This window comes from Lactuca virosa, chromosome 1, assembly GCF_052849685.1.
Source record: "Lactuca virosa cultivar CGN04683 chromosome 1, Lactuca_virosa_CGN04683_v6, whole genome shotgun sequence".
Taxonomy (NCBI): Eukaryota; Viridiplantae; Streptophyta; class Magnoliopsida; order Asterales; family Asteraceae; genus Lactuca; species Lactuca virosa.
Genome location: NC_136426.1, coordinates 124,057,108 through 124,129,196, shown reverse-complemented (window position 1 = coordinate 124,129,196; position 72,089 = coordinate 124,057,108). Strand labels below are relative to the sequence as shown.

The following is a 72,089-nucleotide window of genomic DNA, read 5'->3' as shown; positions in this document are numbered from 1 at the left end:
GCTTAAAAACCTCCCATAGTCGGATCTTCACATGGAATCTTCACTCGGGCAATGGTTGGTATGTTTGGAATGTAACCTACAAAACAGGGCCGGTCCCGAGAATTCAAATGCCCAGGACGAGCCGGAAAAAAAGGCCCTTAGGTCTTAAAGTGTAACGAATTAAAATTACATAAACTAATATTTTTCTAAAACGACAATAAACTTTATAGCAATAAACATAGCAAAATCATAGTATTTTAATGAATAATTACATATCGTAACAGTTAACAGACGATCCGTGAAGCTCTCCTCGCGTTCTTGATAGAAAATTGGTTGAGCAACTCTTCGTAGTCTATACTCTCTAAGATTTCGTTCTCGATAGATATCATCGCCAAACCACTAAGTCTTTCTTGGGACATTGTGGGGCGTAAGTAAGACTTCAATAACTTCAACTTAGAAAAACTTCTTTCTGCAGATGCCACCATTACTGGAATTGTCAAAAATATTCTATATGCAATGCTTGCATTTGGGAAATAATCAAGTTCTTTCAAAAAATTCAAAACATCTATAGGGTTGCTAAATTCATTGGTTTCCAATGTCTCAAATAATTTCAACTCCGTATAAAGTTCATCGGCATCAATATCCGATCTTTCTTCAAACTTGAGTGCTTTTTCAATACGATGACAAGACGAATTAAGATCTTTATCTTCAATTCCCTTCAAATTATGTGGAAATAAAAAACCAAATACTTTTTCATACTCTTTGAATTGTTCAAATCTTGTCTCAAGAGAAGAAATAGCTTGATCAACAATGTATAAGAAATAGTTAACTCTGAAATTCTCTTCAGGTGTAAATGAAATTTCTTCTCTACTTGAACTCTCATCAAACCTTTTTTTTCCTTTCAATCAAACGCTTTTGTGGAAATATTGGATCAATACCCATTTCAATAGCAATGTCCTTAGCTTCATCAATCGCTTTTAAAAAACCAGTTTCTCTATAATTCTTGAAGTACCCAATCAATTTGTTTATTTCTGTAATAGCATTATCAAGATGCATATCCTTTGACTGTAACTTTTTACTCACAATATTCAGATGGTTTAGCACTTCATGCCAGATAACAGTTGATACCAAAAATTCAAAGTCACCAAGTTCTTTTTCTGCTAGTGAAGTTGCTTCACTTGCAATTACAGCATCATTACCTTTTTCTCCAACTTGAAGTAAAGCTTCTCATACGTCAACAAGTTGCATTTTAATAGCCTTTACACTCTCAACTCGACTTTCCCAACGAGTTTGACACAATGACTTAAGACTCCAAGCTTTTACATTATCTTTTAGGATTTCCCACCTCTTAGTAGAATTTGCAAATATAGTATAAATGCGTTGGATGAATCCAAAAAAGTTCTTTCCTTTAACACACTTGTTAGCTGTCACACCCCAAAACCGGAACGGCGGAAACGTTCGGGGGTGGCGGACGTCATGTACAGTATCACCACAATGCATAGTAGTAAACAAGCAACAACATCATCCATTGCATTAATAATATAATTTAATACAAGTGTGTTCTGTTAAGTTTAATAGACACCAAAAATATGAAACAAAATAAAAGATGAGTCTTGAACGAGCTCCATCTTCTCAAAACCTGGCACCGGTACCTGTCTACTGGTGACCTGAGAATACAAGTTATTTTGAAAGAGTTTATCAGCTTTAAGCTGGTGAGATCATAAGTATTTTAGTGTCATTGCCTGTATGAAAGTGTTTGTATGTACTTGATGTATAAGTTTGTAAATGTTTGTGTATGTTTGTATATGTTTGTATCTCCTAGAAAATCCTATATTTTCTACTAAACGTAGCCTTCTACCAAGGCATCAAATGAAATGTATATTTGTTTCTTGTAAAAGTGTGTATTTTTCCAAGTATGACTATCATTAACCAAAAATATAGTTTTTACATTACTTTTCATTGTGTGAAGATCACAAAGTGAATGCAATGGGGAAATATAAAGTATTGTAGTGTTGTATTAAGTAACTACTGCTGTACTAATTACCTTAAACCAATTTGTTATTTAAAGTAACATGTGATATGCCTGTACCATACTACCGACTATAAACACGACGATGAAAGATGTCGGAAGAAATGACATTTGGCACCCGTAGACTTGCAAGTCCCACTGTAGCGAGCAGCAAGGTGTAGGATAGTCAATCTAGTATAGATCTATACACAAACTCAACGCTCTCCATTTAAGGAGATTCTGGATACAAAACGAGCCATGACAGGTGATGCCATGCCCCGTTACGTGGCTCACATAACTGTTGCAATGTTCTTGTATATGTATTGTATGTACTAGCTGTATTGTATGTTCTCTCTCTGTCTAGTATGTATGTATGTTCTCTTTGTTTCTCATAATAGTATGTTCTCTCTGTATGTTATCGTTTGTTTCTCGTTATAGTATTCTCAATCTGTATGTTATGTTTGTTTCACGTTATAGTATTCTCTATCTGTATGTATTGACTCATGTATGAACTGACTCATTGTGTGTTTCACTGTTCTAGTAATAGTATTGTAACTTCCTAAACTATACCTATTATAGTTTACTAGTAATGTTGTTTGTATGTATGAACATGTTTGTATACCTTTGCTACCCAAAGGTATTGAAATGAAAGAAGTAACTTTTATATCTATTTACATATATATAATATATAACTAGGATTCAAACGACCTTCGGACAAATAACCGATACCCTAAGTCCACAACCAAACAAGGAACAGGAAGCAAGGAGAGCTATCAGTCCTAAGTCCTTTCAATCCTACTTATATAACTATATCTATATAGATACACATTTGACAAAGTATAAGTTTAAAAGAGTTTGAATAGAAAGTACTTAACATGTAAAAGAGTTTGCAAAACAATTTGAAGTAGTTTGATTGATAACATAGTTTGAAAAGTAAGAAATCCACTTGATTGGTAGTTATTAATCACATGTGATTGATATAGTAACTATAATAGTTCAACTTGTATCCCCCCCCCATAAAAGCATTTAAAATCATTTAAAAGGTTGATTAATGGGTATGAACTCACCTGTAGTGAGTGGTTTGGATGAAAGTGCTAGATAGGATGCTAAGTGTCAAGTGAAGACTTGAGCACACACGCGGATCCTATTTGACATATAATGATACATATATGAATACAATTAGTGCTTATAACAACTAATTATTGAATTGGAACCACCTTAGGGACTAGTAAACACTTATTTTGAAGTGTTACAACCATATATGATTGTATATAAGGGGTATATGGCTATACAAGGGAGTGTATGGTCAAAATGCACAATTTTTGTGTGTGTGCGGCCAGGGTGTGCGGCCAGGGTGTGTGTGCGGCCGCACACTCCCTATGAAATGTGCCAAAATGTATTTTAAGGCTTTAGGACTCATCTAGGAAGGTTTCTTACTTCATGCTTTAGCCTTATATGGAGTTCATTGCCATTTTTGGACTCAAAAAGGGTGTGTGCGGCCACCATGATGTGTGCGGCCGCACACCCTTTATGAAGAAGATAAAATCGTGTTTTTCTAGTATATCATCAAGTGTTCTTAGCATATAACAAGTTATGATAAGTGTATACACGTTATAGAGGCTTGAAAGGGTGATTAAGGTCCAAAACTAGTGTGTGTTCTTGGTGTTCTTGACTAAAGATGGATGTTTTCATGGATCAAAGCAAAGGGTTTTGCTAGTTAGGGTCGTGCATCAACAATTCAAAAGGAAGAATTACTTACTTTTATGAAGATCAAGATGAAGATTTGGATGATACTTGAGAGGATTTCGAGTTCTAGTCTTGAAGAAGTGGAAAAGTGTTCAAAAATGACTAAGTGTTGAATATATAGGGGAGAGTGTGCGGTTGGGATGGGTGTGTGGCCGTACACACAAGTGTGTGGCTGCACACTCCATATGTTGGAGTGTTTGGCCCGATTTTGCTTGATATGCATCGAGTTATCCCATTTCTAGGCTTCTACCTTGATGGTACTAGGTTTAGAACACTCAAATAGACTCTAAACAGTGCTAAAGGATAGCAAAACGAGTCTAATTTTGGTTGAATCGATCTATTGTACATGATAAAAATTTCAGGTTGTCACATTAGCCATATCACATAATGTTAGATTAAGAGAATGACAACCACAAGGAGTGTAAAATGCTCTAGGATTTATATCTAAAAATCTCTTTTGCACTCCTTGGTGTTTTCCTTTCATGTTTGCTCCATTATCATAGCCTTGACCACGTATATCATCAATTTCAAGACCAAAAGAGTTTAACTCCTCAAGTGTAATATCAAATAGTCCTTTTCCGGAGGTATCATCAACATTCAAAATACCTAAAAATGACTCCTCGACAGTAATAGAATTATATGATAACTTTAAATATCTCACTATTATAGTCATCTGTTCTTGGTGACTTGAATCGGGAGTACAATCAAGTATGATTGAGTAGTACTTTTCTTCCTTTATTGTCTTGATAAGTTCTTTTTTAATTTCTTGAGCTATCAAAAGTATTACTTCGTTTTGGATCGTGTGCCCAAGATAATGCACATGAAGTTCGTCATTTGTGATCCGCCGCACATGCTCTTTGATAATTGGGTCAAACTCTTCCAACATTTCAATGACACCCAAAAGATTTCCATTACCTGTTAAATATATTTAACAAATAAGAAGTGGAATCAATCATAATAATTAACAAAAAGGTATTTGTTGAAATTGGAAAAAAAATATACAATCTATAGTTACCTTTTTTATACAACTTTTCATTTGATCCACGAAATGCTAAATTATGTTTAGCAAGAAACTTCACTACTGCAATGATTCGCAAAAGGACTTGTTTCCAGTAATCTCTTTCTTTCTTGAATTGCTCGTAATGAACTTTATCAATTGTTTCATTCAAGTTCAATCTTTTACGCATATCAAACCACTTATTCCTATTTGTGAGATGATCCAAGGAAATTTCGTGTTCTTTAACTCTACTGGTAACATGGTGCCAATCCGAATAACCTTCGTCACCTAATTTACCTTTAGAAATCCCTTTTCTAAACACTTAACAACAAAAACAAAATACCTTGTCGAGCTCTTTCGAATATACTAGCCATTCTCTATCACACTTCTCCAAATTTGGTAAAGTTCTTGTATATAAAGCTGTAGAAAATCGTCTACCAGATTTATCGTAGGGACCATACATAATACTAGTATCTCTTTTAGGATCCTTCTCAACCAAAAGTTTAAGCTCTTCATAATTAAGTTTTTCCCACCTTCTTGGATCACATATATCAACAAGCTCTTTAACAGGCTCTTGCTCTTCTGCATCTTCTACTTCTACTTCTACATTTTCTTGGTGTTCAACATGCTCTTCAACATGCTCTTCAATAGGCTCTTCAACAGGCTCTTCAACAGGTTGTCTATGAATAAACTTATCTAGAGCACCGATATCGGCCTTTCTTTTTTCTTATTCTGGTTTTCTCTTTTTACGTTTTTGACTACCGGATGGTTGTTTAGACTTCATCACTACAAGTTCATTACTTTCAACTTTTAATATTCAACTAAATACAAAAAACATAATCCAATAATTTGATTTCAGCATCTGATAAATTTCAACATAATTTCAACATTCAATCAAATAAACAATTTGAGATTTTAGATAATATCATAATAATCACAATTTCAACATTCAACAGAATTTCAACACTCAATCATATAATCAGAATTTTGATTTCAACTTAATTTCGATTTTCAATCAATAATCACATAAACAACATTCAATCTTAATTGAATTAGTGAATTTTGATTATGATTCAACTTCAATTATTCTATAATGATTCAAGTTCAATTGCTCATCAATCCTCATTCAATTATACACTAATAAAACTATTAATATGATTATCTCAATAAATGAATAATCAATTAGACAATTACCTTATTTGAAGTTACGAACGATCAAACTTCAGTGCTTCTCTTCTGCCGCAGCCAATTGATAGTCAATCAATTAATCAATAATAAAATTGATGAATAATCTCTAAAGAGTAAAGCCCTTGCTGCCGCTGCCGACTTGCTGCCTTAATTTGTGGACTAAGAAAACTAAATTGATTTGGGCTAAGACATTAAAAAATGGGCTGCAATTGAAATATATTAAAAAAAAAAATTTGGGCCCCTTAAAAAACAAGGCCCCTGTGCACAGGCCCTGGTTGCCCCCCCTTACCACCGGCGATGCTACAAAGTCATATTGTCCGAAGTTGACCTCTGCATGGTGACCGGAAGCTACCCAGATGATTGTTGTCAAAATTCCGATTAGATCATTTGGTGTTTGGAGAAGAGGCCACCATGGTTCGTCTTTTTTGTCTCCATGTCCGACTATTCTGATCTCTGTCCACCATGCATGAAGCTCTGAATCCGATTCTACAAGAATCTCTTCTGGCTAGTAATGGTTGACATCTGTCGACCATTACTACCCAGAAGAGAATCTTGTAGAATCAGATTCAGAGCTTCAAGCATGGTGGACAGAGATTAGAACAGTCGGGCACGCAGACAAAAAAGACGAACCATAGTGGCCTCTTCTCCAAAACACCAAAATATTTAATCGGAATTTTGACAACAACTGGGTAGCTTCCGGTCACCATGCAGCGGTCAACTTCGGGCAATATGACTTTGCAGGATACATCCCAAACAGGACGACCATCGCCTGAGTGAAGATTCCATGTGAAGATCCTAGCAATGTTGAATGGGAGGTTTTTAAGTGTAGGATAGTCTTCAATGGTTAGCTTTAGACCGTGTGGCGCGAATCTGAGTCTTTTACATCCATTCACCTAGCAATAAGGTCAGCTGGTAATGCTTCATGATCAAACCGCCATTGTTGACCATACGATTGAACTCAACTCAATGCCATACTTTCCTGGTGAAAAACAAGTTCGATAATTCCACCAGAATTTATGAGAGCTTCCCGAGCCAAAGCATTGATATCCATTGTATATTGGAAATGAGTGTGTAATAGATTATGTTTCGGGTGCATTTTGCTAATTTGCTATTGGTCACAATTATATATGGTTCAGTACAACAGTGTGTTGTCATTTGTGAACCTGACAATTTGAATCAGACTATCTTAAAAAAACAACTGTTAATAAGATTATGGTTCACTTCAAATCTTCAATAACGGGTGTGTGGCTAGTTACTTACCAGTGGCTTACTAGTTGATGGTAACCACTATCATGAACAAGAGCATGCCCTTTAGCAAGCTTCCATAGCCAATCACCTGTTGCATCACAACATGGAGTGAATACTCGCTTCCATTGAGGTTTCCCATTGCCAGGTGGCCTAACAAGCTCGATTGCCGATGGTCTTAATGTTCCAGATGACATAAGAAACATCAGCGTTCTTGATCCGTTTCAAATTGTTCTGAAATTTTTTTGATCTCTAACTTTGTTTAGAAACATCAGCGTTCTTAATGTGCCGATGGTCTTAATGTTCCAAATTGTTCGGAAGAAATGACATTTGGCACACGTAGACTTGCAAGTCCCACTGTAGCGAGCAGCAAGGTGTAGGATAGTCAATCCAGTATAGATCTATACACAAACTCAACGCTCTCCATTTAAGGAGATTCTGGATACAAAACGAGCCATGACAGGTGATGCCATGCCCCGTTACGTGGCTCACATAACTGTTGCAATGTTCTTGTATATGTATTGTATGTACTAGCTGTATTGTATGTTCTCTCTCTGTCTAGTATGTATGAATGTTCTCTCTGTTTCTCATAATAGTATGTTCTCTCTGTATGTTATCGTTTGTTTCTCGTTATAGTATTCTCAATCTGTATGTTATGTTTGTTTCACGTTATAGTATTCTCTATCTGTATGTATTGACTCATGTATGAACTGACTCATTGTGTGTTTCACTGTTCTAGTAATAGTATTGTAACTTCCTAAACTATACCTATTATAGTTTACTAGTAATGTTGTTTGTATGTATGAACATGTTTGTATACCTTTGCTACCCAAAGGTATTGAAATGAAAGAAGTAACTTTTATATCTATTTACATATATATAATATATAACTAGGATTCAAACGACCTTCGGACAAATAACCGATACCCTAAGTCCACAACCAAACAAGGAACAGGAAGCAAGGAGAGCTATCAGTCCTAAGTCCTTTCAATCCTACTTATATAACTATATCTATATAGATACACATTTGACAAAGTATAAGTTTAAAAGAGTTTGAATAGAAAGTACTTAACATGTAAAAGAGTTTGCAAAACAATTTGAAGTAGTTTGATTGATAACATAGTTTGAAAAGTAAGAAATCCACTTGATTGGTAGTTATTAATCACATGTGATTGATATAGTAACTATAATAGTTCAACTTGTATCCCCCCTCATAAAAGCATTTAAAATCATTTAAAAGGTTGATTAAGGGGTATGAACTCACCTGTAGTGAGTGGTTTGGATGAAAGTGATGGATAGGATGCTAAGTGTCAAGTGAAGACTTGAGCACACACGCGGATCCTATTTAACATATAATGATACATATATGAATACAATTAGTGCTTATAACAACTAATTATTGAATTGGAACCACCTTAGGGACTAGTAAACACATATTTTGAAGTGTTACAACCATATATGATTGTATATAAGGGGTATATGGATATACAAGGGAGTGTATGGTCAAAATGCACAATTTTTGTGTGTGTGCGGCCAGGGTGTGCGGCCAGGGTGTGTGTGCGGCCGCACACTCTTTATGAAATGTGCCAAAACGTATTTTAAGGCTTTAGGACTCATCTAGGAAGGTTTCTTACTTCATGCTTTAGCCTTATATGGAGTTCATTGCCATTTTTGGACCTAAAAAGGGTGTGTGCGGCCACCATGATGTGTGCGACTGCACACCCTTTATGAAGATGATAAAATCGTGTTTTTCTAGTATATCATCAAGTGTTCTTAGCATATAACAAGTTATGATAAGTGTATACACGTTATAGAGGCTTGAAAGGGTGATTAAGGTCCAAAACTAGTGTGTGTTCTTGGTGTTCTTGACTAAAGATGGATGTTTTCATGGATCAAAGCAAAGGGTTTTGCTAGTTAGGGTCGTGCATCAACAATTCAAAAGAAAGAATTACTTACTTTTATGAAGATCAAGATGAAGATTTGGATGATACTTGAGAGGATTTCGAGTTCTAGTCTTGAAGAAGTGGAAAAGTGTTCAAAAATGACTAAGTGTTGAATATATAGGGGAGAGTGTGCGGTTGGGATGGGTGTGTGGCCACACACTCTTGTGTGTGGTCGTACACACAAGTGTGTGGCCGCACACTCCATATGTTGGAGTGTTTGGCCCGATTTTGCTTGATATGCATCGAGTTATCCCATTTCTAGGCTTCTACCTTGATGGTACTAGGTTTAGAACACTCAAATAGACTCTAAACAGTGCTAAAGGATAGCAAAACGAGTTTAATTGTGGTTGAATCGATCTATTGTACATGATAAAAATTTCAGGTTGTCACATCATCCCCCCGTTAGAGAGAATTTCGTCCTGAAATTAGTGTTTAAGCAATTAAGTAGTTACAATTTATTAAGCAAAAAGATGAGGATATTTCAGTTTCATTTGATCCTCACGCTCCCAAGTGAATTCAAGTCCTCGCTTGGCGTTCCAGCGAACCTTCACTATCGGGATGCGGCTTTGCTTTGTTTGCTTGACCTCCCGGTCCATGATTTCTACAGGTTCTTCCATGAAGTTGACGCTCTCGTTGATCTCGATCTCGTTGAGTGGAATTACAAGAGTCTCATCGGACAGACACTTTTTCAAGTTCGAGACGTGGAAAGTAGAATGTACGTTACTGAGTTCACGAGGTAAGTTAAGTTTTTAAGCTACGGGGCCGATTCTAGCGAGAATATCGAAAGGCCCTATGTATCTTGGATTTAGCTTTCCACGCTTTCCGAAGTGTATCAAGACTTTCCAGGGTGAGACCTTCAATAGAACACGGTCGCCCACCTGGAATTCCAACGGTTTCCTTCGTTTATCTGCGTAGCTTTTCTGTCGGTCTCTAGAGGCTTTCAATCGTTCACGAATCTGAACGATCTTCTCTGTCGTTTCCCGAATGATCTCCGGACCCGTGAGAGTGCTGTCAGGAACTCGTCCTTTAGCTAACTGGGTGTCACCCACCTCAGCCTAGCACAGAGGGGATCTGCACTTTCGGCCATAGAGGGCTTCGAATGGAGCAACCTTTACGCTCGTGTGATAACTGTTGTTGTAGGAAAATTCGACAAGGGGTAAATGAGTATCCCATGCTTTCCCAAAGTCGATCACACAGGCTCGCAACATATCTTCCAAAGTTTGGATAGTCCTCTCACTTTGTCCGTCGGTCTGTGGATGATAGGCTGTACTCATGTCCAGATTAGTTCCTAGGGAACTTTGTAGCGACTGCCAGAACCTCGAAGTGAATCTGCTATCTCTGTCCGAGATAATGGATATGGGAACACCGTACAGTCGTACAATCTCAGGAATGTAGGTTCTTGTAAGCTTCTCCATCTTGTCTGTTTCTTTGATAGGCAGGAAGTGTGCGGACTTGGTCAATCTGTCGACGATGACCCATATGGTATCAAGCTCACCCGTTGTCTTGGGCAACTTGGTTATGAAGTCCATTGTGATCCGCTCCCACTTCCATTCCGGTATCTCCGGTTGTTGTAATAGACTTGAGGGTTTCTGGTATTCGACCTTGACCTTAGCGCAAGTAAGGCATTTATTCACGAAGGTAGCAATCTCTGCTTTCATGTTAGGCCACCAGTATATCTTTTTAAGATCCAGATACATCTTATCTGAACCTGGGTGGACGGAATAACGAGTGTTGTGCGCCTCGGTCATGACCAAGTCTCTAAAACAATCATGTTTCGGTGTCCAGATCCGATCCATGAGATAAAAAGCTTCGCCACCCTTGACTTCCAAGTTTTTATCCATCCCTCTCAGGGATTCACCCGCCACATTTTCAGGTTTCAAAGCGTCGAGCTGAGCCTCCTTAATTTGCATGGACAAGTGTGAATGGATAGTCATAGTCAATGATTTGACTCTACGACCAGAGTATTCTTTCCGACTTAGGGCGTCAGCTACTACGTTGGCTTTACCCGGATGATAACGAATTTCGCATTCGTAGTCACTGAGTAGCTCGACCCACCGTCGTTGTCTCATGTTGAGCTCCTTCTGGTCGAATATATGTTGTAGGCTTTTGTGGTCTGTAAAGATAGTGCTTTTTGTACCATACAGGTAGTGTCTCCAGATCTTCAGAGAAAACACGACTGCTCCTAGCTCAAGATCGTGAGTGGTGTAGTTGACCTCGTGTGTCTTCAGCTGTCTCGAGGCATAGGCGATGACCTTACCTCGTTGCATCAGAACACAGCCGAGCCCCTGGTTGGATACATCGCAATAGACTACGAAGTCTTCTATCCCTTCGGGGAGGGATAGTATTTGTGCGGTGCACAAGGCTCGCTTGAGCGTTTGGAACGCTCTCTCCTGCTTCTCTTCCCAGTCAAAGGCTACGCCCTTCTGGGTCAGTGTTGTAAGGGGTTTCGCAATTCGGGAGAAGTTCTGAATGAACCTGCGATAGTAGCCAGCGAGGCCTAGAAATTGACGAATTTCGGTAGGCGTCTTCGGTGCTGACCAGCTCTCGATGGCTTTGATTTTGGAAGGGTCCACGTGTATTCCCTCTTCGCTAACCACGAGCCCTAAGAATTCGACCCTTCGGATCCAAAATTCGCATTTCGAAAACTTCGCATAGAGCTTCTCCGAACGTAGTGTTTCTAAGACCTGTCGCAGATGTTAACTATGCTCCTCCTTACTACGTGAGTAGATAAGTATGTCATCGATGAAGACGATGACGAATTGATCCAAGTAAGGACGACACACCCTATTCATTAAATCCATGAATACTGCGGGCGTGTTTGTTAATCCGAACGGCATCACTAGAATTCGTAGTGCCCATAACGAGTTCGGAAAGCTGTCTTCGGGACATCCTCCCCTAGCACTCGTAGTTGGTGATATCCGGATCTTAGATTGATTTTTGAAAAGAAGTTCGCCCCTTGCAGTTGATCAAATAAATCGTCAATACGAGGCAGAGGATAACGATTCTTGACAGTCAGTTTGTTGAGCTCCCTGTAGTCGATGCACATACGAAACGATCCGTCTTTCTTCTTGACGAACAAGACTAGAGCTCCCCAGGGTGAGAACCTTGGTCTTATAAAGCCCTTGCTGAGCAGTTCGTTAAGTTGACTGGACAGTTCTTGCATCTCTGCAGGTGCTAAACGATAGGGCGATTTGGCTATTGGGGTAGCCCCTGGAATTAAGTCGATTCTGAACTCAACTTGACGTTGCGGAGGTAATCCTGGGAGTTCTTCTGGAAAGATATCGGGAAAGTCGCGTACTACTGGAATGTTCTTAATGTCTTTCGTTTCTTGGCTCACATCTACCACATGAGCAAGGAATGAGCGACATTCCTTTCGCAAGAATTTCTGGGCTTGAATACTCGAGATGATACGAAGGTTCGTGTCGGGTTTGTCGCCATAAATTACCAGAGTTTCGCCAGACGGCATATTAAGGCGAACAGCCTTTTCGTAACACATGATGTCGGCACGACGAAGACTCAACCAATCCATGCCGATAATGACGTCGAAACTTTTAATTGAGACCGGCATGAGGTCGATCGAAAATGAATGACTATCTAGAGTTAGGGTACACCCTATGAATATACTGCTAGTGCTATCTGTCTTCCCATTATCCATTTCTACAGTGAACGGTTCTTTAAGTGCTCGTGATTTTTGCTTAAGTAAATGAACAAATTTTTGGTTCACGAAACTCCTCTCCGCTCCACTATCAAATAGTATGCATGCATAAGAGTTATCGAGGAGAAACGTACCAGTGACCACTGTGGGGTCGGCAACCGCTTCCTCGTGGCCTATAGCCAGAACCCTTCCTACTCCACCGGCATTCCCTGCCTTAGGGCAGTTCCTCTTGTAGTGGCCCACCTCGCCACAACCGTAGCAAGCTTGGCCCACTCCTGCGTCGGGGACTTGGTTGATTGGCCTCGCCGGAGCTTTGCAGAAACGGGCAGTGTGCCCCTTCCTGTTGCAGTTTGAACACTGCATTTCCCGGTAGGCTCCGATGTGGTGGAAGTTGCATTTGTTGCACTTAAGCAAACTTCCAGCGTACTGCTTGACCGGAGCAGCAGCGGCAGGTGCTATCGCAGCATGAACTGCCACGACCTGCTGCTTTTTGGCAGCCTTCTTCTTCTTCTTGTCATCCCAGAACTTCCGCTTGGAATCAGCGGATTTGGAAGGTTCTGAGATGGCTAGGGTTGTTGTTGCTGCTGGGGTACGGACCCCGTGGTCAATAAGCCGCTGTGCCAACCGCTTGGCACTATCGAATGTAGTGGGGTTTGAAGCCAAAACATTCCCTTGAAATGGAGGCACCAGCCCCGATATGTACCTCTCTATCTTCTTTCCCTCTATGTGAACCATGTTGGGACAGAGGGCCACCAACTCACAAAACCTGGCAGTGTAGGAGACAATGTCGGAGCCTTTCATGGCTAGGCTCCACAGTTCCTGCTCCAGCTTTTGGATTTCACCCCTCGGGCAGTATTCTTCGATCATCAGCTCTCTCAGAGCTTCCCAGCCCATAGCATTTGCCACTATGAGAGATAGTGACTTGACATGGCTATTCCACCATGTCAGGACTTTTGCCTCGAAGGTGCACGCAGCAAATTTGACTTTGCTTCCTTCCGGGCATGAGCAGATCTCGAAGATCGACTCTGTCTTTTCGAACCATTGCGAGAGGGCAATGACTCCGCCAGTCGCTTTAAAGGATAATGGCTTGCAGTTGGTGAAGTCCTTATAGGAGCACTCTCTCAAGCGCACAGGGGCTTCACCATGGGTAGAATGAACAGGTGTACCACCTCCGGTGGCAATCGAAGAATGATATTGAGCCATGGCTGTTGCCACAGCCGCAGCTACTGCAGCATTTAGAGCTGCCGTATCGATTTGAGGAGCAGGTGGTGTTGCAGTTATCGGAGGATCGCGTCTCGTTGATCGGCGTGGAGGCATATTTTAACTATAAGTTTACAAAGATGAAGATATTGATAAGAATTTAATAGGGAGAATTTTGTGAGAATGACTCATGGACTAACTCTCCATAGCCCAACAGCACAATTGAATAGTATGATTGAATGTAGATTTAGTACTAAAAGATGAAAGCATTTGGATAAAATTTCCATGAGATTAGATATCTGTCAATAATACTGGAATTACAGATGTAACAAGTTTGGGAAAAATGACCTAGAGGTAGGCCTTACATCAACCAAGATGGGAAAATTTTGACAGAACTACGACTTAATCAAGACCTAACAGGTCCAAGTTTTAACAAAGATAGGAAATTAGACTAGAGTTTTTACATAAACTAGGTTATATCCAAAAGAGAAGTCGAGGAGACTCTATCTGCGATGAGAACTACTAGATTGAGTTCTTGAATCCGACAGAAGGCGTTCTATGTCCCTCATGCGCCTTTCGGATCTTACTTGCTGAGCTCGAAGTTCCCTGACTTCAGCTTGGGTTTCAGCAAGTTCTCTCTGCAGAGCTGCATTCTGATTCTGAGTCCTTTCGCGAGCAGACTCCAGCTGACGAATGCGGACTGTGTTGACTCCAGAGTTGGCGTCAATTTCCATGACCCGGTCGATAGTTGCTCGACCTTGTTCCACATTCCGAGCTATCCTACAGACCATGATGGGTAGGACTCTATCAGCTGAACCTCCCTCGTTTAGGTTGTAAAAGCTTCTATCCCCGTTGTAGGGAATGGGTTGACCCTGTTCCTGACTCCATCTGTTCAAGTTTGTGGCCCACAGAGGTGTAAGTCCTTGAAATGTTGGACGAGGGTTTGGGTTTGGATCTACTGGGGGTAGGTTGTTGACTTCTGGCTCTGAGTCAGAACCATCAGAAAAGCCTTCAGCTTGGTGATCATCCAAAGGGATTGGGTGATCATCTTCTGGTTCTTCCCCCAGCCATTAGGCATTGCCGTTGTTGTTGGATAAGGTGTCTAAGTCCATAACTATTTCTGGTATGTACTTGACCCGAACCGGCATGGTCCATTTGGGTTGCATGGCACCATGCATTGGATAAACTAAATGAGAGAAATAACACTTATGGTTTATTAATATATTATAAGTTCTAATATATTAATAGTATTATTTAATTAGTTTGATCAAGAATTAATTTAGAATTAATTAAGTGATCAAAAGATAACTAATTAAATATATGGGTTGATTATGTAAATCATCCAAAACTTATATAGTGGGCTAAGAGGCTCCATGGATTATCAAGTTGGGTTCCACCCATAGGATGCTCCATGGACTTAATCCATGGATCATGGAAATGAAGAGTCATGTTACATTAGGGTTTACCTAATGCAACATACTATATAAACCATGTGACATCTCCCAAAATCGGCTAGACTAAGAAAAACCAAGAGGGCTAGAGCCGATTTTAGAGTCTTATACATTCTCTCCAAGTTTACTCCATAGCATTTGGTGTTGTGTGAAGCATTTGAGGCATCACACTTGGGGTGCTAGGCTCACAAGGTTTCGAGGAATCAAAATCAACAACAAGGTATGTTATTCTATCTTACATTTAAGTTAAATGTTCCCCATGTATGCTAGATAGGAATATAACCTTGGAATTCAACTTTGCATGATAATTAGACAAACATAGATCCAAGGTTATTAGGGTTGCATGTACACTTAGGAAGTGTTAGAATGCTCAAAACCCATCAGTGGTATCAGAGCCTAGGCTTATTTGTTGATTTTTTGTGCAAACTGCTTGAAAAAATCGTTTTTCTATTTTCTGCTCGTATGAACTCGCCGAGTCCATGGGGGGACTCGACGAGTCCATGAACAAATACAAATTACTCGTCGAGTCTGTTCTTGCACTCGACGAGTAGAGGCTGCAGTTTTCAGAATTTCGACATTTGTTGCTGGAAATGGACTAGAAGCATTACCCTAAACTGTTTTGGTGTTTTAAAACTTGTTTTAGATGGTGTAATGTTTGTGCTAATCCATTTACAATGGCAATTATCAAAATTACAAGTTTTTTAAGTGTAATTTTTGATTCTTGAAAGTGTTCATATTCATGTTCTTGAACTTATGAAGATTAGATGATCTTAGGAATTGTTTGTAACCTTCATGTTCATGGTAGTTTAATTCATGATCATAATGTGTTTTAATGGAGTCCATAACTTGTCCTCAAGTTATGGAAAACCAAAAGTCTCACTATTATTAAAGCCATTAAAAGAACACAAGAGTTATAAAAATGAAGAGTCTTCATTTTTATTACTCAATTAATTCATAAGTTAAAAGAAATGAAAAGTTTTGGAAGTTTACAAAACTTGCCCTCAAGTTTTAGAACAAGTAAAGTCTTGATTAAAACTTTAGTTCCAACCCTTAGAATTTTAAAAGTTAAAATTCAACCCTTATACTTTATAATATTATAAGTTACTAATATATATATATATATATATATATATATATATATATATATATATATATATATATATATATATATATATATATATGTATGTATAAGATCAAGTCGTCTTACCGCTAGTACGCCTCATTCACGAAGCCGGTCTATAAGGGGGGTATAAGGTTGTTGCCTATAAAATGGCAACTTAATGGGTGTCCACTCTCACCCACCGCTTCCTTGATCGGTGGAGGGTCGTTAGCCGAACGGGTAGGACAAGGACTTATAAATTCTCATTAAAAGTATGATGAATATTATAAAGTAACTAAATGCTTTTATTAAATTCCCAATCTTAGTTACTTTAGGAAAAATGTGAATAAGGTGCTAATCCATGAAATTACACTTTACACTTTGTTTAAGTCGTTGGTGGAGCGTGTGTGGTTAACCGGCACACTAACTTGGACTTAACAAGGTAGGTAAAGGGTGACTTAAGGTTTATCATAGTATCGGTGGAGCGTGTGTGGTTTACCGACACATCGATTGAGTGATAAACTTTAAGGGTACCAAGTGATTTGCATGGTTACTTCACACCTCGTTTTGTGATCCTCGGTATCCCAGTCACAAAACTTGGAGGGCACACTCGAGATTGAAACATGCCTTTGAAAAAGTTCATTGAATCTCAAAAGAATCTAGGAATTTCTAAGAACCAATTAAAAACCTAATATCTATATTTCGTTTTTTATGGTGGAAATTGGTGAATCGTCATTCACCTACCTTTCAAATATGTTATAGCTTGGATTACGGCATACCTCTTCTAAGTTATAATATATTGTGATTGGATCCTAGCCTTAATATTACATTTGGGTGTTTTATTAAGGACTCTCTTAATATCTAAACTAATCTTGTTCTCTTCTTTCAGATGTCTTCAAACAATGTTGCTTCTGGCTCTAATCCTAATGGCTCCTTTACCCTTATGAACATGTGTGGGAAAGTCACTTTTGATGGATCCAACTTCAATGAATGGATCAGAAACATCAGGATGATTACCCGCTACGAGGACAAAGAATATGTCCTTGACAAGGAGCTTAAGGAGATTGATGAGACCACTACAACTCCCCAGGAGATCACTGACTTCCGGGCACATGAAAGGGATGCTACAAAAGTGGCATGCATCATGTTGGCCACCATGACAGCGGAACTCCAAAAGTCCTATGAGGACTTCTACCCTTTTGAAATGCACCAAGATCTGATGGAAAGATACCATCAAAGTGCACGACAAGAGAGGTATGAAATCATATGCTCTATCATAACAACCATGATGAAGGATGGGGAATCCGTCACGAGCCACATGCAGAAAATGCAAAGGTATGTGGATCGGTTGCTGAAGCTTAATGTGAACTTCCCTGAGGAGCTTGCAATAGATATCATTTTGCACTCCTTACCATCGTGCTATGATCAATTCCGCATGACATATCACATGAATAAGGAAGAGGTCACACTCAGCAAACTTCAGGGACTCCTTAAGACCGCAGAAACAGGTCTTAAGGGTAAGTCGGTTGTTAACACTCCTACTCCAAACTCCGCCCCAGTTTTGGCAATCGGGAAAGGTCGAGGGAAGAAGAGGAAGAGCTCTTCGAAGGGTACCAAGGCTAGGACCCGTGATGGCTCTTCTTCAAGTGGAACCAAGAAAGGTTTCGTCACTCCTTCTTCTGACCCAAAAGAGGCTGAATGCTTCTATTGCCATGAAAAGTCACATTGGAAGCGGAACTGCCCAAAGTACCAGCAAGATGTGAAGGATGGGAAAGTTAAACCCAACCATGCAGGTATTTACACTATCTTATCTAATAACTCACCCCATTCTAACTCTTGGGTCCTTGATACCGGTTGTGGTATTCATATCTGTTCTGATTTGCAGGGACTAAGAAGAAGTGAGAATGTGGAACATGGAAGAATAAACTTAATCATGGGGAATAGGAAAGCTTTACCTGTCACCAAGATTGGAGTTTGTACTTTATCGCTAAGTAGTGGGTTTAGTTTAGATTTGAATAAATGTTGTTATTCGCCAGAAATGGCAAGAAATATTATTTCCTTTCATGCATTGTATAAACAAGGTTTCACCTTTTCATTTGATAATGAAGTTGGTTCGATTAATGCTTTCCTTAATAATGTTCTTTATTTTAAAGCATTACCTTGTGATGGTGTGTATGAAACTGTATCTGTGGTTGATAACTTAGGAAATAATGTATTGTGTATTGATTCTGTTAATAATAATAACTTGGATAAAGCATCATTATGGCATTGTCGTCTTGGACATATAAGCAAGAAACGCATAGGCCAACTCCAAAAAGATGGAGTCTTGGAGTCATTTGACCTAAAGTCAGATGATAGTTGCGAATCATGCTTACTTGGAAAAATGACAAAGTCACCCATCACAGGTTCTTGTGAGAGGGGTGAAGGTTTGTTGGATCTTATACACACGGATGTGTGTGGGCCCTTCAAACATGCCACAAGGGATGCTAATCGTTATTATTTGACTTTTACTGATGATTACAGTAGATATGGATATGTCTACTTAATCAAGCATAAGTCAGAGACTTTTGAGAGGTTTAAAGAGTTTAAACAGGAAGTTGAGAATCAATTGGGCAGGAACATTAAGATGCTTCGATCCGATCAAGGTGGTGAGTATCTTAGTTCAGAGTTCCTCGACTATCTTAGGGAATGTGGGATTGTCTCACAATTGACACCTCCCAGAACACCGCAGTTGAATGGTGTAGCTGAGAGGCCTAATCGAACCTTGTTGGATATGGTTCGTTCCATGATGAGTCGAGCTTCTCTACCAATCTCATTTTGGGGGTATGCCTTAGAGACTGCCGCCCATATCCTTAATCTAGTCCCCACAAAGAAAGTTGCCAAAACTCCTCATGAGATGTGGACTGGTAAAGTACCCAAACTAGACCACATTAAGATTTGGGGTTGTGAGGCTTTCGTGAGACGCGATACTCATGATAAGCTCGAACCTCGAAGTGAGAGGTGTATTTTCATCGGCTACCCAGAGAAATCCTTTGGTTACCTCTTCTACAGACCTAGTGAAAAAGTGGTCTTTGTAGCTAGTAGAGCTTTCTTTCGAGAGAGAGAGAGAGTTCATAAGCCAAGGAGACAGTGGGAGGCAAGTTGACCTTGAAGAAATTCAAGAGTCAAGTGGTGAAGGAACTTCAAACCCTAGCACTCAACTTGAGGAGGAAACTCCTATTGAGCCAATTAACAAGTCTGTACCTCTAAGGCGTTCCACAAGGGTTAGGAATGCACCTGAGCATTACTATGGATTCCATATTACTCCGGAAGGTGATACACTTATCAGTGATGGGACACTGATAGGTCTGGATGAACCTAACAGTTACGCGGAAGCCATGGCAGGCCGTGAGTCAGCCAAGTGGAAAGAGGCAATGGACAACGAGATACAGTCCATGTATGACAATCAAGTTTGGAACTTGGTTGAGAATGTACCAGGTCGTAAGACTGTAGGGTGCAAATGGATCTTCAAGAAGAAGACCGACACTTATAAGGCACGACTGGTTGCAAAGGGTTTCTCACAAACTCCGGGAGTTGATTATGATGAGACCTTTTCTCCAGTGGCCAATATTAAGTCTATTAGGGTTCTGTTAGCCATATCTGCATTTCATGACTATGAAATATGACAAATGGATGTCAAAACCGCTTTCCTTAATGGAAAGTTGGCTGAGGATGTTTACATGAGTCAACCAGAGGGTTTTGTCAATACAGAGTACCCTAATAGAGTGTGTAAGCTTGAGAAATCCATTTATGGGTTAAAGCAAGCACCTCGCAGATGGAATCTTTGCTTTGATGAGAAAGTCAAAGAATTTGGCTTTTCTAGGTGTGAAGATGAATCTTGTGTATATGTCAAGGCTAGTGGGAGTATAGTTAGCTTTTTGGTGTTGTATGTGGATGACATACTACTCATAGGAAATGACATCCTAACTCTGCAGGAAGTTAAGTCATGGCTTGGGAAGTATTTCTCTATGAATGACCTAGGAGAAGCTGCCTATATTCTAGGGATAAGGATCTTGAGAGCCCGGAGTAAAAGACTAATTGGACTTAGTCAGAGTACCTACTTGGATAAGGTGCTGAAGAGATTCGGCATGCAGGACTCCAAGAAAGGAGAGTTACCCATCCAGAGTAACGCCAGATTGAGTAAGACACAAAACCCTAGTACTGAGGCTGAGATAGCAGAAATGAGTCGAATACCTTATGCTTCGGCTGTAGGATCGATCATGTATGCTATGACGTGTACTCGACCTGATGTAGCCTTTGCTTTGAGCATGGTTAGCAAGTATCAGGGGAACCCTGGCAAGGCACACTGGACTGCGGTAAAGAATATCCTCAAGTACCTACGGAGGACTAAGGACTGGGTCCTTACCCTCGGTGGGAGTGAAGACTTGAGAGTTGTAGAGTATAGTGATGCTAGCTTTCAGACTGATAGGGATAATTTCCGCTCTCAGTCAGGCTGGGTCTTTACCTTAAACGGAGGAGCAGTTTCTTGGAAGAGTTCCAAGCAAGAGACATTGGCTGATTCAACTTGTGAATCAGAGTATAGAGCAGCTAGCGAGGCAGCAAAGGAGGCGATATGGATGAAGAACTTCATTGGAGACCTTGGAGTTGTACCAGCTATTAAAGAGCCAATGGAAATTTTCTGTGATAGTGAAAGTGCAGTTGCCTTAGCCAAGGAACCAAGGGATCACGGGAGATCCAGACAAATCGACAGAAAATACCATTTCATCAGACATCGAATAGAAGAAGGACTCCTCGTGGCAAAGAGGGTATCATCGGATGAGAATCCAGTAGATCCCCTCACGAAGGGACTGACTCGGGTTAAGCATCTCCAGCATGCTCGGAGCATAGGGCTGAAGGATGATATTAGATTTAGTAGTTAGATAACCTTGAAATTTGTAAAGTGTAATTGACATTAGATGATGAATAAAAGGTGTTTTATTTATGAGTAAAGTGTTGCTATCTCTTGTCGATCGTTTACTATATTTCTTTTGCATGTTTTGACTTCCAGAATAATTATGTTTGGTATATCATATTATTCGAACCTCCACAATCGGTCATATGTCGGAAGTAGGTATGAATCAAGACTGTCATGATTGGTTGCAGAGGTCTAAGTTGTTGGACATGGCTACAACACTCATGAGTGCTCATAAGTTCTGAGCATTGGACTCAACCCACGCTCACTGGAATCACTTCATGGAATTTATCTCGAGTGATCGTGAGACGGTAATATCATATAAGTCTTCAAACCTAGATATATGATTTGTTACTTATGAGTTGGTTATGCATTGATTGTACGAAAACGCATTGGTAACTCGATGTTATAAAACATGCTCTTGTGTATAATTCAATGAGTAGTAGAACAAACATATGAGTCGAAGTTTATCTGTTCCTTCTTGGATTAGAAGCTGATATCTGGGCCCCTCGATGATTTTGTTTTTGACCTATGTACCGGGCCCGGTAAGAACTAAGTTGATGTGTTCAATTAAGTTCTTTGTCAAACAAATCGGAAATCGGGAAACAAACTGCTGAACAATAAGTAAGACATTGTTCCATGTATTTGTCCGGCTGATATCTAGAACAGAGGATTATATGATCACTTATCTTAAATGGCGTATCATCATCTTCTCAGTTCCGAGAGACCTTGAAAGAGCTACGATTGCCGATCGGTTCCTGAAGTCATACTTACAGTTATAGTTATTAGACTTATCCAAGTGGGAGACTGTTGGATAAGGTGTCTAAGTCCATAACTATTTCTGGTAGGTACTTGACTGTTAGGTGCATTTCATGTACCCATTTTGTACATTTATTTCATAAAAGTACATTGCATATAGGCTTAAACTCATGCATTTTGCATGTTTTTCGAGATTTTTCATGAGGCAATTTCATTCAAATACTTTTGTGATATTTCAGGGACTTTTGGAGGTAGGATATTGTTGGAGGAGGTAAATAAAAGTTGCGGACAAAATTTCAGGACTTGCGGAGCACCGAGGAGCAAGATATCAAAGAAATGAAGATTTTGGCTTTACAGAGATTTACACGGCCGTGTAAATGCAAGCCTTGCGTTTACGCGGGCCGTGTAAACGTAGATTTATGCACAGTATATTTTTGCGTTTACGCGGGCCATGTAAATGACAGTGTTAATTTACACGGGCCGTGTAAACGTAAATGCGGGTTTTAAAGCAGTTTTTCACCATTTTTAAAGGGGGGAACCGACTTTTTACTTTGGGGGACGACTTTTGGAGTAGAGAAGGCGATTTTCTTGAGGATTTTGAAGTTGATTAACACTGGGGAACATTTGATTTCATTTTGTAAGAACTTTAATTTCATTTTCTAGATTTGTGATCTTGTTCTAGTCATGAGTGGCTAGAACCCTAGATTCTCCAACTTTATGTCTTGACTTCTAGTTGTGATTTCAATCATATGACTTGATGTTTTCTTTCAATTTTCTATCTAGTGAATTTGATTTTGTTTCAATCGAATGTTTGATTCTAATTGTGATTCTTATTGGCCATTTGAATTAGGGTTAGATCATTCAAGTTATCTAATTGCAAAATCCGTAATTGTTTTGTAAATTGGACTAGGTAACAAGCACTAAACTGATTTCTATTGAATGAATTTAGTGTAAATCTTATTCACACATTCTTATGCTCCCGAGCTTATGAGGAGTATTGAGTGTTGTTGGGAACATTCACATAAAGTTTAATGCAATCTTTCAACCTAATTCTAAGAGTTTGTTTAGATTAGATTGGTAAGGTTAGGATTAATCAAAGAGCTTGTTTTGGTTAATTATTGTGGTGAATGGGAAGTGTTAGAGCTTGTTAACACATTCAAGTACCAACTTAGATAGAATTAAACAAATATCTTGTCATCCATGGAATCACATTGCTAATTTGTCTTGGATAGAGTTGGAGTACTTACAAATCTTGAACTTATTTCACTTAATCAATCATTTACTTATTGCTTTATTCTATAGTTTAAATCATTGCTTATAAATTCCCCCCATTCTGTGACCATTTTTGTACCTTACGCAAAAATGTATAAACACTTGTCCCGTGTCTCTGTGGATCGACCCTACTTACCTTGTACTACGTTTTTAGTGCATAGTAGTAGTGTTTAAGGAGTCATTTGTACCCTTTATTTGTTGGGTTTGACACGCCTAACAAATTGGCGTCGTTGCCGGGGACACGGTGTTACTAATTGTTTATGCCAAGCATTTTGTGAGCAGGTGCTTTAAAAAAAAGAAAAAAAAGTCAGGTAGAAGATAAGTTTTCAATTGAAGGAAGTGGCGAGAAGGTTAATGTGTTGTAAAGGCCCACCTACTTAGAACAAAGCACATTCAGGTGCCAAGTCGAGCCAACGACTTAAAACAAGGGCAGCTAACCGGGAGGCAACCCGGAGTTTTTTTTCTTTCTTTTAAAACTTTTTAGTCTTTGGTAAATTTCAATTTTTTTTAATGTCCCAAATGGTTTTAAACTTATTTTTTATGCCTAGAAAATGAATCTCCGGCTCCAAAAATACTTCACGGATAGCTTGGGGAGGATGAAGAGGAGGTTCACACCACAATTGTGAGGCACCAAGAAAGATTTGGTAAATTCTTTCCATATCTTTAATCGTTCATATTTTACTTAAAATTCAATTGGTGTGCATTTGTGAATGTTTTAGACCCATTCCCAAATCAGCTACCATCCTCCACCATCCGACTCTTAATAGGCCGATTATCCCTCTCTCCAAGCATCGAGGACGATTATATATTTTAAGCTTGGGGAGGGGCATCCATCCATGCATAAATCCCGATGCATGTAGGTTGCATGTAGTTTTGTACATATTGCATTAATTTTCATTTCATTTTTTTTTTCTGCATGGAAAATTTTTCAAAAACCAAAAAGATTTTCTTTTTATTCTAATTTTTATTATTTTCTTTGCATCTAAATTTTTTGCATTGCATTCATTGCATAAAAAAAAAATTAACGATCCAATCCCAAGCAACCGAATCTTTTCAAAACAGTTGAGCTGGTAAATGAGTCATGTGCCTTGAAATTGGCTTGCTCTTTTTATTGAAAAATATAAAAGCAAGTTAATCACACACGAGCACATCTCCCGAAGCTACTTGAGCAAAACAGAAAATGAGAAAATTGTCAACACTGGACCATAACAGCAGGTATGAGTCGATTCTTTGGGACATATGACTGGTCTTATGAGTAGTAATGCTCAATTGAACTAAAAATTCCAAATTCAAAAGTTCATAAAAAGAATGCAAAATCTCAATGTCCCGAGCCTTCCAGCGCTCTTAAAAGTCCTTTCTATTCATTCCCTTTTATATACCCTGCTTGGGGACATAGCTTTCAACTATACTTACGGGTCTTTGCATGTTAACCTTTAGTCCCCTGAAAAATGTCTTAGAAGTCCTCACGGTAATAAACCGTGAGATGTCCCACAATAGAAAAGTCAAGGACGAAAATATAAAGAAATTGGCCAAATAAATAAATTAATTAATAAGAGTGTTATGTGTTAACTTAGTTATTTGTATTTGTGTTACTTTTAAAAAAAAAAAAAAAAAAAAAAAAAACTATTATTAAGTTAATCTGTGACCTTTGGGATTCGAACAAGTAAACTCTGAGGGGTGTTTTACATCTAATCGCCCAAAGCTAAATTGTTTGGGACTGATTGAGTTGAAAATTCGTTACATGGGTTCCATAGAAAGTCATGAACTTAATAATAGCAAATAAAGCTAATATGTGGCCTTTGAGGTTCGGGCAAGTAAACCCGAGGGATCTCTTTAAATCTAGCACACTAAGGTCATTTGATTTGGATGTGTTGGTTGGAAGCCCGTTACACGGATTTCAAAGAAAGCCATGAGCTTTATTTGTAAAAAATATAATTAAGAAGTTTGTATATAATTGTGTTTATAGTTTAATTGAATATTGTGTTTAGGAAAAATACTTGGCTGTCAAAAGATTCCCTTGGACTTGGATTTGAACTTATGACATTGGACTGAATGTTAATTACTTTAACTGGTGTAAGTGGTTTGAAGTTTGTAACCAATCTGGATAAATATTAGGGAATTTTTAGAAAAGATTTTTCAGAAAAAGATTGTTGTTGATCAACAAATAGTTGGAATCGGGCATTGTTATATTTTATGAAACAAAGATGGTTGAGCATGTTTTGTCACATATAATTTCACGAGAGTAAGACCATAATTTGTTCCAAGAATTGACTTGATGATATTGAAAGGGAATTAGTGTTGTGATCTTTGATTCTGTTGAGTTGTATTAGGGAGTGGCCAAAGTCTTATTTCTATTATCATATAATATTTTGAGACTAAAGCCAAGTTGACTCAAGGCATGACAGGTACATTCTCAACTATGGTACAAAACAGGGTTAATTGGGTTGGATATATTTTTTCATGTTTGTTTTGATTTCTTGCATCAAGTTTCAAAAAAAAAAGTTTAACTTTGATTTTCTTTTCTTCTCTTTTATTTTATTTTCTCCGGTTTAAATTTTCTTGTTCTTTCTTGAGGACAAGAAAGGTTTAAGCTTGGGGAGATTTGTTAGGTGCATTTCATGTACCCATTTTATAGCTTTATTTCATAAAAGTACATTGCATATAGGCTTAAACTCATGCATTTTGCATGTTTTTCGAGATTTTTCATGAGGCAATTTCATTCAAATACTTTTGTGATATTTCAGGGACTTTTGGAGGTAGGATATTGTTGGAGGAGGTAAATAAAAGTTGCGGACAAAATTTCAGGACTTGCGGAGCACCGAGGAGCAAGATATCAAAGAAATGAAGATTTTGGCTTTACAGAGATTTACACGGCCGTGTAAATGCAAGCCTTGCGTTTACGCGGGCCGTGTAAACGTAGATTTATGCACAGTATATTTTTGCGTTTACGCGGGCCATGTAAATGACAGTGTTAATTTACACGGGCCGTGTAAACGTAAATGCGGGTTTTAAAGCAGTTTTTCACCATTTTTAAAGGGGGGAACCGACTTTTTACTTTGGGGGACGACTTTTGGAGTAGAGAAGGCGATTTTCTTGAGGATTTTGAAGTTGATTAACACTGGGGAACATTTGATTTCATTTTGTAAGAACTTTAATTTCATTTTCTAGATTTGTGATCTTGTTCTAGTCATGAGTGGCTAGAACCCTAGATTCTCCAACTTTATGTCTTGACTTCTAGTTGTGATTTCAATCATATGACTTGATGTTTTCTTTCAATTTTCTATCTAGTGAATTTGATTTTGTTTCAATCGAATGTTTGATTCTAATTGTGATTCTTATTGGCCATTTGAATTAGGGTTAGATCATTCAAGTTATCTAATTGCAAAATCCGTAATTGTTTTGTAAATTGGACTAGGTAACAAGCACTAAACTGATTTCTATTGAATGAATTTAGTGTAAATCTTATTCACACATTCTTATGCTCCCGAGCTTATGAGGAGTATTGAGTGTTGTTGGGAACATTCACATAAAGTTTAATGCAATCTTTCAACCTAATTCTAAGAGTTTGTTTAGATTAGATTGGTAAGGTTAGGATTAATCAAAGAGCTTGTTTTGGTTAATTATTGTGGTGAATGGGAAGTGTTAGAGCTTGTTAACACATTCAAGTACCAACTTAGATAGAATTAAACAAATATCTTGTCATCCATGGAATCACATTGCTAATTTGTCTTGGATAGAGTTGGAGTACTTACAAATCTTGAACTTATTTCACTTAATCAATCATTTACTTATTGCTTTATTCTATAGTTTAAATCATTGCTTATAAATTCCCCCCATTCTGTGACCATTTTTGTACCTTACGCAAAAATGTATAAACACTTGTCCCGTGTCTCTGTGGATCGACCCTACTTACCTTGTACTACGTTTTTAGTGCATAGTAGTAGTGTTTAAGGAGTCATTTGTACCCTTTATTTGTTGGGTTTGACACGCCTAACAAATTGGCGTCGTTGCCGGGGACACGGTGTTACTAATTGTTTATGCCAAGCATTTTGTGAGCAGGTGCTTTAAAAAAAAGAAAAAAAAGTCAGGTAGAAGATAAGTTTTCAATTGAAGGAAGTGGCGAGAAGGTTAATGTGTTGTAAAGGCCCACCTACTTAGAACAAAGCACATTCAGGTGCCAAGTCGAGCCAACGACTTAAAACAAGGGCAGCTAACCGGGAGGCAACCCGGAGTTTTTTTTCTTTCTTTTAAAACTTTTTAGTCTTTGGTAAATTTCAATTTTTTTTAATGTCCCAAATGGTTTTAAACTTATTTTTTATGCCTAGAAAATGAATCTCCGGCTCCAAAAATACTTCACGGATAGCTTGGGGAGGATGAAGAGGAGGTTCACACCACAATTGTGAGGCACCAAGAAAGATTTGGTAAATTCTTTCCATATCTTTAATCGTTCATATTTTACTTAAAATTCAATTGGTGTGCATTTGTGAATGTTTTAGACCCATTCCCAAATCAGCTACCATCCTCCACCATCCGACTCTTAATAGGCCGATTATCCCTCTCTCCAAGCATCGAGGACGATTATATATTTTAAGCTTGGGGAGGGGCATCCATCCATGCATAAATCCCGATGCATGTAGGTTGCATGTAGTTTTGTACATATTGCATTAATTTTCATTTCATTTTTTTTTTCTGCATGGAAAATTTTTCAAAAACCAAAAAGATTTTCTTTTTATTCTAATTTTTATTATTTTCTTTGCATCTAAATTTTTTGCATTGCATTCATTGCATAAAAAAAAAATTAACGATCCAATCCCAAGCAACCGAATCTTTTCAAAACAGTTGAGCTGGTAAATGAGTCATGTGCCTTGAAATTGGCTTGCTCTTTTTATTGAAAAATATAAAAGCAAGTTAATCACACACGAGCACATCTCCCGAAGCTACTTGAGCAAAACAGAAAATGAGAAAATTGTCAACACTGGACCATAACAGCAGGTATGAGTCGATTCTTTGGGACATATGACTGGTCTTATGAGTAGTAATGCTCAATTGAACTAAAAATTCCAAATTCAAAAGTTCATAAAAAGAATGCAAAATCTCAATGTCCCGAGCCTTCCAGCGCTCTTAAAAGTCCTTTCTATTCATTCCCTTTTATATACCCTGCTTGGGGACATAGCTTTCAACTATACTTACGGGTCTTTGCATGTTAACCTTTAGTCCCCTGAAAAATGTCTTAGAAGTCCTCACGGTAATAAACCGTGAGATGTCCCACAATAGAAAAGTCAAGGACGAAAATATAAAGAAATTGGCCAAATAAATAAATTAATTAATAAGAGTGTTATGTGTTAACTTAGTTATTTGTATTTGTGTTACTTTTAAAAAAAAAAAAAAAAAAAAAAAAAACTATTATTAAGTTAATCTGTGACCTTTGGGATTCGAACAAGTAAACTCTGAGGGGTGTTTTACATCTAATCGCCCAAAGCTAAATTGTTTGGGACTGATTGAGTTGAAAATTCGTTACATGGGTTCCATAGAAAGTCATGAACTTAATAATAGCAAATAAAGCTAATATGTGGCCTTTGAGGTTCGGGCAAGTAAACCCGAGGGATCTCTTTAAATCTAGCACACTAAGGTCATTTGATTTGGATGTGTTGGTTGGAAGCCCGTTACACGGATTTCAAAGAAAGCCATGAGCTTTATTTGTAAAAAATATAATTAAGAAGTTTGTATATAATTGTGTTTATAGTTTAATTGAATATTGTGTTTAGGAAAAATACTTGGCTGTCAAAAGATTCCCTTGGACTTGGATTTGAACTTATGACATTGGACTGAATGTTAATTACTTTAACTGGTGTAAGTGGTTTGAATTTTGTAACCAATCTGGATAAATATTAGGGAATTTTTAGAAAAGATTTTTCAGAAAAAGATTGTTGTTGATCAACAAATAGTTGGAATCGGGCATTGTTATATTTTATGAAACAAAGATGGTTGAGCATGTTTTGTCACATATAATTTCACGAGAGTAAGACCATAATTTGTTCCAAGAATTGACTTGATGATATTGAAAGGGAATTAGTGTTGTGATCTTTGATTCTGTTGAGTTGTATTAGGGAGTGGCCAAAGTCTTATTTCTATTATCATATAATATTTTGAGACTAAAGCCAAGTTGACTCAAGGCATGACAGGTACATTCTCAACTATGGTACAAAACAGGGTTAATTGGGTTGGATATATTTTTTCATGTTTGTTTTGATTTCTTGCATCAAGTTTCAAAAAAAAAAAGTTTAACTTTGATTTTCTTTTCTTCTCTTTTATTTTATTTTCTCCGGTTTAAATTTTCTTGTTCTTTCTTGAGGACAAGAAAGGTTTAAGCTTGGGGAGATTTGTTAGGTGCATTTCATGTACCCATTTTATAGCTTTATTTCATAAAAGTACATTGCATATAGGCTTAAACTCATGCATTTTGCATGTTTTTCGAGATTTTTCATGAGGCAATTTCATTCAAATACTTTTGTTATATTTCAGGGACTTTTGGAGGTAGGATATTGTTGGAGGAGGTAAATAAAAGTTGCGGACAAAATTTCAGGACTTGCGGAGCACCGAGGAGCAAGATATCAAAGAAATGAAGATTTTGGCTTTACAGAGATTTACACGGCCGTGTAAATGCAAGCCTTGCGTTTACGCGGGCCGTGTAAACGTAGATTTATGCACAGTATATTTTTGCGTTTACACGGGCCATGTAAATGACAGTGTTAATTTACACGGGCCGTGTAAACGTAAATGCGGGTTTTAAAGCAGTTTTTCACCATTTTTAAAGGGGGGAACCGACTTTTTACTTTGGGGGACGACTTTTGGAGTAGAGAAGGCGATTTTCTTGAGGATTTTGAAGTTGATTAACACTGGGGAACATTTGATTTCATTTTGTAAGAACTTTAATTTCATTTTCTAGATTTGTGATCTTGTTCTAGTCATGAGTGGCTAGAACCCTAGATTCTCCAACTTTATGTCTTGACTTCTAGTTGTGATTTCAATCATATGACTTGATGTTTTCTTTCAATTTTCTATCTAGTGAATTTGATTTTGTTTCAATCGAATGTTTGATTCTAATTGTGATTCTTATTGGCCATTTGAATTAGGGTTAGATCATTCAAGTTATCTAATTGCAAAATCCGTAATTGTTTTGTAAATTGGACTAGGTAACAAGCACTAAACTGATTTCTATTGAATGAATTTAGTGTAAATCTTATTCACACATTCTTATGCTCCCGAGCTTATGAGGAGTATTGAGTGTTGTTGGGAACATTCACATAAAGTTTAATGCAATCTTTCAACCTAATTCTAAGAGTTTGTTTAGATTAGATTGGTAAGGTTAGGATTAATCAAAGAGCTTGTTTTGGTTAATTATTGTGGTGAATGGGAAGTGTTAGAGCTTGTTAACACATTCAAGTACCAACTTAGATAGAATTAAACAAATATCTTGTCATCCATGGAATCACATTGCTAATTTGTCTTGGATAGAGTTGGAGTACTTACAAATCTTGAACTTATTTCACTTAATCAATCATTTACTTATTGCTTTATTCTATAGTTTAAATCATTGCTTATAAATTCCCCCCATTATGTGACCATTTTTGTACCTTACGCAAAAAGGTATAAACACTTGTCACGTGTCTCTGTGGATCGACCCTACTTACCTTGTACTACGTTTTTAGTGCATAGTAGTAGTGTTTAAGGAGTCATTTGTACCCTTTATTTGTTGGGTTTGACACGCCTAACATTGACCCGACCCGGCATGGTCTATTTGGGTTGCATGACACCATGCATTGGATAAACTAAATGAGAGAAATAACACTTATGGTTTATTAATATATTATAAGTTCTAATATATTAATAGTATTATTTAATTAGTTTGATCAAGAATTAATTTAGAATTAATTAAGTGATCAAAAGATAACTAATTAAATATATGGGTTGATTATGTAAATCATCCAAAACTTATATAGTGGGCTAAGAGGCTCCATGGATTATCAAGTTGGGTTCCACCCATAGGATGCTCCATGGACTTAATCCATGGATCATGGAAATGAAGAGTCATGTTACATTAGGGTTTACCTAATGCAACACACTATATAAACCATGTGACATCTCCCAAAATCGGCTAGACTAAGAAAAACCAAGAGGGCTAGAACCGATTTGGTGTTGTGTGAAGCATTTGAGGCATCACACTTGGGGTGCTAGGCTCACAAGGTTTCGAGGAATCAAAATCAACAACAATGTATGTTATTCTATCTTACATTTAAGTTAAATGTTCCCTATGTATGCTAGATAGGAATGTAACCTTGGAATTCAACTTTGCATGATAATTAGACAAACATAGATCCAAGGTTATTAGGGTTGCATGTACACTTAGGAAGTGTTAGAATGCTCAAAACCCATCAGTTGTTGGGATAGTATGGGTCTCCGGGGATATGGAATCCAGCCATGATATCTACGCGAGAAAAGGGGTATAAGAATTAACTTAAATAGACGCACTAATTAGATAATTATAAGATGATCTTTATCAGTTACTTCAACACTTGTTTAGTGCATACCAGTTATATGTGCTTAAAATAGGATAGACTTTCGAATAAGTGACCCTAACTCTAAGCCCACCACCAAACAAGGAACAGGAAGTAAAGCAAAGATCACAGATTCTAAGTGTATGACATCCTAGTTACATATAACCTTAGCGTATACACTCAGCAACTATTGACATACTAATAAAGACCTTTAGTTCTCAGATAAGTAATTATAGTAACACAACATACTCCTATAGTATTTTAAGTTTATGTTTTGTTCTAATGTTTTCGTTGTAGTATTGTTGGTAAGTTTTTAGACTTGTTGCAACCTCACAACCATTCTTAGGCACATGCTAGTCACTCCTCGGATAATATAGTTGATCAGGCTATATCTTCTCAGATTTGACTATATGTCTCTAAGTCTACTTGTGCTGCCCAACAATCGTAATACTTTTATTCTGTCCTAGTGACACTGATTCTAGTATGAATGCAGGTAGGTATACTTGGTTAAATATTTTATTATTTAAAATTATAAACTCTTGGTCAGAGTATTTTAATCCCGTTGTGTTTATAGTTTGTATATCTTTTATGGGTTGATATACTCGATTCACTATAAACAATGCTCTGATACCAATCTGTCACACCCCAAAACCGGAACGACAGATACGTTCGGGGGTGGAGGACGTCATGTACAGTATCACAACAATGCATAGTAGTAAACAAGCAACAACATCATCCATTGCATTAATAATATAATTTAATACAAGTGTGTTCTGTTAAGTTTAATAGACACCAAAAATATGAAACAAAATAAAATATGAGTCTTGAACGAGCTCCATCTTCTCAAAACCTGGCACCGGTACCTGTCTACTGGTGACCTGAGAATACAAGTTATTTTGAAAGAGTTTATCAGCTTTAAGCTGGTGAGATCATAAGTATTTTAGTGTCATTGCTTGTATGAAAGTGTTTGTATGAACTTGATGTATAAGTGTGTAAATGTTTGTGTATGTTTGTAAATGTTTGTATATGTTTGTATCTCCTAGAAAATCCTATATTTTCTACTAAATGTAGCCTTCTACCAAGGCATCAAATGAAATGTATATTTGTTTCTTGTAAAAGTGTGTATTTTCCCAAGTATGACTATCATTAACCAAAAATATAGTTTTTACATTACTTTTCATTGTGTGAAGATCACAAAGTGAATGCAATGGGGAAATATAAAGTATTGTAGTGTTGTATTAAGTAACTACTACTGTACTAATTACCTTAAACCAATTTGTTATTTAAAGTAACATGTGGTATGCCTGTACCATACTACCGACTATAAACACGACGATGAAAGACGTCAGAAGAAATGACATTTGGCACCCGTAGACTTGCAAGTCCCACTGTAGCGAGCAGTAAGGTGTAGGATAGTCAATCCAGTATAGATCTATACACAAACTCAACGCTCTCTATTTAAGGAGATTCTGGATACAAAACGAGTCATGACAGGTGATGTCATGCCCCGTTACGTGGCTCACATAACTGTTGCAATGTTCTTGTATATGTATTGTATGTACTAGCTGTATTGTATGTTCTCTCTCTGTCTAGTATGTATGTATGTTCTCTCTGTTTCTCATAATAGTATGTTCTCTCTGTATGTTATCGTTTGTTTCTCGTTATAGTATTCTCAATCTGTATGTTATGTTTGTTTCTCGTTATAGTATTCTCTATCTGTATGTATTGACTCATGTATGAACTGACTCATTGTGTGTTTCACTGTTCTAGTAATAGTATTGTAACTTCCTAAACTATACCTATTATAGTTTACTAGTAATGTTGTTTGTATGTATGAACATGTTTGTATACCTTTGCTACCCAAAGGTATTGAAATGAAAGAAGTAACTTTTATATCTATATACATATAGATATTATATAACTAGGATTCAAACGACCTTCGGACAAATAACCGATACCCTAAGTCCACAACCAAACAAGGAACATGAAGCAAGGAGAGCTATCAGTCCTAAGTCCTTTCAATCCTACTTATATAACTATATCTATATAGATACACATTTGACAAAGTATAAGTTTAAAAGAGTTTGAATAGAAAGTATTTAACATGTAAAAGAGTTTGCAAAACAGTTTGAAGTAGTTTGATTGATAACATAGTTTGAAAAGTAAGAAATCCACTTGATTGGTAGTTATTAATCACATGTGATTGATATAAAAACTATAATAGTTCAACTTGTATCCCCCCCCCCCCATAAAAGCATTTAAAATCATTTAAAAGGTTGATTAAGGGGTATGAACTCACCTGTAGTGAGTGGTTTGGATGAAAGTGCTGGATAGGATGCTAAGTGTCAAGTGAAGACTTGAGCACACACGCGGATCCTATTTAACATATAATGATACATATATGAATACAATTAGTGCTTATAACAACTAATTATTGAATTGGAACCACCTTAGGGACTAGTAAACACTTATTTTGAAGTGTTACAACCATATATGATTGTATATAAGGGGTATATGGCTATACAAGGGAGTGTATGGTCAAAATGCACAATTTTTGTGTGTGTGCGGCCAGGGTGTGCGGCCAGGGTGTGTGTGTGGCCGCACACTCCCTATGAAATGTGCCAAAACGTATTTTAAGGCTTTAGGACTCATCTAGGAAGGTTTCTTACTTCATGCTTTAGCCTTATATGGAGTTCATTGCCATTTTTGGACCTAAAAAGGGTGTGTGCGGCCACCATGATGTGTGCGGCCGCACACCCTTTATGAAGATGATAAAATCATGTTTTTCTAGTATATCATCAAGTGTTCTTAGCATATAACAAGTTATGATAAGTGTATACACGTTATAGAGGCTTGAAAGGGTGATTACGGTCCAAAACTAGTGTGTGTTCTTGGTGTTCTTGACTAAAGATGGATGTTTTCATGGATCAAAGCAAAGGGTTTTGCTAGTTAGGGTCGTGCATCAACAATTCAAAATGAAGAATTACTTACTTTTATGAAGATCAAGATGAAGATTTGGATGATACTTGAGAGGATTTCGAGTTCTAGTCTTGAAGAAGTGGAAAAGTGTTCAAAAATGACTAAGTGTTGAATATATAGGGGAGAGTGTGCGGTTGGGATGGGTGTGTGGCCGTACACACAAGTGTGTGGCTGCACACTCCATATGTTGGAGTGTTTGGCCCGATTTTGCTTGATATGTATCGAGTTATCCCATTTCTAGGCTTCTACCTTGATGGTACTAGGTTTAGAACACTCAAATAGACTCTAAACAGTGCTAAAGGATAACAAAACGAGTCTAATTTTGGTTGAATCGATCTATTGTACATGATAAAAATTTCAGGTTGTCACATTAGCCATATCACATAATGTTAGATTAAGAGAATGACAACCACAAGGAGTGTAAAATGCTCTAGGATTTATATCTAAAAATCTCTTTTGCACTCCTTGGTGTTTTCCTTTCATGTTTGCTCCATTATCATAGCCTTGACCACGCATATCATCAATTTCAAGACCAAAAGAGTTTAACTCCTCAAGTGTAATATCAAATAGTCCTTTTCCGGAGGTATCATCAACATTCAAAATACCTAAAAATGACTCCTCGACAGTAATAGAATTATATGATAACTTTAAATATCTCACTATTATAGTCATCTGTTCTTGGTGACTTGAATCGGGAGTACAATCAAGTATGATTGAGTAGTACTTTTCTTCCTTTATTGTCTTGATAAGTTCTTTTTTAATTTCTTGAGCTATCAAAAGTATTAGTTCGTTTTGGATCGTGTGCCCAAGATAATGCACATGAAGTTCGTCATTTGTGATCCGCCGCACATGCTCTTTGATAATTGGGTCAAACTCTTCCAACATTTCAATGACACCCAAAAGATTTCCATTACCTGTTAAATATATTTAACAAATAAGAAGTGGAATCAATCATAATAATTAACAAAAAGGTATTTGTTGAAATTGGAAAAAAAAAATATACAATCTATAGTTACCTTTTTTATACAACTTTTCATTTGATCCACGAAATGCTAAATTATGTTTAGCAAGAAACTTCACTACTGCAATGATTCGCAAAAGGACTTGTTTCCAGTAATCTCTTTCTTTCTTGAATTGCTCGTAATGAACTTTATCAATTGTTTCATTCAAGTTCAATCTTTTACGCATATCAAACCACTTATTCCTATTTGTGAGATGATCCAAGGAAATTTCGTGTTCTTTAACTCTACTGGTAACATGGTGCCAATCCGAATAACCTTCGTCACCTAATTTACCTTTAGAAATCCCTTTTCTAAATACTTTACAACAAAAACAAAATACCTTGTCGAGCTCTTTCGAATATACTAGCCATTCTCTATCACACTTCTCCAAATTTGGTAAAGTTCTTGTATATAAAGCTGTAGAAAATCGTCTACCAGATTTATCGTAGGGACCATACATAATACTAGTATCTCTTTTAGGATCCTTCTCAACCAAAAGTTTAAGCTCTTCATAATTAAGTTTTTCCCACCTTCTTGGATCACATATATCAACAAGCTCTTTAACAGGCTCTTGCTCTTCTGCATCTTCTACTTCTACTTCTACATTTTCTTGGTGTTCAACATGCTCTTCAACATGCTCTTCAATAGGCTCTTCAACAGGCTCTTCAACAGGTTGTCTATGAATAAACTTATCTAGAGCACCGATATCGGCCTTTCTGTTTTCTTATTCTGGTTTTCTCTTTTTACGTTTTTGACTACCGGATGGTTGTTTAGACTTCATCACTACAAGTTCATTACTTTCAACTTTTAATATTCAACTAAATACAAAAAACATAATCCAATAATTTGATTTCAGCATCTGATAAATTTCAACATAATTTCAACATTCAATCAAATAAACAATTTCAGATTTTAGATAATATCATAATAATCACAATTTCAACATTCAACAGAATTTCAACACTCAATCATATAATCAGAATTTTGATTTCAACTTAATTTTGATTTTCAATCAATAATCACATAAACAACATTCAATCTTAATTGAATTAGTGAATTTTGATTATGATTCAACTTCAATTATTCTATAATGATTCAAGTTCAATTGCTCATCAATCCTCATTCAATTATACACTAATAAAACTATTAATATGATTATCTCAATAAATGAATAATCAATTAGACAATTACCTTATTTGAAGTTACGAACGATCAAACTTCAGTGCTTCTCTTCTGCCGCAGCCAATTGATAGTCAATCAATTAATCAATAATAAAATTGATGGATAATCTCTAAAGAGTAAAGCCCTTGCTGCCGCTGCCGACTTGCTGCCTTAATTTGTGGACTAAGAAAACTAAATTGATTTGGGCTAAGACATTAAAAAATGGGCTGCAATTGAAATATATTAAAAAAAAAAAATTTGGGCCCCTTAAAAAACAAGGCCCCTGTGCACAGGCCCTGGTTGCCCCCCCTTACCACCGGCGATGCTACAAAGTCATATTGTCCGAAGTTGACCTCTGCATGGTGACCGGAAGCTACCCAGATGATTGTTGTCAAAATTCCGATTAGATCATTTGGTGTTTGGAGAAGAGGCCACCATGGTTCGTCTTTTTTGTCTCCATGTCCGACTATTCTGATCTCTGTCCACCATGCATGAAGCTCTGAATCCGATTCTACAAGAATCTCTTCTGGCTAGTAATGGTTGACATCTGTCGACCATTACTACCCAGAAGAGAATCTTGTAGAATCGGATTCAGAGCTTCAAGCATGGTGGACAGAGATTAGAACAGTCGGGCACGCAGACAAAAAAGACGAACCATAGTGGCCTCTTCTCCAAAACACCAAAATATTTAATCGGAATTTTGACAACAACTGGGTAGCTTCCGGTCACCATGCAGCGGTCAACTTCGGGCAATATGACTTTGCAGGATACATCCCAAACAGGACGACCATCGCCTGAGTGAAGATTCCATGTGAAGATCCTACCAATGTAGAATGGGAGGTTTTTAAGTGTAGGATAGTCTTCAATGGTTAGCTTTAGACCGTGTGGCGCGAATCTGAGTCTTTTACATCCATTCACCTAGCAATAAGGTCAGCTGGTAATGCTTCAAGATCAAACCGCCATTGTTGACCATACGATTGAACTCAACTCAATGCCATACTTTCCTGGTGAAAAACAAGTTCGATAATTCCACCAGAATTTATGAGAGCTTCCCGAGCCAAAGCATTGATATCCATTGTATATTGGAAATGAGTGTGTAATAGATTATGTTTCGGGTGCATTTTGCTAATTTGCTATTGGTCACAATTATATATGGTTCAGTACAACAGTGTGTTGTCATTTGTGAACCTGACAATTTGAATCAGACTATCTTAAAAAAACAACTTTTAATAAGATTATGGTTCACTTCAAATCTTCAATAACGGGTGTGTGGCTAGTTACTTACCAGTGACTTACTAGTTGATGGTAACCACTATCATGAACAAGAGCATGCCCTTTAGCAAGCTTCCATAGCCAATCACCTGTTGCATCCCAACATGGAGTGAATACTCGCTTCCATTGAGGTTTCCCATTGCCAGGTGGCCTAACAAGCTCGATTGCCGATGGTCTTAATGTTCCAGATGACATAAGAAACATCAGCGTTCTTGATCCGTTTCAAATTGTTCTGAAATTTTTTTGATCTCTAACTTTGTTTACATATGGAAGGAACATATCATGATAATCTATAATGAAAAGCTTTTTGTTCTCTATTGCCTGCATACGACGTAGGATTAACATGGTTGGTTCATTTTCACGTTAATTTATGATTTTTACATAGTTAATAACCATACCTCCTCCAGCGTGCAGAAGCCTGTGATCGATCTCTTTTAAAATGATCTCTTTGGTTATTGCCGATTCAGGTGGCCCACACACCTCAGGATCAAGTTTGCTGGCCATTCCTGCACATGCATTTTCATGTTTACTGTTTAGCCTTCTATTTAGTTGCTAAAAAAGCCTCCGATTTTACACAAAATGAAATTGGTTCAATTTTAACCCCTAGCCGGATACAACAGGTAACCCAACTGATGAGGGGATGAGTGGGCGCAGCTGCTGACCTGGCTGCCACGTCAGCGATTACTCCTTCCACACAGAAAAGAAACATGCAAGCTTGCAAAGGGGGTGAGGGGGATTTGGACTCAGGTATTCCGCTACGCAAGGTTTCAACCCAAGCTAAATGGATTTTTTATGTTTTACTTCCTAACATATTATATTTAATGTGTATAAAACTTATTATTATTTTTATTATTATTATTATATATATTAAAGTTGTGAAAAGTTTTAACAGTAAACATGAGACATTTTGCCCAATTTTGGTCCCTTAAATTACATTTCCGGTCCCTCTATTTTTGTTTCATGATTTGTTGGCAAAAATGGCCCATAGGTTTTCATATTTTGAGTTGTTCAGATTTTTGGCACGGTATTGACAATTTGGTCCCTTAAAGATAAGGATGGGGCTGATACGTGTCGTTCCCACGTCCCCCCACCGGTTTTGCCTTATCTTCCCCCCACCCGCTTTCCAGTTCCTATCCTAAAGCGAGTCGACCTAAACAGTCTTCTATTCCTCTTTCGATCCGTTCTTCTCATCAGATGTATGCCCAAAATTGTCCGTCTGGAATCGCTTTGGACTCCATTCCATGTCGGCATCGCCGGGAGAAGAAGGCGGACTAACGTTACCTTCGTCTATACGCTTTCACTTCCATTCGTTCCAAGAAATCTCCCATTATGACCGATTTCTCGATCGACAATCGCTATTAACCGCCTTCTTTCAATCGATTTTGCAACCACAGAGGATGACCATCGTTTCAGGTTTGCAAAACCTCTTCGATTTCCGTTTCGTAATCCAATTTTGCAGGTATTTGTTCGATAAATGTCGGTTTTTTCACACACATCAACGTTTTACTGATTTTTTCTCCGCCTCTGAGTTTGTTGTTTCAGGCTCAACTTAGTTTATTCCTTCCTGTAGTTGAAATTCATTTTTTGATTTCACCCAAGATTAGGGCTTTGCGACTCTCCCAATTTTGAAAGGGAAGCAGCAACAACCAACAACACATATCAACGCTAATGTTAGTGGTGGTGCGACAACGTTGGCTGCCGGTGGCAGTGGCTGGAGGTGATGTGGGGTTGGACTTTCCTTACCGGTTGAAAGCCTGCGTTTGACATCGTCGCACCACCAAAGAAAACATACCATGCCAGGTGATAGGCTCCAGAACCAGAAGGACTACCGCATTTATCCTTCAATCATTACAGTCGACTTTTCACAGTTTCGCACCCAATGGGTCTGTTGGATTTTCATAAATTTCTCTGAAGTTTACTATGAATTAGGTTAGGGAATAGTTATTTTCTCCTTTTCTACTGCTACGTTTTGATTTTTTCTATTTGCAGGTTTTTCGTTGTACACCATGTTGGATCCGATTTTACCTAGGAGCTTCGTTGCTTTCAGACTGCCGCTTCGTTTCAGGTACGAACCTTGAACAAATTACAGTGTTTTCGTTGACTAGATTGAGATAATTGAAAAAAAAATATGTTTAAATTGTGTGGTTTTGACCACTTTTGTATTAATTTCACTTATCAGAACCGGCAACAACACTTCAGTCAGGTGTCACTTTTGGTATTCTTGACAAAGCTGTTCATATCCTCTCTATGAAACTCTGCCTATTTAATCGATTTCTAATTGTTTGTCCACTTCTATACAACGTTTTTTGGGATGCAACGTATAAGAGATATACACCAAAGACGAAATTCATGTACATCCTACATCTTATTGAAAAGGTTCTACATTAAAATTGATTATATGAATTCCTCAACTCATTCTTTTGAAACATATAAATTTAATGTTTGTATTCTATATGCAGAATTCTGGTGGGATCATTGCTCTACCTGATGAAGCCTGGTAAGCAACATTCAAACCAAATGCATATGTATCTTCATATTAACGTTCTTATATGCATTTACTTTTTTCACAAACATTGAATATAGATCTATGTACTCATGTTCAGTATTGTTGTTAGTAGTTATTTCTTTTTCTGCTATATTTTTGAAATACTATGACCGTAATATGCACAGCTCTACAGTTCTACTATCTGCCACTGAAGCCTCTTTGTTTCTTGATAATAATAGTATGCATTCTAAAACTATCAATAACAGGTAGTTAATTAATCATTATTGTACACAATACAATACTACTTTTATTTGCTTTCTAAAAAATTATTAAGGTTTTCTGGGGTTGATGCTATGTTCTACCTGATGTTTCTTTTGTGTTTTGATGCAGTCTGTGCCTACAACCCCTCTCATTTAGTAAAGATTGTCCTATTGTGAAACTGAACAGAGGAACATGAAGTTGAAAATTCATTGAATCTTTAGTTGTCAGCCAAGTGTTCGATCATTTGCTTGAGTGAGTCTTCTAATCATGATTGATCACGGTGGAGGCTGGTCTTCCTTGCAGCAATAGTGGTTTATGACAACAAGAAATTAGGGTTCATATCCCATTTGAAAAGAAGGTTCATTTCTACAATCTCACGTCTCCATTTGAGTTGGAGTTTCTTCTTTTTGTTCACAATTCTAATATTTGTGATAAAATTATCAGGAATAAAATGTCACTGGGAAAAAATTACATCCCGGGGTTAGTAAAACATATGAGTTCATTACGTAGAAAGAGGATTCTGATTTTAAACGAAATTGATATCGGTTCTATCGATGCTTTTTCTCCGACACACATGTGACTTTTTTCCTTAATACTATGCTCATGTGAAATTTCTAATAATTTGGATATGAATTTAATGCTTTAGAATTCAAAGGGTATTTTCATAAAAGAGTTAACGAAGGAAAAATAGAATTTTTCAATGCGTATATGCTTTTTTTATTCATGACAATAATTAGATATTTTATCTATTTTCATTTTCTTGATTCAATATGGACAAATATTTTAAATTAAAGATGGTTTAGCTAAAAGTTTAAAAATAGAAATGTAATTGATGTATTTATCAAACTTTTGCAAATATCAGAAGGGATTAAGTGAAGATGATGTTGGGCAAAAATTTAAAAGTCATATTTTCAAAAGTCAATGGCTGTCAAGATGAAAATAAATTGAAAACTGTTTTATTGTTTGAAATTTCAGTTAATGCAGTACATTTTAGAAATTACTATATTTATGTAACCACTAAAATAATTACATACTTTATTTGATGCTTAATTCTTTTTAGTTTCCTTTTTGTTTACTAACTTTTGTTTAATGATTTTGTTAAATGCACCCTTTTTTCAAGGACCCCGTGTTCTTGGAACTTTGTTGTCAATTGGAAATGATGGCAGACCAACAGGTTCTTCAGCAGCTACAATTACGAGAAGAAACAACAAACAACCTTACTTGACTTGGATTTGTTTAATTTTGGTCAGTAAATCTATATCATCACAGTGTTGTGGTTGATTGTTTTTTGTAAATGCGATTGTCTTAAATATAGTATTTCATCCTATTTTTCCGTGTGATTCGTATGTTTTCAAACTTATTTATAGATGAAAAAATTACATTCAGTCTTAGTTGCATTTATTCTATTCATTTAATGTTTCATATTGGACACACTTTATTATGAATAGTTCTATACCTTTCCTCTTAATGTTTGATATTGGAGGCATTTTATTTGATCCGTGGAATCCAACTCTCCAGTTTCATCCCATCAACCAAAGGATAAACCCATTAAGTATATATTTCGATAAATAGCTTATCCGACAACAAAAAAATTATCCATGACGAAACAATATTACTGCCCCATAACAATACTCAAACTATAAACAAATAGTTGATCAAATAACATTTACAAAGAACAAACAACGGAAAAAATTGTCCCATCCGACCCCCGCAACGCGGGGTTCCCCACCTAGTTATTATTACATGAATTTATACATGCAATTTTGATATGTATAAAAAACAGATTTATATATTTAAAATCAAATTTACACATTTAAAAAAGACACTTATAATATATAAATAAGTTTTTTAAAGGTATATATATAGGTATATGCATCTATTCATTTTATACCTATAAATATAGATATAACCGAGTATTTCGGGAAAACCTGTGAGCTTTATGACATTAACCCAATAATCGACAAATTTTCGAAGGGTTAATGACCGAATGCTAACCAAGGATGGCTTTGCAAAGGAAAATTCCGTGCCCCACTTTCTAGTAGTGCTACCGAAGGTAAAACTCAAAAATCATATGAAACTACTAAAGGTTTATTTGCATTATTGAAGAACATATTGAATCAAGTTATTGATTTTTTGTAATAACTAAAACTTGTAAGACTTCAAATACAATATTGGATAGAGACTCATCATAAGATCAATTAATTGCTACCTTGTAGAGAAAGAAAACCCGTTTCTTGGGGTTATCAAACTTGGAAAGAACCCACGAATTACACAAGACGCTAATGGGGCCGGTGGAGAGGCCTTCAGTTACAACAGATTCTACAAACATCTCCTTTTGATGTTTGTTCTCAATCATAATAACCCCAATAGACCCAAAATCTTCGGGCACTTCAAATTTTGCAAAATATTCTAAGTCGTCTGCTTTTTGACTAAATCGATGAGCATAATCCTGTATATCGTAGCCTTCGGTGAGCTGGTCTCTTTAAAAATCAAATATTAGAAATTCAAATATTAAAAATTCAAATTAACGAGCAAAGACTACAACGAAATAGAGCTTCACACACAAATATCTGTCACTATGGTGGCTAATTTTTAGCGATCGATACTTCCATATCAACCACGAAAACATGTCGCAAGTCCGATACATTTTATTTCCACGGATTGACGAATGATATTTAGCGACGGATTAAACACATCTTAAAATATTAATATACATATTTAAAGTACAACACGTTCCGGTCACCTATCCTCACACGTGCGTAGGTTCGTTCTTCTTCAGATCGTATTTGCCTTCGCTTAACCACTGTAGCACCGCCTGTATTACCTAAGTACACTTCTAAAATGCTTGATAACTGAGGTTCACTATCATTTGGAGTTGCACTTTTGGAGATTGTCTGCTTTTCGTCGTTTCCTCCAAGGGTTGAAGGAGAACACACAAGGTCTTTTTGATTATAGAAGTGGAATAGTATGTGATTTGGCCAATATAAATAGTCGATTAAGGAAGTTTTGTCTGATGTGGTTTCATATCCAGCAACAGGTGAACCCTTTCATTAGATGCATTTCCGCGTCTTTCATTCTACTTGAAGATTCCTTAGCCTCATACTTATTAAAGGTTTGTTTTTTCACAAGTCAATTAGGTTGTTCAAAGTCGTAGTTAAATTGTTCCATGAAATGCATCAATGAGGCTTGTGTTGAGCTATAAACCAAAAGAAGATACCGAGCTTGAAGTAGGGTGCGAATTCACCCATTAATGAAGCTGTACCCAAGTCTGCACATTCCGCCGTGCTCAACAGCTTTCAACAGACGAGATCTCTGATAGGATGGGAACTTGCAAGCTGTTCTGCAGATTCTTTTGTATTGGTATGCTTTGCTACCATTTTTTTATGTTCAACAAAGAAGAATATCAGAAAGGAAAAGAAGAAGAACAGGAGGGCGAACCAGAAGAAGAAGAAAAATATGAAAATGTTAAATGATGGTGAGGAATTTGGTGAGAATTCAAAGGGTAAAGAAGAGAGACATGTTTGTTTTTGTCTGACCCTTAAACATCAAACACTTGGGACTCAAGAACAGCTGCCGACATAGAAACATGACTACTACCAGTCTACCACCATTGAGGTTGTTTCAAGTTCTTTTATATGGGAATTCAAAATATGTGTTTATATATATATATATATATATATATATATATATATATATATATATATATATATATATATATATATATATATATATATATAAAGTGAACTAATTCCAACTATTTGCTTTCAAAGATTCTCTTGACCAAATTTAAAGTTGATTTTGAAATAAAGAAATTTTTTTGTCCCTAACAAGATTTTACAATAATTGAAGGTTGGTTGTGACCGACTAAGATTGATACCTCAAAAATTAAGAAAAAAAAATCTTCATTTCAAATCCTATTTTCATTACTAAAATCAAGTTTCTATAGAAAAAAAGTTATTTAAACTGTCTTATCGATCTAGACAGTATCATGTATATATAAATAGTATCATATGATAATTTCTTCTAATCTGCCTTTGTATCTATTATGTATTCATTACTTACACTATACACAAAAAATCTATGGAATTGAACAGTTACTAATATTATGTTACTTTTATTGTAGAAACAACTAATTTATTGGTTTCATTGTTGTGTATTGATCGGTTTACAAGTGTTGGTAGAAGGAAACCTAGAAACATTGTGAGTTTAAGGATGGAATCATCAGGTCCAAAAGAAGGAACGTGACCTTGCAGCTGCAACAAGCACTTTCAGCTATGACTGCTTTTTAGGAGAGGGAGGCTTTGGCCATGTTTATAGATGACATTAGTGCTCAGGTATAATCTTTCTGTTTTTCTGTTCTTATAATCTTTATCTATTGTTTCAAAGTATATATAATCAGGTTCAAAAGGTCCATATGGTGAAATTGCTGCTAAAACACTGACATTCCGTGACCTTGCAACTGCAACAACAAATTTCAGCCCTGATTGCTTTTTAGGACCACAGAAAGAGCAATGAAATTGTCAAAGTATGTCTCTAACGACGCACACACACACATATAGACACTCACACACACATATATTCTGTTTTGTGGTGATTTTTAGGCTGCAGAAAGAGGAAACGGGAATGACTGCTTGGAAGAATTTAAAGAATGCAAAAGCAGAGGCATCGATTCACAAACTTGATGTATGTAAATGAAACTTTAATTTTTTTTTTTTTTTTTTTTTTATATAAACGATTCTTTTTGTTTGGATAGTATGAATGTATAAACTACATTTAGGGAAGTTTAAGTTTGACCGGAAGGAAATAGTACATCGCTATTTCATGTCATTGTTTTTTTTTTATCTTTTACTCCTACTTCTATAGCACAATACCAAAAAAACTGTCTCATGGTTCACCACGGGATCACCTACTAGTTAATAATAAATAATAACAATAATAATAGTATTTAGCGACAAATTAAACATGGATCTCAGAATATTAAAAATTATACTGATTTTTTAAACATATATCACTAATTCGTGTGTAATCTTCTAAATTTTATTTTAGACACTTAATATTAGTGGCGCGCGCGCGCGCGCGCGCGCACACACACACACACACACACACACACACACACATATATATATATATATATATATATATATATATATATATATATATATATATAAAGGTTGTAAAAGTCGTTCGACGTGCGACTGGATTAAGGATTAACCGGGGACCATAAATTATTAGTAAAATATTATAATTAATCAAAGGTTAATAAATTTTAAGAAAAACAAGTACTTCAAAATTAAAAAATAAGAAAATTTGTAAATTTTGAAAATATTGAAGTAAAAAAAAAGTTGATCTTTTGAATTTTTTTACTTTTTTGACTTTGTTTTGACTTTTTCGTTTTTTTTTTCTACTTTTTTTTACTTTTGTTGACCGATTAATCCTGCTAAGACCGATTATTCCCTCCAAACCCGTTTAATCGCTAATTTCGGTCAAGCAACTCTAATCCTAATCTATTGGAGAACGACAAACGATTAATCTACGATTAATTCCGATTTCTGCAACCTTGATATATATATATATATATATATATATATATATATATATATATATATATATATATATATATATATATATATATATATATAGGTTGTGAAAATCGTTCGGCGGTAATTCGGCGGTCGAATGACGTTAGGCGATTAATCAGACTCGGTGGGGATTAATCGGCGATTAACCGGGGACCCTAAATTATTAATACAATTATTTAAAACATTAAATATCCTAAATTAATAAGTATTTCAAAATTTAAAATTATAAAATTTGGAAATTTGGAAATTTTGAAAATTTTAGTATATATATATATATATATATATATATATATATATAGGGTGAGGTTCAATAGAGAACCATAATTAACCAAGGAACCAATCATTTTTTCAACTTTTAGAACTTATTTTTTATCAAAAAAAAACTAAAAATACATAAATTCATAACTTTTTATCCTTTTTCCAATGATATCAAATTCGATTTTTTTTACGTCAAATTCACAATGTGAATGTTTGAAAATTCACAATGTGAATCTGGATTCACACGGTAAATCCGAAAAATATTTTTCATATTCACAATGTTAATATATGAATTTAGATATTTTTAGATTTTTTTTTTGATAAAGAATAAGCTCTAGAAATTGAAAAAAAGATTTGGTTCCTTGAAAAACCAATAATTATGGTTCTCTATTGAACTTTTATATATATATATATATATATATATATATATATATATATATATATATATATATATATATATATATATATTAAAACTATTAAAACTTTTAGTATTGATGAAAAAACTTTGATGCAATTAATTTTTAAGTGATTTATAGTTTTTTTATGCGGTTGACATGTACTTAATTTTAATTTTATGGTTAGCAAATCCTTTTGTTTTTTTCTCTGTCCTAATTATATATATATATATATATATATATATATATATATATATATATATATATATATATATATATTAAAACTATTAAAACTTTTAGTATTGATGAATAAACTTTGATGCAATTAATTTTTAAGTGAATTATAGTTTTTGTATGCGGTTGACATGTACTTAATTTTAATTTTATGGTTAGCAAATCCTTTTGTTTTTGTCTCTGTCCTAATTACCATCTAGATGCTTCGGTTATCTTCCTGTAAAGTGATAATGATGCCTATTTTTTATCTTTTCTTTTCTTATTAAACTTAAGGGACTATTTCTATAGATTCGGAAATGCTCCATATAATATATTCCAACACCATCGAATTTGGTTTAATTCTCCCGAGTACCGACGATGCTCAAAAACACTTACGGCCTCCTGGTACCTCCGCACTACAAGAAGATTGGGCAACAGCAGCGACGCTTGTCGCCGCTAAAGGTTAGGGAAGTCGCCGCTAATACCTTTAGCGGCGACATGTCGCCGCAAATGCGTCGCCGGTAATGCTTCGTCGCTAATACGCTTCTTTAAGCCAACGTGGTATAAACAAAAATTACAAAAACATACCAAATTTCATTTTTAAGCCAATTTCATGCCAAATTTCATGTCAATTTCAATAGGGTAAACTTTGAAGATTTTAATTGAAGTTTCTTTGTTTAAGACTAGACTTTTAATTATTTTTTAGAGCAAGGGACTAAAACCGTACAAATCAGAAGTTGAGGGGCTGATCATATATATTTTGTACTGGAGTTTGATTAAATCAGGAGGTTTGATACCTCCTGCTTCTTCCTCATCGATCCTTCATGGCGCAAGAAGCAAGCAGAGAAGCAAGAAAGAAAAAATACTAATGGTCTTGTGTTTATAGGTGATCTAATAACAATTCAAGAGCCAATTTCCCACATATAGCATCAATTTCTATATTCATGAACAGATAATAAACAAGAAAAAAAAAATACGAATGGGTCTTGTGTTTATCAGTAATATAACAACAATTGAAGAGGCAATTTCCGACATAATCAAACCAATTTATCATCCAAGACAGAAAATAATAGCAAATAGGAGGAATTTCACCTTGAATGTGGGCAATTTCGGAATTGAGCTCAATGGTAGCCGGTAACGGGGGAAGGCGTGGCGGTCTTGTGGTGGCAGGAGGGCTAGCACCGCCTTAAATCTTCTTCCTCCACTTAGTCGACTGGTCCAAGATTTGTTGAGAAGCAGCAACAAGAAACGAGAGCGAGAAAAACGAGAGCGAGAGAAGGAAAGAAACAGCAGGAAAATGTCGCGGAAAAGGGAACTGGAAAGGGGTTATCTGCACTGGTATTAGCGGCGACAGGCAATAGCGGCGACGCTAGAGTATTAGCGGCGACAATAGGACAATAGCGGCGACACCTTGGAGGGAAAAGTCAGCGCGTTTTCGCTTTCCTCTACAACCGTTGGATTGAAAACAGATCGGACGGACGGGGGTAATTTGACGCGGATCGCTGTTTTCGAGTATTACCGGCGACGCCTTTAGCGGCGACAAAGGGCAATAGCGGCGACATGTAACGCGTCAATTACATGTCGCCGCTATTGCCCCTTGTCGCCGCTAAAGGCGTCGCCGGTAATGTCAAGATTTCTTGTAGTGCCGGTGATCAGGCCCCACAAGCTGCTAAAAGATTGAAGTTTCAAACCTGGCGGTATCACCGTTTAGGAAAAACTGCTTTCGTGCGGTCTCTTTCTTTTTCGGATGAAGGTGACCATCTCTCTCTCGCTCTCCATGAAGGAGCGGATCTACCATTTTTGACATATCCATTTGACGCACAACAACTCGACTATTATTGTCACCATTACGTGCACACCAAAATAGTCGCCACCGCCTACTTGGCCGTTGCCTCCCTCTCACTCTGACCATTTCTATGTCAAACTATCCCAGTTCTTGTTTCAATATTGACCTTAAAAAGTGAACCATGGCCGGTGGTGGGTGATGGGTGGTAAGGTTACACGGTAAGGTGACGACCATATATGAGAATATATGATGATTGTGGTTTATGGATTGGTGTTGGTGGTAGTATAGTAGTGATAGTGGGGTGGTATAGGATGAGACTCACTAACTAATTTAATAATAATAATATTTCTAAAAACAAAAAAGATAAAAATCACAAATAGTAAAAAAAATAATAATAATAATAAAAATAAAATAATGCATTTTAGTTATTTCATAGGGACTTAATATAATGGCCTTTGACGGAAACTGAAATATTTTCCAACCGGCAGTATCAAATTTTCAAATTAGGACAACACTTGCGTATTTGTCTCAACCACATACCCAAAATTTTAATTTACTCTTAATTCTTTATAATTCTTTTAAGGTTTGAGTTTTCATAAAAAACAAATCATATAAATTGTAATTTATATATTAAAAATTGAATATGTTAAAGGTTTCTTCAATTCAATTCATCACGTGTTGGAGATGTGACAGGTTAATGTTGGGCCAAAAAACATACGAGGAATGCGTATATGGGGTGTGTGGCCGATGTGGCGGAGTGACCTTATCCGTCTCGTTGCATCTCCGAATACTTTCAAACTTGAGATTAATTTATTTCTTTCTTTAGAAAGAAAGAAATTAGTAATTTTCTTTTCTTTATTTATATTATTATGACAAATTTGACATCTTTTTTTTTTTCGTTTTTGCAAGTTTTTTCTAATGGTGCCACGACCATCCGCCCATTCATTTACAAGTTCTTAAGGCCATTATATTTTTGGTCGTCGAATAGTATAATATACAGAAAAACCGCATGTACCTCGGCTGCAACATGCTCCAAAAGTAGCGATTTTCCGAGCAAATCTCCAATGTAGTCAAAGGCTCTGTCAAAAGAAAGGTTCGATAGGACAACAACCACCGTCATTTGGACTGTAATCATGGCTTTACGACTAATGGTTCTAATGAGACTTGCACTACCAGAATCAATGAAGCCCGCTTTAATTTGGCTGATTGAGTTGCGGGTGTGACTACAAGAACAAAAAGACCTATAAGGTTTGTTAGGAAAAGCTAGGGTGTTAAGAAAGAGAAAGGAAGAAGGGCTTCCGATATTGTCAACAACCCCATTTCTGGGGATAAGATTTTTCTTCCCTTATGTGAGTAACCACGGAGTAAGGCTGTGGTGGTGGGAGAGATTGTTGAACTGAGCTTTCAATATGTTTGTGAATTGGTATTGATGCACAAAAACTATCAGGCATGCCTCCCTATATATAGAAAAAAAAAAGAGGTATTAAATTACAAAACTATCCTGGAAAATGAAAAGCCACACGTTTTTAGTATGTTATATTAGTAGTTTATAGTACTTGGAAAATGAAGTATAGAAAATATCTTTTTATTCCGTTGCTGTTCGGACGGATTTTTTCTGTTGCTAAAATCTGTTGGTAATACCCATTTTCTAGTAGTGTTCTCTATACAATCAAAATCGGAAAATTAGAAATTCAAAACATCAAAAATTGTGATTACATCTTTCTAGACATCTAGACATCTATACATCATTTTAGCTCTGTCTACTTCATGGACGGTTCACGGACCAAATGGATACGTTTAGGGGAAATTCATTATATGAAGGAATGAAAAGTAGGGGAAATGCACATAGGGACCTAACAAAAAATGCAATGAAAATGATTTTGAAGGACATCTTATTTGAGGATACCAACACTATTTTCCTGATTATTTGTCTCTGAAAAAATAGGAATTGAAGACCGATTGAGCGATGTAACTATAGGTCGTTCTATTTTCCGATAAAATCCGTAAAAAAATTTAATTTGTCACCAATCGATTTGCAGCCTGTTGCATATGGCTTTTTACCTTTGGGGATGAAGTGTCCTGTTTTTGTATGTCAATAACACTTGGGTGCTACCCGGTATCATTGTTAGGAAATGGTTTCACAAAATATTTGTTTAGTTATGCTACAGTTATTGCACAACATGATAAATAGTATCAGTAAATCAATGGGAGATTAATACATGATGATCAATCCTATCATCATACTGTTAGTGATTAGGGTTTATACCCAAGCCCTAATCCCTAACACATACAGTAGAACGTTTAAACTCAAAGCATCTCAATAATCACTTACACCGTAATTTAGTGCCTTCATTGGATGTGAAAGTGAGTAGTACTTGTCTAGCTAGTATGATTTAGGCAAATAACTTTGATGATTTTGTAAATATCCGATGCTTGTGAAGGTGACTAGTACTTGTCTAGCTAGTATGATTTAGTCCCTAAATATACATGCATCGGATATTTACAAAATCATCAAAGTTATTTGCCTAAATCATACAAGCTAGACAAGTACTAGTCACTTTCACATCCAATGACGGTACTAAATTATTTTTTTAATTGATACTTTTAACAATTTAGGTAATGTACTTTCTAATTAGACGTTCTACTTTCATTTCGGATATCAAGTCCTAAGTTTAAACATAACCATTTTGTTCCAAACTCCTTTTAGTAATATTGGTTGCTAAATACAACTATTTCATTCGCCTATTATGCTTTCAATAATAGCAATATTCTTTCATTATCTATGATTCCTACACATTTATATTTTACGTACAACACATTCTTAGTGAAAAATATTTCATTAATTCACCAGTACCATTACATAATTCCTGAGTTATATTTTGAATACTATCCCAACCTCAAAATATTCAAGTATCTTTTTATAATATTGTTTGATATATATTACATTACTAACAACTAACAATATCTATTATGTGCTACCTCATTACTTTCCAACTAGGAATAGCCTGAATTTATTTTGAACAAGAGACATAATACCACTTACCAAGGACACATGCAGCACAGCAACACACCAAAACAATAAACATCAACTTTATTTGGATAAATACCAATTTTATTGCCCTTACATGGTCTACCGGAAATGCATTTTTTTTCAGGAATTACAACATGACATGACCCACTCAATATAAAGAATTTCAAACACTATCTATATGGAAATACTATTTGGAACCCCCATACTAGTGACACCAGGTTCCGAAAAAGGCTTTAGAAGGTTGTACGGTACAACCCCAACTCCATTTCTGTTCTTCCTACTCTCATCCGCATTCCTCCCATCAATAATCCCTTCCAACTCCTTCAACCTCCCTGCAAATATTTCATACGCAGCTTTTATCTCTGGATTTGCCTCAAAAGCTGGTTCACACGTCTCCCCAATATACTCCTCGTCTACAGAATGATTTGATAAAACATCAAGAACAGCCATAACTTGTGAAGCTTGAACCTGAGAAGGAAATGCAGACAAAAGTTCATCTTCAGGCCTACGCTTAAAAACCTCCCATTCATCATCAGTAGGATCTTCACATGGAATCTTCACTCGGGCAATTGTCGGCCTGTTTGGAATATACCCCGCAAAGTCATACTGCCCGAAGTTGACAGCTGCATGGTGCCCGGAAGCTACCCAGATTATCGTTGTCAAAATTCCGATTAAATCTTTTGGTGTTTTCAAAATCGGCCACCATGGTTCGTCTTTTTTGTCTGCGTGTCCTTCTGTTCTAATCTCTGTCCACCATGCTTGAAGCTCTGAATCCGATTCTACAAGATTCTCTTCTGGGTAGTAATGGTTGACATAGTTGGTGACCCAATCTTTGATTATATCCCAAAGGACTAAACCGTCATTTGCATAAGGGTAGTCTTCTATTGATAGTTTTAGACCGTGTGGTGAATCGGGGTCTTCAACCGCCATGCCTCTTGCGATTAGGTCAGCGGGTAATGCTTCGTGGTCAAACCGCCATTGTTGACCATACGCGCTTGAACTCAACTCGATGCTGTATTTTCCTGGGGAAAAACAAGTTTCGATAATTCCCCCAGCATTTATGAGGGATTCCCGAGCCAAAGCATTGATCTCCATTGTGTATCGGAAATGAGGGTGTAATAGATTATGTATAGGGTGCATTTTGCTGAGCTGGCGATTGGTGGCTATTATATACGGCTCAGTGCAACAATGTGTTCTCAACCTGAAAATTTGAAATCAGTGTATCATATTATATGAATAACTTATAATAAAATTATGGTTCACTTCAATAAAGGGTACATGGTTAGTTACTTACCAGTGACTTACGAGTTGATGGTAACCACTATCATGAGCAAGCGCATGGATCTTAGCAAGCTTCCATAGCCAAGCACCTGTTGCATCCCAACATGGAGTGAATACTCGCTTCCATTGAGGTTTCCCATTGCCAGGTGGCCTAACAAGCTCAATGGCCAATGGTCTTAATGTTCCAGATGGCATAAGGAACATCAGTGTTCTTGATCCGTATAAAGTTGTTCTGAAATTTTTTTGATCTCTAACTTTGTGCACATATGGAAGGAAGATATCATGATAATCTAGAACGAAAAGCTTCTTGTTCTCTATTGCCTGCATACGAAGTAGGGTTAACACGCTTGCTTTAAGTTGATATTATGGGCAACTACAATATTTAGATGGTTATTAATCATACCTCCTCCAGCGTGCAGAAGCCTTTGATCTCTTTCAAAATGACATCTTTGGTTATTGCTGATTCAGGTGGACCATACACTTCAGGATCAAGTTTACTTTTCAGTGGCCATTCCTGCACACATTCAAGCTTACTGTTTAATTACTCTTCTAATTAGTTTCTTTATTCAGAATTAGTTGCAGAATCGTATCTAAAAAATGTAACATGGGTTTTTTTTTTTTTAATTGAATTGGGTATTTTTCCACATTATGGGCCGGTCATCTTACTCATCTAGCAGCATGTAGCTTCACTACTTTTGTATTTAGTTTTCATGTTTATGTTTGAAAGTACTCATGAAGTAATAACAACCAAGTAATTAAGGTGGTTCAATATTTTGTTCAAGGAAATATACCGTGACTAAGCTAATACTCAGAGGGTTAAGACCAGCAAGAGTTTGTCGACAAAATTCTTCATCCCTCATCCAACCAAACTTATCTCCTGCAAATCAACCAAAAAAAAAAAAATCTTTAATTGACAAAAAGAAGGTGTTTTGGTGTGTGTAGACACAGAGAAAGAGAGTTAATGTAGTTACTGTCAATCATTTCAGGAGTATCAAAAAGCAAGACGTTATTTTGGGCATCTTCAAAAGCCTTAAAAAGTCGAGGTAGAACATTTCCAAGAAACCCATTGTTGTCTAATGGTGGCAAATTAACTCCCTCATTGAACAGAGATTCAATGGCTGTGAAGTATGGGAACCCAAGGTCTTTGTCAATAACAGATGTCTCTATGTAAGGAATGACTGCATGAAGCAACGAGTATACAGTCTTGGCATTAAAAGACATATCCTTTACTTCTGAAAAGGCTTCATCTCTTGGCACATAAACATCACCGCTCCTTGACTCCGATAATGGATCTGCATTTACAAATCTATTCGTTAATCAAACGAACCAACAAGCCAGAAACTTCTGATAATGTGTTATTAGATTGGAATATGTTTATGGGAAAAGATCGATCGGATACCTGATTTGGAGCGAGGGCGACCAGTTTTGCAACGTCGAGGATAAGGATAATCCTTGGTGCCGAGCACCGGTCGTGCCAATTCCGGATCCTTATCCGGATCGCCAAGATCGTTGTAGACATCGTAATCGTAAATTCTATCTTTCTTTTCTCGAGGTTTATCGGCGACCCCATCGCCTCGAAGAATCGCTAGTTCCTGTTCTCGGAGCTGCTTCAACCCGCTCGGCGTCTGCGATGGTAGGCATGACACCTGCACCAACAACGCAAAGTAAAATATTGATAATTAATCAAAACTAAAAAAAGTTTCGGATATAGTTCTATTACCGCCAGTTAATCAAGAAAAAAAGATATAATATAATTTTTTTTTTTTTTTTTTTTTTTTGTGCTTGGATAAATTAGATTATAGTTTATTGCTTATTAACTTATTTGCAGTGGTAATAAGCAATAAGCAATAAGCAAGGGGAAGATGCTTATTAAGAGGGGTGTTTGGATAAATACTTTTTAGCTTATTAGCTTATTGCTTATTTGCTTATTGCCGTGGTAATAAGCAATAAGCAATAAGCAAGGGGAAGATGCTTATTAAGGGGGTGTTTGGATAAATAGTTTTTAGCTTATTAGTTTATTGTTTATTTGCTTATTGCGGTGGGAATAAACATTTTTTTAAAATGCGTTTGGATTAGCTTATTGTGGTGGGAATAAGCAATAAGCAATAAGCATTTAAGTGTTTGGCAAAATAAAACAGCTTATATGAGTAAAATGACCAATAAGCAATAAGCAATAAGCATTCCCCTCTTGCTTATTAAAATCAGCTTATTTAGCTTATTCCTACCGCAATAAGCTGATTTTTAAAGACTCTTATCCAAACACTTAAATTTGCTTATTGCTGTGGGATTAAACAATAAGCAATAAGCAGCCTAATTTTTCCCTATCCAAACACCCCCTAAAATCAGCTTATTTAGCTTATCCCTACAACAATAAATTGATTTTTAAGGATTCCTATCCAAACACTTAAATTTAGCTTATTGTGGTGAGAATAAACAATAATCACCGGCTATCCGAGTTCACTTTTCGGTACGTTCCTATGAAGACGGTCAAAAGACAGGCATTTGCAGACCACACACGTGCTACAATGGCAATTACAATAGGAAGCCCTCTTTTTTCCCTATCCAAACACCCCCTTAAAACGTTTGATGTGCGATTAGACAGGCAAAAAATACATATATTTCATTTTTAATGATCTGTTAAAAAATATTGTTACATATATTCGATCGATATACATGCGCAGTAGAAGATGAACTAATCAAGGGAGTTATTCCGTCTCTAATTAATATGTACACATATGGATTAATAACGACAAAAACACTGAGGAATTCTTTTAAAGATAATATTATTAAAGCTCTAAATTTTTAACGCGTAATTGAAAAAAGCCTTAATATTTTTTTTATTATTGCTATAGTCACAACTTTCTCGCAGATTTATCGCTCTAGCCCACTTAACGAGTTTCATGGTTAAATTAGTTAACTTTTTTGCAAAATCAGTCTTAAAAAGTTCAAATTTGGTCATTGAGGTTTGCAAAAAATTACACCACATGATTTTTTAACTTTATTTTTCGTTTTTTGTATACTTTATTTATTTTGGGGTTTTTTTATAAATATACATACATTTGTTATTTTCTTTTTTATATATACTTTATTTATTTTCATTTTTTTAAACTTTTCAACAATTTGATTTTTTTTACCTTTTGTTTTCTATTTTTTTAGTGTATATATAGAGTATACTAGAGTTTTTTTTTAGTTTTTTTCATTTTTCTTTTCGTATTATATTTATAATTTTTTCATCTTTTTATTTTTTTTTATTTTTTTTATTTTGTTTTCCAATTTTTTTTTTGTATTTTTAAGTTTTTATTGACCTTTTTCAAAAAATGTAAAATGTATTAATATATTAGAGTATATTACAATTTTGATAATTTTATAGTTTTTGTAACTTTTTTATTTTTATTCAAGTAAGTAAAATATTTATGTTTATATTTGTAATTTCGGTCCAACTTATTTTCTTTAGTGCTATTATATTTATGTTACGAAAAAAATGAAAATTAAAAAAAAAAATTAGCTTGTTTATTGAGAATTAGTGTTTCAATGTGTTATATAACTTGCAAATTAAATCATATTTCTATATGCGATATCAATAGTTTAAATTGAAGATAATATTTTTTAATTTGATAATAAACTATAAGAAAGAACAAAAATTATAATAATAGTCGGTCTCTATAAAAAAAACTTGCTGTAGTAGTTTAAATTGAATTCAAGTTCGTTTACTTGAATCAAAATAAATAAAAATATTAGAAAAACCATAAATAACTAAAATACAAAAAAAAATAGAAAACAAAAGGTAACAAAAAAAAAAGAAATTGTTGAAAAAAGAAATAAAAATGTACATATATTTATAAAAAAAAACGAAAATAAATAAAGTTTAAAAAAACAAAAAATAAAGTTAAAAAACTTTGTGGTGTAATTTTTTGCAAACCTCAGGGACCAAATTTGAACTTTATAGGACTGATTTTGCAAAAAAAAAAATTAACCAAGTTAACCATGAAACTCGTTAAGTGGACTATAGTGATAATTCCGCGAGAAAGTTGTGACCATAGCAATAATAATAAAAATATTAGGGTTTTTTCCAATTACGTGTTAAAAATTTAGGGTTTTATAATATTAGTCCTTCTTTTAAAGAAATTAGCACTGGATTTATTAATAAAGATGGATTAGCGACCGAAAAAATATAATTTGTGTAATCCGTGTCTATTTTTGCCAAAATTATCGAAAGATTTTAGATGGTTCAACAACGGAGTGCACACCATCACTAACGAACGATGGCTTTGCGACGGAAAATTCATTTAGTAGTACTATCAATGGTAAACTCAAATAATGATATGAAAATGAAAGTATGAAACTACTAAAAGTTTATTTACATTGAAGTACATATTGAATCAAATTATTGGTTTCTTTTTTGCAATAAATGAAACTTGTAAAACTTTATATATCATATTGGAATGGGGCTCATCAAAAGATCAATTAGTTGCTAACCTTGTCTAGAAAGAAAACCCGTTTCTCAGGTTTATCAAACTTGGAATGAACCCATGAATTACAGGAGACCCTAATGGGGCCGGTGGAGAGGCCTTCAATTACAACAGATTCCACGAACATCTCTTTGTGATGTTCGTTCTCTATCATAATAGCACCAATTGACCCAAAATCTTCGGGCACTTCAAATTCTGCTAAATATTCTAAGTCGTCTGCTTTTTGACCAGATCGATGAGCATAATCCGGTATGGTAGCCTTTGGTAAACCGGTCTCTGCAAAAATCAAATATTACAATGAAATAGAGCTTCACACACAAGTATATGTCACTATGATGGTTAATTTTTAGCGAAAGATACTTCCAAATCAAGAATGAAAACATGTTGCTAATCCGATACATTTCATTTCCCATGGATTATGGATGATATTTAGCGACGGATTAAATACATTTTAATACATTAATAATTAATAAAAACAATTACAATAGTATTTAGCGACAGATTAAACATGGATCACAAAACATTAATAATTATACATATTTTAAACACTTACCCTTTGTTCTTGAGATTTTATTTTAATGGAAGGGAAGGGAAGGGAATTGATGGAAGGGAATGGAATGCAATGGAAGAAAATAACAATTAATAATTTGTGTTTTTGACAAGGTTTTGAAAACCGAACCGGAGACCGAACCGGTCGTCTTACTGGTTCGATGGTTCAAGTGGTCCAACCGGTCGGACCGGTCTCAAAAACCGGATGATGTCATAGTGGTCCAAGTGGTCCATCCGGTTTTGATCGGTTTTACCGGTTCAACCGGACCGGTTTTTACCGGTTTTCACCGGTTCACACAAATACCGTTTTTTGGCCTTTAAGAACCGGATCTGGGACCGGTTCCCGGTTGAACCGGCTGGTCCGATCCGATTTTCAAAACATGGGTTTTTGAGTTAAAATGGACGAAATGATATGTCAGAGGATTTGACAATTATATCGTTGCAATAGTGTTGGTAAAAGACATGTTGAATAGATGAAGAAGTAAAGTGGAATGAAAGGGTATGGAAGTGTTGTTGGTGGTAGTGATGACGTTGGATATAAATTCACACTGTGAATCCGAAAAAAAAAATTCGTCAAATTCACAATGTGAATCTTTGAAAATTCACAATGTGAATATAAATTCACACGATGAATCCGAAAAATATATTTAACATTCACAATGTTATGTTATGAATTCAGATATTTTTAAATTTTTTTTTCGATAAAGAATAAGCTCTAGAACTTGAAAAAAAAAATTATTCTTTGGAGAACCAATAATTATGGTTCTCTATTTACCCTAGAAAAATATACCTGAAAAGTTTCTTCGATTTATTATGTATTGGAGATGTGTCAGGTTAGTTTTTGGCCAAAAAGCATACGAGGAATAGATATCAGGTGTGTGGCTGATGTGGCCGAGTTGCCTTATCCTGCATGAGGTTGCATCTAGGAATACTTTCAACTTGGAGTTAATTTATTTATTTATTTATTTTTAATTTATTGATTTTTTTAGAAAGAGAAATGTTTTAATTTTCTTTTCTTTATTTAGATTATGACAGATTTGACATTTTTTTTTTTTTTATGTTTGCTAGTTTTCTCCAATAGTGCCAAGACCACCCATTAAATTACAAGTTGTTAAACCCATTTACATTTTTGGTCGTATAATAATATAATTTGCAGAACATCAGCATGTACACTTACTAGGGTCAGCCTCGGCTGCAACAAGCTCCAAAAGTAGTGATTTTCCAAGCAAATCTCCGATGTCATCAAAGGCTCTGTCAACACTAAGGTTCGATAGGACACCACCCACCGTCATTTGGACTGTAATCACGGCTTTAAGACTAATGGTTCTAATGAGACTCGCACTACCAGAATCACTGAAGCCGGCTTTAATTTGACTGATTGAGTAGCGGGTGTGACTACGAGAACAGAAAGACCTACGAGGTTTGGTAGGAAATGTGAGGGTGTTAAGAGAGAGAAAGGAAGAAGGGCTTCCGATGTTGTCAACAACCCCATTTCCGGGGATAAGATTCTTCTTCCCTTGTGTGAGTAACACCGGAGCAAGGCTGTGGTGGTGGGAGAGGTTGTTGAGTTGAGGTTTCAACATATTTGTTTGTGAATTGGTATTGATGTACAAAATGTATCATGCATGCCTCCTTATATATAGAGGTGGTTAAAATAGAAAATTATTAAGTTACAAACCTATCCGTTGACTAATCGTAGGATGTTGTTTTAGTCTACTTTGTTCTCTATTTTGGATGAATTTCTACATTTGGTATAACATTATTATTTTTATACGTCTCCTTCAACACTGAAAAGTCACGTTTTTAGTAAGTTATATTAGTAGTTTTTTGTACTTAAACTGGACTATGAAGTATCGAAAATATCTTTTTTTTTTCTTTTATGATTTCGTTTTTTATTTATTAATCGTGCGCATTGCGTGTTACTTGAAGGGTAATTAGACGAGTGGTTCAGTTTCGTTGTTTTGTCGTTGTAGGTATATGTGAATTTTTACCTCCCATTTTTTGTTGACCGGGAACTTTAGAAGAAGTATAGCAACAAATAACATTTAAAATTAATATAAGTTTACAATGATTTTTTTTTTAAAATTAATCCACTACAAAAAAAATGTTAATTAGTTAGTGACGAAAATGTAGGAGTAGTCCCTAAATGATTTAGTTACCAAAGTTTTGGTCATTACATTTTGTCATTATAGGTCCAACAACCCATTTCGTCGTTAAACATTGTCACTAATCAATGATGGTTATCAATATTTTATCAAATTAGTGACCTGTTTTAATGACCACAAAAATGTCATTGATTTTCTTATTAATGACTATAGTGACCAAAAAAAGTGGTCACCAAATAATTACTATTAGAGACCAAACAAAATAGTCACTAATTAAGAATTATGAGAAAAGGTAATATGCTATAAATTGAGTTGCTATAGATATTTACAATACAACAATAATAACCAAAATAAATGTTTGCATTGATAATATGAAATATTAAATACTATTCTTAAAACATAAAACCCAACATACAAAGTGAAATGTATATCACTAAGATTATTTAAACATAAAACACTTTATAACACATTCTATATGTGTAGTATTGTATGGTATAAGAATTGATACTTCATTTGATAGCACACCATGAGCTTTGGACATGTCTGAGGAGATACGTCTTCGGGTTCTGGAGTGATAGATGATTGCGTGATAATGAATGAGATTGTTGGATATGATACTGAAGAGCAACTTGATTACAAAGGTTAGAAATACAAATAATAAAGAGACCCGAGGAGTACATAGATCATAAAGTGGTCTTCGGTATACAGAGCATACGGAGGAGCAACTTATGAAGTATGTACTACATCAATTATTCTCGAAATGCATAAGGTAAGTAAAATGCTTCAAGAATTTGTTTAGTTAAAAAGAAAAGAAGCAATTTTAATCAAACCCGAAGATTATGAGGTCTTCGGTCGTTACCCATTCAAGAAGAACTGAGGGTCTGGATTCATCATTCCTAACATTTCTAAAAACCCATTCAGTTGTGTGGAATCGAGAGCCTTCGTGAAAACATCAGCTATTTCCTCATGAGTTAGAACAAATATAAGTTCAATGTTACCTTTGAGGATGCGGTCCTTGATGAAGTGATACTGCACCGCTATGTGTTTCGTCTTTGAGTGGTGAATATGATTATGTGAAATCGCTATTGCACTCTCTGAATCACAATAGATAGGTATTGTTAGCATCTGATACCCATAGTCCAAAAGTTGTGTCTTCATCTAGAGGACCTGAGAGGAGCAACTGGTTGTAGCAACGTATTCGGCCTCTGTGGTGGAAAGTGAGACACAATTTTGTTTTCTTGAGGGCCAACTCACTAATCTCCCACCTAAAAATTGGCATCCTCCCGAGGTGCTCTTTCTATCAAGTTTGCACCCTGCATGGTCTGCGTCAGTGAAAGCCTGCAGACTGAAGTCATTTCCCGCTGGATACCAGAGTCCCAAGGCCTTAGTCCCTTTGAGATACCTGAAGATCTGCTTGACTGCGGTCAAATGGGATACTTTGGGATCGGTCTTGTATCTAGCACATAGACCCGTCGCGAAGACAATATATGGCCGGCTTGCATTGAGGTACATCAATGATCCAATCATTCCTCGGTATATCTTTTGGTCAACTGAATCTCTGGTAGGGTCAGCTGAGATTTTATAACCGAAGGCCATGGGGACCTTTGCCGAGAAGCAATTGTCCATTGAAAATTTATTCAACAGTTCAGTTGTATATTTTTCTTGATAGATGAAGATCCCTTGAGATATCTGTTTGACCTGAAGACCTAGAAAAAAATTAATCTCTCTATTCATGCTCATTTGAAACTTGTTGTTAATGAGCTTTGCAAAATCATCCACCAGTCCTTGATCTGTTGAACCGAAGATGATATCGTCCACATAGATTTGCACGAGCATCAGGTGTTTGCCATTAACTCGTCTGAAAAGAGTGGGATCTATCACACCTCGTTTGTACCAGGAGTTGACAAGAAACTTTGAAAGAGTTTCATACCAAGCTCTAGGTGCTAGCTTTAACCCGTAGACCGCCTTCTCCAACTCATAACAATAATTAGGAAACTCTGAACTTTCAAAGCCTGGAGGTTGATGTAAGTATACTTCTTCTTTCAATTCGCCATTATAAAACGTACTCTTCACATCCATTTGATGGACTTTGATGTTCTTGTGTGCTGCATACGCAAGAAAAATACGTATGTCCTCAATCCTTGTTACCGGTGCATACGTCTTATCATAGTCAACACCCTCTCTAGTTGACTGTACCCTTTTGCAACCAAATAAGCTTTGTTGCAAACCACCACACCTGATTCATATAATTTATTCTTGTAAACCCATCTGGTTCCGCCTATAGTGTGCCCTTTAGGCTTCGGTACCAGCTTCCAAACTCGGTTTCCTTCGAACTCAGCCAATTCGTCTTGCATTGTGATAATCCAATCGGGCTCTAAAAGAGCTTCTTTCGTGGTCATGGGCTTGATTAAGGACATGAAAGTTGCATACTGGAAATGGTTAGATAATTTTGTAGAGGAGCGAGTTTGTATACCCGCAGATGGATTCCTGATGATCTGGCCTGGTGGGTGGTCTTTCGTCGAGATATGTAGACGAGCTTGTTGATGATCTGCTGCTCCACTTGAGGGAATGTCCTCCACCTCAGAGGAGTCTTCGAGTCTGTATGACGAAGGTTGTTCCCCCTCGGTTTGGGAGCATCCCGCAGAAGAGTCTTGGACTGTTGGGATTGATTCTGCAGCTGAATTTGAAGGTTCCCCCTGGATTGTTGACGGTTCCCCCGGAACCAATGATGGTTCCCCCTGAATCAATGATTGAGTCACTATCCTTGGATCCTCTTCGGTATCAATATTTGTAACTTCTTCGTCCTATGAATCTTTAGAGACAGTTGATTGATTGGTCACTTTGTAGACAGGTGTCGGAGCAGTATCTTCAAGTACTGGAACCTCGATGATTGCGATTTCTAAAGGATTTGAGTTTCTCCCCCCTCAACCGGTGAGGTGGAAGTATTGAATGAGGTTTCCTCAGAAATAGTTGGTCCAGATACTGAAGAGTCTTGTTGTTGTGCTTCAGTAGACACCAATATCTCTGACAGATGTACAGTCTCTACGGGATCAAAGAGGTCATCATAGTTAACTTCAACTATGTTTAGGGGTCCCGATGACAGTGGAATGTCTTTTTCTAGGATGAACTTGGTTTCGTTGATGGGAGCTGTGTTGCAGACATAATAGTCATCGAATTTGACGTAGAAGCTTTCAACTATTAGTCTTGTTCTTCAGATGAGAACACGATATGCAACCTTGTTTGTTGAGTAACCCAAGAAGATCCCTTCATCATATTTTGGTGCAAATTTGTTGAGAATGTCCTTGTTGTTGACCACGAAACACTTGCAACCAAAAATGTGAAAGACATGTACATTGGGTTTTCTATTGTTAAGACCTTCATATGGAGTTTTGTTGAGGCGCCTGCAGATGATACTTTGATTTTGAACAAAACATGCACTTGCCACTGCTTCAGCCCAAAAGTAGAGAGGTAAGTTGGCAAAGTTGAGCATTGATCTAGCAGCTTTGACCAATGTTTTAATCCTCCTATCCACTACTCCATTCTGCTACGGTGTGTATGGTTCCGAGAAGTTATGGACGGTTCCTTTTGATACTAAAAAGCTATTCAAGAGCTTATTAGTAAACTCTTTGCCATTATCACTTCTTATCCTTCTAACCGGAAGTTTGATCTGAAGCTCTATCTCTTTGATGAAGTTATTTAAACTCTGTGGTGCGTCTGACTTGAGTCTTAGAAAGAAAACCCAAGTAAAATGGGTGTATTCATCAACTATAACCAAAATGTATTTTTTGTGATGAAGACTGGCTACAATTGAAGGACCGCAGAAGTCTATATGAAGGAGCTCTAGAGGTTCAACAATTGACGAATAAATTATCAATGAATGACTTCCCTTGGTTTGTTTACCACACTCACATGCTGGGCACAAAGTATCGTTGTTGAATTTCAGAATTGGTAGTCCCCAGACTAACTCTCCAGTCACCAAATTGTTGATGTATCTGAAATTGAAATGTAACACCCATAAAATTATGCCAAATTTGAACTTTTAAGAACATTTCAAAACCACTAAATCATTACAAACTTGTTTTCAAAATGTATAATATCAGAGTTTTCCCAGAAACATAAACAAAACATGAGGAGTTGTACGATCACGCCTTTGCCTTGCCGCGATCCCCTGATGTACCTGAAACAATAAACTGAAACTGTACGCCTGAAAGCTTAGTAAGTTCCCCCAAAATACCGATACACTACACATAACACATATACAAATAACAGCATGTAATGGGTCCACAACTCTACAGACTGGATTACCCCCCCCCTGGGCCCACAGTGTGAGTCTGGCTTGCCTTCCGGCCCACAGCTCACATTTGGATTGCCTCTGAGCCCACATCATAAGTCTGGTTTGCTTTCGAGCCCACATCTTATGACTGGCTTGCCCCCTGTAGTCCTACAACTGGAACATATCTGACCTGCCCTCAGTACGAGTCTGGCATACCACTTGGTCCTCAGCTCGTATCTGGTATGCTAATGAGTCCTCAGTATAAGTCTGGTATGTCTTCCTGGCCTTCAGCTCATATCTGGCATACTCCAGGGTTTGTTGGTCACTGCACGAGATAGTGCAACCTCAACCCTACCCACACCACGTGTCCACATATACAACTAATAACACATACTGATAATCGAACAGTAACACAGGTAGTCCTACAGATCTACTTAACTGGCATAGTAACTAGCATGCATAATCATCTCCTATTCAACACATAATCAACTACTAGGATATCGAATCTAATGGGCCGGCCTTGGTGCCTTAGACCCCTTAGTATAGTGAGGATAACTCACCTCGCAACTGTCGACTCGAAAGATAAGCTCAAACTCTCGGATTACCACCACAAACTCCACCACCTATATTCACCATAGAATCATACTCATAAATTTCCAATTTCCCAAAATGCCCCAGAAGTCAATTAGCCAACCCTTGGTCAAGGTCAAAGTCAACGGTCAACGCCAACAGTCCATGTTGACCCGACTCGTCGAGTGCAGTTACTGACTCGTCGAGTCCTTCTAGAACTCGAGTAGTCGTGAAATCCCCCCACTGACTCGTCGTGTTTCCTGTAACTTTCCGAGTTCAAGCGTGTCCAAATGTTGGGAAAACCCTAGTTGACTCGCCGAGTCACCCCACTGACTCGTCGAGTCCATGCAGAAGTCCTTGCACGACAATCTTCATCGGACTCGCCGAGTTGGCCATGCAACTCATCGAGTCCCTTCAGTCCATTATACATTCAGATGCTTTTTTATGCCCTTTTAAGGTTCCATACTGTAGATGCAGCTTCCCAAGGCATGTTTATCACGTAAAGTTGCAAACTTTACGTGCATGCAAGGCTCATAATGTCAAAACCAGTCTTGCAATGGAGTTTTACACTTAAGGAGAGGTTTATACTTGCTAAAGCTGAAAGCTTTATGGACTTAGAGACCAAAGAGAGTTCAGATCTGAAGTTACAACTTCAGATCTTAGCTCATACCGAAGAATAGCTTCTTAATATGCTAGAAAAGCCCCAATCTTCAACCAAATGAGATCTAGAAGGAAATGAGGTTAAGGTAACGACTAAATACCTTCCAGAAGATGCTAACTGAGGTAGATTTCAGATCCCCACACGTTCCTTGCTTCTAGCCACTTTCTCTCCAAGATCTTCTCACTAAGATCCACCTTCCAAAGCTTAAAACACACAAGAATGGAGCACACATATGGATTAGGGTTTGCTGGACTCTCAAGAGGCTGCAAGGGGGCTAAAGGAGGCTAATGATCCTTTAAATAGGGTGCAAAACCCTGGAAATTAGGGTTTCATCCTCTAGCTCCTATTCGTCGAGTCCTATCTTGGACTTGGCGAGTAGGTCACTTAAACATGTGGCCCAATCCACTTCTACTCGACGAGTCAGGGCATCCAACTCGTCGAGTAGACCTTGCAATTTATGAAAATTAAAGCCATAAAATTATTACCTGAGAGTCGGGGCGTTACATGAAATGTGCAAGCTTTCGATGTCATAACCAAATCACCTCGGACACTGCTTTTGACAAGAAACATTGTTGTGCTTTGGCGATGATTAGAGAAACATCCAGCGGGTACATTGTCCCTTTGGCTTTGGACTTGATCAATCATGTGTTTCTGTCATTTGTCATGATGTAGCAACACTCGTTGTCGAACTCTACCCGATGACCAGCTTTGCATAATTGACCAACACTGATCAAGTTGTGTTTTAGACCCTCTACGTAAGCTACTCGTTGAATAGAGAAGCTACCCGTAGTTAACACACCATATCCCCTTATTATCACGTTTGCTTTATTCCCAAAGGAACATGGACTATCAGTTAACCATTATTCCTCATGGTCCTCCTCACACATAGTTTGCATGATCAGTTGGTTAGTTTGGGCACCCAAACAAGTTTGGAGCCTGTGGTAACATGGTAAATGTTCCTAACAGATGTATGCAAGTGGGAATGATGAAAAGATTTATTTTTCCATGTTTGTTTGTGTCCATGATGTTTTACTTTCTTTTGAACACTTCGTGTGGGGATTATATGTGTCTCTTTTGTCAGTGGATAGAAACAAAAGGTGAGGTTCTTTTCATTAATCCACAGTCCATACTTGGTCAACGATCCGGAGGGTGTGGTTTGCTTCTTTGGACTGGTCCTTGGGTTGTGTTTTACAGAAGTGTCCATTGAGTTGGAAGAAGACTTGTTACATGACCTAGACATAGGTTTTGACTTCCTGATTGATTGATGGGTTTTCGAAGAATGTGTAGTGTGTAAAATACCCTTAATTTTTGGTTCTTTGAAGGAATTTAGTGACAATGACTCGCCCTTGTTGTGAGTAGGTACAATGTTGTTGTTTTTGAAAGATTTGGACACTGTACATGCCTTTTTTCGAGATCCATGGACTGCAGTGTCATTCGGAAAAGTTTTTGCAATTATGGGTTTTTCAAAATTCCTTTTGTTTGAGATTTGGCTTGAGTTTTGAAAGATTTTTTTCTTGACTCAGCTTCCTGTTTTTCAAGTCGGGATCTGACTTCATTTTTTAGGGCCAAATTTGCATCAACTTTTGGTGTGACGACATCCGAAGCATTTACTTGTGGTTTTTTGAAATTCTTTGACCTAGACATTGACCTAGGAGTTGAGTCATCGGAACTATAGAGCTCATGACTTTGAGAGCACTGTCCATACTCAAAGTTGTTAATGGGAAGTTCATGTGTGAATGGCTGAAGAGTAGATGTGGATTTGACTGGGGTCTGGGGGATATCATTTTTTGGTAATGAAGACTAAAGGACCGCAAAGTAAGTCAATGGCAAATCTTTTTTGGGACTTGTCTTGGTTTCGGGTTCTTCCATAACAATCTCTTCGTCCACAAGAGAACTGGACTGAGAACTGGGACTAATCGTGCCAATGATAGGCAAGAAACTTGTAACGCTTGGTTTAGGTATTCGTCAGTTTTCAACATTTTTAGACTTTTAGTCTGGAAATCGACGAGTAGGGGAGCTCCAACTCGTCGAGTAGAGATCACATTTGGACGCGGGATGAAGGACCTACTCGACGAGTTGGAAGGCACCAACTCGACAAGTAGGAGCTGGAAAGGGAAACCCTAATTTTCAGGGTTTGTACCCTATATAAAAGCCTTAAGCCTCACTTGTAGCCTCCCTTATCACCCCTTTGTCCAGAGAAACCCTAAATCGTGTCTCATCTCCTATTTTGTGTGTATGTGAGCTTGAAAAGTGATTCTTGGTGCTCTTTTGGAAGGAACATGAAGCTTGAAGAGGTTGGATTAAGTGGAAGGCAGTAGATCCGGGTTTTCCTCTAGTGTGGCAACCATTTTAAGGTATAAAGTCGAAACCTTGACCTTCCATTGCTTAGATCTCCTACCATGAAAGTTTATGGCCATTATTAGCCTAGTTTGGTACCATTCTTGGTTTTGAGCATGATATGAAGATATGGCTTTAGATCTGGACATCTCAGGGCGTTTGGGGACTTAAAGTTTCCAACTTTATCAAGTATTGGTCCTCCTTCATGCTCTAAGTCCTTTGACAAGCTTTGATTAAGTGTTTTTAGCCTTTAATGCCTTGCATGGATGTAAAGTTAGCAACTTTACGTTGTATCTCAACCCTAGGGGGTTGGATCTGAAGTTTGGGACCTTGAATCCCACTGGAAAGGACTGAACACAAAAAGGACTGAAGGAACTCATCGAGTCCCTTAGTCGACTCGACGAGTCGGGTATGGTTTACCCGTTTTCGAGATTATGGATGAGTGAAATGAAGAGGTAGATTTTTGGCATGCATGAACTTTTGGTCTTGTGAACATTTGATGAACTCGACGAGTCACTTAGGTGACTCGGCGAGTTGACTCGGGATTCAGTGGAATAGATTCGGGAGGAACTCGATGAGTTGTTGGATGCACTCGACGAGTTGAGGTCAACATGGACTGTTGACCTTGACTGTTGACCTTGTCTTGACCAGGAGTTGACTAGGGTTGTCCATTCAGTATTTTAGGCCTTTTTTGTATTGGGTCTTCTCGGGTTAGGCCCATTGTCGGATTATGGACATTATAGTGTGGGGCTTTTGTTTTGGGCTTGAGCCTCAGTCTTGGATCATACTGGGCCAAGGGTAGAATGGTCATCCTACCCCATGTATGGATTAGGGATTATAGTATGAAACCCAATTTCTAATTGGGTATATTGATTGGTATTGATAGCTCGGGAAGTCGGCGGGGCAGCAGCTACGGATGTCATTCAGGAAGCTTCTGCACTCGAGGTGAGTTTCCTTACCATACCAATGGGTCTAAGGCATCAAGGACGGCCCATTTATTTGGTTGTGATGATTATTTTGAATATCCTATCGATACATTATGTATTTATATGAAGACCATGTGGGGGTTCTCATGGCAATTAGTTATAAGCGGTATGCTAGTTGATTGTGTGGTATTTGGTATGCTAGTTATCTTTGTGATACTTGCATGGAAGACCTCGAGGGATTCCTGAGGCAGTTAGATATAAGACCATGTGGGGGTTCCCATGGCATTCCAGGCTAAGACCATGTGCGGGTTCCCATGGCATCTGGTGTAAGACCATTGAGGGTTTCCATGACACCCTTATATATTTGTTTGTATGGCTTATAGAGTTTGCATATGTGTACTGTTAATTGATTATGTGTTATATAGGTATGACATTTGTATGGAAGACCCCGGGGGGTTCCCGTGACAGTAGTTAAGACCATGTGGGGGTTCCCATGGCAGGTAGTTGAGACCATGTGGGGGTTCCCATGGCAGTGGGCTAAGACCACGTGGGGGTTCTAGTGGCACCCGGAGTAAGACCTTGGAGGGTTTCCATGGCTTCCTTATATGTTTATATGCATGGCTTGTGTAGTTGATATGATTTATGTGATTATGTGTATAAGACCTTGGAGGGTTTCAATGGCTCCCTTATATGATTGTTATGGCTTATATGATTGATATGGCCTATGTGATTGATATGGGTTATGTGGATTATGTGGATAATGTGGGGTATGCTATGGGGAACTCACTAAGCTTCGTGTTTACAGTTTATAGTTTTGGTTTCAGGTATCATCGATTTGGAAAAGAAGGGCCCAGATTGATCGCAGTGCACACACCAATGATTTCCGCAATGAATGATTTTGGCATGAACTCTGATAAATGTTTTACTTAACTATGTTTTGGAATATTTGAAATAAACGGTATCAATGTTTTGGCTATATTAAAAATGAAATTTTTACCTTTGATTTTTGGGTTGTTACAAGTTGGTATCAGAGCCTTGGTTTGAGGGATTCGGACATACTTTCGGATGTGTCTGAACTCAAACTGAGGATCTGTAAAGTTTTCAAAAAAAAATGTTTTCAAGGAAAAAGTTTTTTAAGATAAGAAAGGGTGTGGTGCATGCAATCAGACGAGCTCAAGTAATTTTCCCCAGAATACCCATATATGTTAATTGTTATGACCAGATTTATGATTCTGAGAATCGCATGCTAGTTAGGGCTAGGAGAGATGCCTTTATATGTTGTATGAGCTGGTAGACTTGCATGCTAGTGCTGAGTAGTCAGCGATAGATTGGCCTGATATGTGATGCCTGTAGCCTTGTAGATAATGTATGCCATGTAGAATGAGAATGATTATTGGTATTAGTAACTGCTAAGTGTATGCTTTTAAAATTGTATACAGTTAGGATCTTATAGCCTTAGATTAATTGATTCTGCCTTATTTCTTGTTCCTTGTCTAGTTGTGGTCCTAGGGTAGAGTCTATTATTCGACAGTCTATTAGATCCTGTTATGTGTATAATTTGCATGCATAAGGCAGCCGACAGTGAGGATGGATGGATATGGATAGCACGAGTTGTGGTATTTGGGCTGAATGTTCTACGATAATCCTTTAGATCGGAGTGCTACTGCATGAATGCTGCTTGCTTTGTGCTTTGTGGAAGTCTTGAGTGATGGGAGTCAGCTACTAAGTGGATATGATGATATCCAGGAGGTGGATGACTGGCATCATGGGGAGTTCTTCAGCAGCTGATGGCAGGGTGAGGTTAGGAACCTAGGAAATCCTAGGATATGCTCCAGTGAGTTAGTGGAACGGTTCGGTGAAGTTGGGAACCTAGGGGGAGCCTAGGAGTTGTTTTGGTGGGTATTGTGTTACTGTTTAGCGGATATTTGGTGCACCGATGGAGTAGGTGACTTAGAGGATCCGGGAGGATTGCTAAGGAAAGTATGGATAGGTGTGGAAGGTAGTATGGGCCCGTACTACTGAAAGCACATGGTTCATACTCGAATCGGTGAGAGTCTTGGAGAATCAAAGAAGCTTATGGGAAGGAGAATTCTTGGTTATGCTCTGAAATTAGGGATAGCTGCTTTGCCAAACGAGGATGAGCACACATGAGGAAGGACCAGAGTTTGGTCTCGGCTCCGGTGGTGAGCCAGTTAGTAGAAGTGAGTTCGCCGTGGATCTCTTGTAGCGGATGGTACGGATTTATTGTGCGTTCTATTATGCTTTCAGGATTGGAGACTATGTCTTGGGAGTAGTTGTATCCTGGGTAGGGTAGAGGTTGCTCCAGCTATTGCAGTTCAACCGTTGACGATTGAGTTGGTGAGTGTGTCAGGGTGCGAGACCTTGAATGATATTATTTCAAGAGCCAAGAGTGAGGGATTGACTTGGATCACCTTGGGAAGAGGGGACT

The 72,089-nt window shown here is 37.0% G+C and overlaps 2 protein-coding genes and 1 pseudogene across 2 annotated transcripts; all 3 read right to left on the bottom strand.

Annotated features, from left to right (window-relative positions):
* Nucleotides 1-263: 263 nt before the first annotated feature.
* On the bottom strand, nucleotides 264-4,406 carry LOC145119997 (uncharacterized). Its single transcript, XM_079055787.1, has 3 exons — nucleotides 4,145-4,406; nucleotides 868-1,202; nucleotides 264-695 (listed from the first exon to the last, which is right to left on the bottom strand). Exons 1-3 carry the CDS (start codon nucleotides 4,404-4,406, stop codon nucleotides 264-266), a joined length of 1,029 nt encoding a protein of 342 aa, XP_078911913.1.
* A 33,766-nt stretch (nucleotides 4,407-38,172) lies between these two features.
* Nucleotides 38,173-38,965, bottom strand: LOC145119987 (lipoxygenase 2, chloroplastic pseudogene; annotated as a pseudogene).
* Nucleotides 38,966-52,506: 13,541 nt separating this feature from the next.
* Nucleotides 52,507-60,372, bottom strand: LOC145157641 (linoleate 13S-lipoxygenase 2-1, chloroplastic-like). The gene is made up of 8 exons (XM_079076659.1): nucleotides 59,946-60,372; nucleotides 58,227-58,495; nucleotides 55,150-55,396; nucleotides 54,722-55,042; nucleotides 54,542-54,627; nucleotides 54,154-54,264; nucleotides 53,764-54,071; nucleotides 52,507-53,670 (listed from the first exon to the last, which is right to left on the bottom strand). The coding sequence occupies exons 1-8, from the start codon at nucleotides 60,349-60,351 to the stop codon at nucleotides 52,644-52,646; spliced, it is 2,775 nt and encodes a 924-aa protein (XP_078932785.1). The 5' UTR covers nucleotides 60,352-60,372; the 3' UTR covers nucleotides 52,507-52,643.
* Between the last annotated feature and the right edge of the window lie 11,717 nt (nucleotides 60,373-72,089).

Coding starts and splice junctions, on each gene's coding strand:
- LOC145157641 (XM_079076659.1), bottom strand. CDS start 60,351: ATGTTGAAACCTCAACTCAACAACCTCTCCCACCACCACAGCCTTGCT. Junction 58,496..59,945: donor TGCAGCCGAGGCTGACCCTA/GTAAGTGTACAT, acceptor TGATTTTTGCAG/AGACCGGTTTACCAAAGGCT. Junction 54,628..54,721: donor TACTCCTGAAATGATTGACA/GTAACTACATTA, acceptor GTTGATTTGCAG/GAGATAAGTTTGGTTGGATG.
- LOC145119997 (XM_079055787.1), bottom strand. CDS start 4,406: ATGACTATAATAGTGAGATATTTAAAGTTATCATATAATTCTATTACT. Junction 1,203..4,144: donor AGCATTTTACACTCCTTGTG/GTTGTCATTCTC, acceptor ACGTATGAGAAG/CTTTACTTCAAGTTGGAGAA. Junction 696..867: donor TGATTGAAAGGAAAAAAAAG/GTTTGATGAGAG, acceptor CATAATTTGAAG/GGAATTGAAGATAAAGATCT.